The 60948-nt window shown below is 44.3% G+C and overlaps 1 long non-coding RNA gene and 1 pseudogene across 2 annotated transcripts; both read left to right on the top strand.

The window, feature by feature from the left end:
- Positions 1–6827: 6827 nt before the first annotated feature.
- LOC136500116 (F-box/LRR-repeat protein At3g26922-like) lies at positions 6828–34305 on the top strand (annotated as a pseudogene).
- An 841-nt stretch (positions 34306–35146) lies between these two features.
- LOC136501123 (uncharacterized) lies at positions 35147–37836 on the top strand. 2 transcript variants are annotated; one of them, XR_010770170.1, is made up of 4 exons: positions 35147–36364; positions 36463–36587; positions 37055–37257; positions 37379–37836. It is a non-coding gene; the product is annotated as an uncharacterized lncRNA (long non-coding RNA). The 2 variants fall into 2 exon arrangements; XR_010770171.1 differs by having other exon boundaries at positions 37368–37836.
- The last annotated feature ends 23112 nt before the right edge of the window (positions 37837–60948 follow it).

Genomic DNA, 60948 nt, shown 5'->3' with positions numbered 1-60948 from the left:
TGCTACGGGAAAAGAGGGACACCGCGCCCGTCCACATGTCAAAGTCATGTCGGTCAGTCACTCGGCACAAACACCCTATTCGGCTCTTCACCATCATGCCCGTGCGTAGCCCGCTGACCACCACCAGCTGCAGGATCTTGCTGCACACGCACCTACAGGTTCGCGCCCTTCATATGCTGCCGCTGCCCCATGGATTCCAGCAGCGGCCGCAGCTTCTCCTTGAGCTTGAGGCTCATGACGAGCGCCTTGTGCAGTTGGTGCGTCTCGTTGAAGGTGATCGAGCGCCCCTTCCATAGCTCCTGGCTTAGCTCAGAGACGAGGAGCCCTAGTGTGATGGCTGCCGAGGCCGCTGTGTGTGTGTCCATAGCGTGCAGTCGAGGTGGCGCCAGAGAGCCCTCACACAGCGGTTGAGGCCGCCCTCAACGGCCAGCGCCATGCCACAGCAGGAGCTCGGCCGACTCGTCGTGCTCCCCCTTGAGCTAGCGCTGCGGCGATCAACTCGTGGGGCCGCAGCCGTAGCACCTCGTCGTCCGGCCGCGGGCATCCTGGCACGGCCGGTGCGCACACCTCGACCTCGTCGAAGAAGTCGGCCACGTGGTGCTTTGCCGTGCTTCTGGAACACCTCCCACTCCTTGTACTTGTTCATCGCCATGGAAGCCACGCGCGCGTACGGCAGCGGCCCTTCAAATAAACTTTAAACTTGCACGCGCACATGTACACGCCTGGCCGAGAGCCCGATCTCAGCACATGGTGTCGCCCACGCGCAGGTGTTCGACGTCGGACCTAGGCATCTCGGCGAACATCTCAGCAACATGATCCTAGAGGGAGCGGAAGGCCTCATAGCGCGAGCTTGGCAGCCTCGAACTCACGTTCGCTGTGGGCCACGGTGGCGCTTCATGCCGTGGCAGTGTACCGTGTACGTTCTGCACTTCTGCTGCTTGCGACGGTCGCTGTCTTCGGCCTCGCAAATGACGTGATAGAGGATCTTGGGAGGTCCTTGAGGCAGCCAAACCTGCTGGCGAAGGTGGTGAAGTTTCTGGCGAGCATCTTCGGGTGGCGCGCGCGCATCCAGAGCGTGTCAGCAACTCGGCGTAGAAGCTTTCCATGTCGATGCACAGGCCACGCGCACATGCCATGGAGGTGGTAGACGAGCCAGGGTGGTGCGCACGTCATAGGACCACACAATTATTGGGGTTTAGTCCCACATCATGTAGTGATGGTGGGGAGCACAACATATAAGGCGGAAGAAGCCCCCACCTATCAGGCTAGTCTTTTAGGTTGAGTAAGGCCCAAGGGCCTTATATGTTGTAGCTCCGGTGGACCTAGGACCTGTGAGAGCGCAGACTCATGATAACGAGCCGGGCCAGCTATAAGCCAGCTCCAAGATCATGAATCCGGTGGTCACCACTAGTTCCAACAATTGGTATCATGAGCCCATGGTCAGAAAAGCTAAACCCAATAAAAAAATCTCGAGCATCACATATGGGGGGCACCCCGATGTGTGACTAAGGGGGAGACTATTGGGGTTTAGTCCCACATCGTGTAGCGATGGTGGTGTAGCGATGGTGGGGGAACACAACATATAAGACGAAAGAAGCCCCCACCTCTTAGGCTAGAGCGCTGGTGGGGGAGCACAACATATAAGGCGAAAGAAGCCCCCACCTCTTAGGCTAGTCTTTTGGGTTGAGTAAGGCCAAAAGACCTTATATGTTGTAGCTCTGGTGGATCTGGGACCTGTGGGAGCATAGGCTCATGGTAACGAGTCGGGCCAGCTGTAAGCTAGCTCCAAGATCGTAAACTCGGTGGTCACCACCGGTTCCAACAATAAGTATCATGAGCCCATGGTAAAAAAAAGCTAAACTCGATAAAAATCTCGAGCATCACAGCATGGCAGGGGCACTCTGATGTGTGACTAAGGGGAAGATTATTGGGGTTTAGTCCCACATCGTATAGCGATGGTGGAGGAGCACAATATATAAGGCGAAAGAAGCCCCACCTATCAGGCTAGTCTTTTGGGTTGGGAAGGCCTAAGGCCTTATATGTTTTAGCTCCGGTGAATCTAAGACCTGTGGGAGCGTAGGCTCATGGTAACGAGCCGGGCCGGCTATAAGCTAGCTCCAAGATCGTGAACTCGGTGGTCACCACCGGTTCCAACAACAATGTCGAGGTGTAGGCTAGCGCCCAACCTGACACATGGCGCCTCATTGGTCACGCACTCATGCCTCCATACGCCATGTGTGAGATCGACGTCCTCGTCGGAGGATGACGACGCCTCACGGATGTTGGTGTGGAGGGTGGCCATGGCCATGGAGGGTCCATGACTAAGGGGGACGACAGTGGAGGGGATTGCCGGATTGGGTTCATGAAAGGGGGAGATGAGATGAGATGAGATCGGTAAGTGCTTGCTTTGGCCATCTGGTTACGTAAGCATAGCAGTAAGTTTTGGTCGTTGGACGGTTGGAGGGTGCAGCGAGCAAGCCCGTGGAAGCCGCTCGCACGGTAGCCTCAGGGACATGGAGGCCCTGCTCGGAGCAAGCATGCGAACTGACCTCCATGGCGACGCTGTGGCTGGCCTCAATGATAGCATTGGTGTCGACCACGTGCGCCACGGACACAAGGAGGCGGTAGCCGCTCCTAACAAAGCCCTGGCGCGCGCTAACGGCTGCCAACTCACCATTTCGCGTCAACCACCGAACGCACCGTCGGCGACAACGCCTCCATCCAAGTCCGTGCCCTTGATGCCTTTGTCCAACCATTCTCGATCCAGGCGCCGCCACTGCAGCCGGATAACCTCGTGCTGCCGTCTTCGGAGCTCGTCCGCATCCGTGACAGGGTGGCTCGACTGCATGGTGTTAGGATTTATAGGGGCGTAGATCAATGGATAAAACTTGACTTAGACAATACCTTCTCGATGTACCTCATCAAGTGCAGTCATGATCGTGGCGCCTCCAACAAGGTGTCCGTGACGTGTTGGTGTAGGGGAAGCCATGCAGGCACCTACTAGGTCGTCGACGGTAGCAGCATCATAGGCGTGGACCAGTGGCGACGGTGAAGGTGGTGTGGACTTCCCGTCGCTTACAGCGCACCCTTCTAGATCGGACTAGGGCTAAGAACCTCGGTGGGGGCGCTGGCGGCTACGGTGAACTTTGTCCCCTTGCGCTCTAGCCCCCACCTTCCTCTTTATAGCGCTGTACGATGGGGGGCCATAAACCAGAAGAACGGCTGGGCGCCCCCGATCAGGACGCGAATCAAGGTCCCACAATTGGTGGAGATCACTTTAACACATGGCAGCCGTGGCAGTGAGGCACAGCGGCATGGGTAGGCTCGTCGGCGCATGCGGGCAGCAATGTGGGCCATGGCGGCAAGGTGAACACAGGGGCGGGCACAACGGCGGCAACGACTGTGGACGGGCATGGTGGTGCGCATGAGATGCGGGGAAGGCGCGTGCAGGCAGCTACAGTACACATCCGTGGCGAGGTGGGCGGCATCGACTGTGAGGATGGACATGGATTCAACGACGTTCTTGGATAGATGGCGGGACGACGTCGCGGGCGTGTGCGATGCCACTGTCCTCGATATGGGCGGCCATTTAAAACAGATTCTTAACTAGGCCCTTAGTATCCAGAAATCATAGGTTTTCCCATAAACCTATGTCGACTATGTGTTCTCTGAACGCACTGGGTGCTTAGCCTTTGGTAAGCGGATCCGCAAGTACTTGTTTGGTACTTATATTCTTAATGCTTTCAAAATGATTCTGGATTTTCTCCTTTACAACATATAACTTAATGTCAATGTGTTTGACATCACACTTGACCTGTTGTCTTAGGAGTTAACTACTTTAAATGGTTATTGCTGTTGACTACCATTGTTAAATCCGGGTACATATTTTCTTAACCACTTTTGTCTGTTCCTGAGGCCTCATGACAAGCTATACTATGGTATGTATAATTGATGACACCATAACTATTTCATTGGAGCTTTTCCACAATAATACTCCAACTACGAGTGTTAGCAACTACTGTGAATTTCACTACACATCTCGCCAAAACTTAAATTTGTACCCATAACTATTTGAGAGTACTTGTTCTTTCTTACTCAGCATGAGGCCTATGATACTTTGCAAAAATTACAAGACATTCTTAACTCTATTCCAGTGATCTATATCTGGACTGGACTTCTACCAAAATATCCCGGATACGTAAGCTACGTCAGGGTAAGTTCTTACTGTTACATTCATTGAGTTTCCAATAGCTGAAGCATATGGAATCATGTTCATTTGATCGATCTCATATTGGTTCCTGTAACACTGAAAGTTCCCAAATCTATTACCCTTGACTATAGGAACAGGCGTAGGTTTACTCGCATGCATACTTTATATCTTTAGAATCTTTTCTAAGTATGCCTTTACGATAGTCCTAATACCCATTTTCATCTATCTCGATGAATTTCAATTCCTAGAACCAATGAGGCTTCACCAAGATCATTCACATTAAAACTTGAGGACAAAGACTTCTTCTCTAATGGCAGATTAACATTACTACTAGTGAGTAGGATGTCATCTATACACAGGATGTGGAAAAAGAATTTTCCATTCTAGAACTTCGCATAAACGCTATTGTCCTTCTCATTTTCTTTAAACCTAAATTTTCTTATCATTTCATCAACTTCAAATACTACTGTCTAGAGACTTGTTTTAACCTATAAATGGATTTCTACAGGTGGCATCTTATACGTTCTTTTTCTTCCACGACAAAACCTTTGGGTTGTGCTATGTAAATGTTTTCATATAAATCCCTATTGAGGAATGCCGTCTTTACATCCATCTGATGTAACTCTAAATCGTAATGTGCCAATAACACCATTATGATTTAAAAGAATTCTTGCATGAGACTAGAGAGAAAACTCTCATCGTAATCTATTCATTCTCTTTGCGTAAAGCCTTTTGCTACAAGTCATGCTTTATATCTTTTCATATTTTCTTTGGAGTCATATTTTATCTTGTAGACCCTTTTCACAACCTACTGTTTTGGCCCTATTAGGAATTTCTTCTAAGTCCCAAACATCGTTGGTATTCATCGAATTTATTTCAACTTCCATAGCTTCTTGCCATTCAAACGAGTAAACGCTTCTCATGGCTTCTTCAAATGAGGTGGGATCACCCTCTATTTGAATTTCTTCACTAACATAGACTTCATAGTCATCAGAAAACTAGTTTACTAATTATTTGAGACCTTCTGGGGCCTCAGCTACTGGCACTTTCATGTGGGGCTGTTGTTGCTCTTCATTGCTAAGAGGCAATTGATTCTACAGGCTCTTGTATCACAAGATTCTTGTTTATATTATTCATCTTCTTCGAAGAGCCAACAACAGGTGTTGTATAAAGTCACACAACATCAACAGTATCGAGAAATTTGTTGTTTTGAATCACTGAAGTGGGCACGCAGTCCTGCTTCTCTTCAAGTCATAGGTCTCTATATACCGTGCTCCCCCAGATCGTCCCATCTTTTATAAAGATAGCGTATCTTCCAATTTCTTATTTGGGTTCAATCTGTTAAAACCTTATATGGCGCTTTAAGCACTGCTTTAATATCTTTGATGGTGACTACACTATCTTCCCCTTGGAACTTTAAAAATCTAGGAATTTAGCTGTTTCTCTGCTTAGAGGTATCATTGTTATGACCGACGGTCAACTACAGTGGCGTGGGCGGGCTCAACGACGCATACGTCAGCGGCTCCTCAAAATTGCACGCGCACATGGACACACCTCCGCCAGGAGCTTGAGAGCCTTCAGGCCTTGCCGCAGCGGCACCAGCACCTCGCGGCCGAGTCGGTTGGCCGGCCCTAGCTTCTTCCCTTCCAATAAACATAACTAGTGGGTGGGTGCAACCATTTGAACATGAATATTCTTAGTCTTATGATTCTTAAGATATATATTGTAGCAACCTTGATGTCATATATCAGTTCTGTAGCATTGTAGCAGTGCATTCTGACATCTCCTCTTTTGTTGTTTTGTGCTTCAGTCCTCTACGCATTTTTTGCTCTACGTATACGGCTCCTGTACATTGCTTGGAGGTCAGATTCCAAGGCATCACAGAAGAAGGAAATAGAAGAAGTATGTGTATCCGGTGTTTTTTTATCCCAAATTTTTTTGGTCATCCAATGAATACCAATGGAAAACTGCAGAAGAAAGAATCAGTACGTGAGAAACAATCAACCTATTCGCTTGATCGTTTGTGTGGCTTATAAGCCGGCTGTGAGAGAAAAACACTGTATCATGGCTGATACGATCAAGCGAACAAGCTGAATAAAGTTAAATGTTTATTGTATTTATAGTTGAATTCTCATGCATTGCAAGACTATTAAAGAGGGTCAACGAAATTAAGTGCCTGACCCAATTATGCTGCTGGATCTATATTTTGAGTCATGGGTCTAATATTAAATTTAGGTGTAGGGAGTGCTGCAGTCAGCAATGTAGACATCCGGTCCTTGAGGCAATGGATTGAATTAAAATGAGAAGTAAATTGAAACATCCTCAATCTAATTTAAATAGATTGTATACATTAAACTGTATGACAATGCTATTCAAATAGATTTTTCTGAATAATATGACCCCTCAGTTATGCTTAAGTTATTTATTCAGAAACATTCTCTCTCCCGCGCTCTCATCCGGTCGCGCAAGTGCAAGATCTCCAGGCTTCCGCCACCCAATTTGTGATCGAACCTCCTTTTCTTTTGTTGGTCAACTGTTAGCTTGATTCTGGGCTCTGGCCAAGACTCGCCAGTCACCTCGGTCGGACGGTGCGTCCTGGTCGTTGGATCGGCATCGCATGGCCCAGGTGCGCGCTTGACCGGAGTCTACCTGGCCTTAACCATGGACATTGTGGTGAACTGCGGCCATTTGCAGTTCACGCGCGCAGCTCACCTGTGTATTGCAGCTTTTGCTCGCAAACCTTTGTAGCTTCAACGAGTGGCTGAGTCTCTAATTTGTATAAAAGATCCATAATTTATGTTTCTTCTCAGTTATTATGCCTCCTGCTGCCATGTTGAGGTGATGATTGGTATACTGTTTTATTGTTCTTTGTAAAATCTAAACATTTTCCATGTGCAAAATATATATACAAGGGACGATTGCATAGAAAGATGCATCTGTCCCGTTTGATATTATTCATTTTTTTTCTGTCCATCCACATGTTGTTAATTTTGATACTATATATCATATATAGCATATATAGGCTTATCATTTTTCGAATCAACAACACATTCTTGGAAGAAGGATGAACAATCTAATGTGACAAAAAAAACAAGAACATGCGATGATGCTCGTGGTGAAGATGCAATCCATGAGTTTGGAGTGCCAAGAGTTCGGTTTGAAGACCTTCCGATGGTATGTCCAACTTCATCCTTTCTTCTTTTCTCTTCGATCGGGGGCTTTGTTCTAGGTGTATATACATATAGATGATACTTCTAAACTTCAGGCTATATGTCATTGCTGTAGGATGTCGTGTACAGAATTATGTCCAAACTCCCCCAAAAGAATTCGCAAGGGCTAATGTTTTGTCAAGTAAGTTGAGATGCACGTGGTCTGTGTGCCCCAGGTTGACTTTTGATGGTTGTCATTATTTGCGCGAGCACACCGGAAGATTCATCCACGAGGTCAATGCTGTTCTACAGAAACACCATGGAAAGGTGGTTGCCACTACGTCACACAGGGTTTGTAGAAGCGACTCAAGACCATTTATAGGGGTGGTTCCCAGACCGCCTCTACAAATCGATTTGTAGGGACGGCTGTAGTACCAGCCGTCCCTATAATACCTGTTTGTATGGGCGGTTCAGTCATAAACCGCCCCTACAGTACATTTTTTCGTTTAAAAAAATTCAAATTTACAGAACATATATATATATATACATATGCATATATAATTCGAGATAGGCTAATCAATCAATCTATCACGCGCGCGGGCATCTCCTTCGCCCCCCCCCCCCCCCCCCCCCCCCCCCCCACGCCGCCGATTGAGACCACGCACGACGCCTACGACATGAGAGGAAAGGAAAGTGCAAGCAAAAGACAGGGAAGGGCACGGAAGGGAGCACAGCTAGCCGACACGTACCTTGCTCCAAAGTATAAGTCCAATTCACAAGAATATATACAAGACCAATATAAACTACAATTATAAGACCAATGTCAAATTTCATACGCATTGTTATCAACGGCCTAGAGCTAGCCTTTCAGTCTCACGAAGGTGTTGGTACTTAGGATTTCTACCTAAGTCAGAATCTCGGTCATGGTAGGTGCCTTTGACATGTACAATCTGGTCCAATATAGGGGCCTCAGAAACATGTCAATCATCATCTGATCTTGAACTTGGAACATCAAGGCATCATAACAGAAAAAAGAGGAGAAGGTAATGTAGGGGCGGCTGCTAATGATGTCAAGTTCCTCATAAGTTCATGATCATCAGCTCATATTTCATATAATGTATGGACTTGGACAATTTCATCATCGAAAAACAAAGGAGAGGAGAGAAGAGGGGAGATTTGGCAAAAAAACCGACAGCTGCTTAGCAAACATAGAGCAGCAGCTGATGGCAAAAGACGTGACAACAAGTCCTGAGCGAGTCCTGGGAGATTTGACAAAAAAACAACATCTGTTTAGCAAACATAGAGCAAGTTAATACATAGGGATGCATAGTAATGTATAGTACCAGGGATTTAACACATAGGAAAAACAAAAAACCAGTAGTACTAGTAGTAGGACAGCAATAGTATTAATAGTAGGACAACAATAGTAAATAAAATAACTCAAACAGAAATGAACATATTTCTACTCTAATGCAATATATTTAAAGAAGAAAGTTCATCAACAACACTGGTTAATGTTTTATGCTGACATAGGTTTATAGTCATTTAATCTATAAAGCAATTACAAAACAACCTAATCTAGGAGGGCAGTTAAGTACAGAGAAAGGGATGTCTTATGACACCACAACCAGACTTGAATAGTTCACAATCCATTTTCTTCAAACAAGTCAAGATTAAATATGAAATTTTGTGGATTCTTTCCAAAAGAAAAAGGAATTCACATGAGAACTTTTCCCATATATCCACACTTCACTAGTTCATATGAAATTTGAGTTCGCACGTTACATTTTGACTGTTAAAAAATATTTTTAGCAGTGGTCCATTTAACTGTTTTTTACAGTTCACACTAACAATTCAACTGTTCAAAAAAGTATTAAGTTTAGCATGCTGCTAACAAGGCCCGACAAATCAAACAGAATGTTCAAACTGACTACTGACTGGACCCTAATAGTGAACTTGACATATATGCAGATGAACTTGAATTGACCGTAACTGTGAGCTTCGTTTAAGCCTCCTAAAAGGAAATGAAAGGCCTTAGCCCTCAACAGGTACCCTGGGACTCTCAGCAAAACACACACATAAATAGTAGTTGGGTGCTGCCAAATGGTTGCAGGTTTTTGTCGATTTTTCTTCATTATATAGACAGCCAAGAGCTACAAATAAAGGATGAGAATTACCTCCTATTTAATGCACAAATTAACTACTATATTCTGCCTACTAATCCCATTACTCTACAACAACAACAACAACAAAGCCTTTAAGTCCCAAACGGTATAAGAGCAAGGCAAAAAAAAACATGCCCCACACACCCAGTTAACTACAAAACACATGCCAACAACTATAGGAAGCACGACCAAGGGGGTCAACCAGACTGCCATCCAGAAACTAAAGGTTCTATGGCAATCAACCTTAAGAGCATGTCTTGGAGGTTAGAAGCAATGGTGAAATGTGCTTTTCACAGCTACTAACATGGAACAGTGAAAACTTCCTAATAATAACATTGTAGGAATCACTTGACAGATGAAGCCAGCTACATGATGTTCTGCGGAAATGACAAAGTTGGTGTACAACTTTTAAAGTGCTCAAACCCTAGGGCTATCAAACAAACATCCATTGTTCTTCATTTCATTTTATCTAAGAACTACAAAGCCATTGGTTGTTACCTTCTATCATCATAGGATAGAGGTATTGCCAGCAAAAGTATGTAAAACAAGGTGGTCAACTTTAGTCATGATATTAAGGTCAACTGCAAGGTTATCGAGCAAGCTAGAAAACGGTCACTAAAATAAGCATACTCTAATTATTTATATTATATGAAAACAAATCGTTATAACATAAAAAGAACCACAGATCCTTTAACTACAAGCAACCTTTCATACTGTACCGTCCAAACTATCAAATTTGGGGCCTATTGTAATAACTCAAAAGTAGGTTATATAAAATATGGCTTGCATCACATTTCTGGGGTTAGCATCAAGCATAGTTCTATTCATACGAACAAAACTAGCTTATGGTGTTGTTGCTAGCTGGTAAAGTTGTAAGCACATTCACCAAGTTTCCAGTTAACAGAGAAACTCCTTTATCAGTTCCTTACTAATTTGAAACCACAGTTAGCTTGTACAAAAGAATTGACTTAGTTCTAGGTGAAATGGGCTAGATACAATACACGAAATGAATACCATGACAGCTGAAATATATATGTATATTAAATAATCTACTAAACAATGGTATACTGCCAAGTATAGAAATAATATGGGTAACCAAAGTTATGTGAATATATGCCATGTATACTGCCAAGTATAGAAAAATATCATGTATACTGCCAAGTATAAAAAAATAGACACATGAAGCTACTACTTACTAAACTAAAGAATCACTCATATACCAAGAAACTGTAGCCCGGGGTTGCTTTAGAGCAAATGACGTCTCACAAAGATCATCAAAGTTAAAATTTAACACTACTAGTACTCATGTTCAGAAGCCGCAGAAGCTAGCTACTATGGATTGTAGTGTGTATGAATGAAGTAGGCAGCAGCCATGGCCCATGATATATATGTGGAAGGAATAATATGATGGATAGGTGTACCAGCAGCAAAAGAGCTAGTTAGCAGGGAATGAAGAGCATATATGAACATGATGATGCAGAGCAGTAGCATCCATCTCATATGATTGTAAACATGAGCAGTGGTAGTTCATGATGAAGGAAGGAACCAGTGCTAGATGGATGGATCAAAGATAGATAGATAGATGCAGATCGATGAAAGCAAGTATAAGATGTTGATAAGATGAGGGTTAGTTCAATCAATTTGCCTCAGATTTAATTGCCTTTTCATTTGACCTTGAACTTGGAGCTTAAGAAACATAGACAGCAACAAACCTCAAACAGATAGTAGAAAACCAAGATCATGATAGGCATGAAACCATGAGAGACATCCAGCCCAGCCATCAGATTATCATAACCGCCCAGCTGTTGCTTGGGCATGGATGTCTCATGGTTTGATGACAGCTATGAGAAGCATAAGCAGAAGATAGAAGAAACAATGCTCCAATACCTCACAAGTCCAAGGTCATCAATGTGCATAATCCATTACTCAACTGGCATTGTTATCTTCATAGGCACGAAAAGGATCTCACAATTGTATCAGCCTCAGTAAAAAAAATGGTCGACATCATAGACACAAAAAATACAGGCCTCAGCTAACTGCAAACTAACTGCAATCATCCCAGGTGGCAAATAAGAACACAAATTGCTGAGGCAAGTTCATGGCTCCCATGGAAGCATGGAACATGTCCATCCCAGCCATCAGGTAGGCATGCCTACAACAATTGCTTTGGAATGGACGTATCCCACGGTTTGATGACAAACATGAGAAAACACAAGAAGACAAAAAAACACCAACAGGAAGAATACCCACAACCACCTCAGATTGCTATAGTTTGCATCATTGGCCAAATGATGCGAGTAGGGCAACCAAACACAGGCGAATGCACCAAAGCATGCGGGATGGGCCATATGACGGTCTGGTTCGGGCAACCAATCATGCCCTACATCCACAAGATATGATGTATGGCTGTCCATTATTATTGTTACAAAGTTTCAACATCTCCTAGCACACGGTGTTTTTTAAAAAAATTGTGAAAGAAGCTAGACCACAGTTCTAAAATACAACACACACACTTCATCCCCATATATATAACAAAACTTGAAAACCACACAACTGACAACAATGCCTTTTAAGTAAGTCTTTGAAAGTTTAGTCCAGAAAGCATAATAGATTAATTAGATCACCATGGAAAAGTTTTAACTTGTTTGAACTTTCAAGCTACAAGATAAAACAATCCTAAGCAAACTAGTTAAAACACATTTGGCTTGGCAACACTTATCAACTAAATGTTTTGTCATTTCATCTAAACTACAGGTGTTGGTAATCAGAAATAGAAGCACACATCAACCAAATAGCACATTATAAGACACTTAAGAAGCATGTTTCATCTGCACATAATCTAACCTCGGCTCACATAAAGACCTACCTAACCAAACATGACATAAAACCATGGTGAAGAAATCATCAAGCTGCACATATATGTGCCACATGAGCTAACTTATGTGAAGCATGGCCTGTGTCTAGGCATCCTAGTTCCAATTTCAACAATCGAACCCGGGGGCAGATCAATGCATTACAGAATACATACAGACACCAAGTCACAAATATTTTGCTACCAATTCGACACCCTACTCATCATTATCATCCTCAATGAAACCAGCAAATGCATGAACCAAAATCAGAGGACTCATACCACCATCGCATCTATGGAAACAAAAAATCTAACACAAGAGCAATCAACCAAACCCTAGGGCAGGATCAATAGGACATTAGCCGCAACAGCAAGGGAAGAGAAGGGGCGCACATACCTTGTGGGTGCTCGTCGCCGGTGAAGGACACGATGAGGAACTAGGCACCTGGCATAGGGGGAGGGCGGGGACGTGGGGGCCCTTGCCTTGTCTCCATGGGTGCTGACGACGACGAAGGGGGAGAGGATGCCAGGGACCACACCTCGTTTCTTCGGTGCTGACATCGATGGCGAGATAGGGGACACGACGAATGGCGTCACCCATGGCTAGGGTTCCGCGGAGGAACGGTGTCGCCCACGACTAGGGTTCCGCAGGGGCTCCCAACGGCGAACAAAGCGGAGGTGAGAGGAAGCGCGTAGCCGGGTGCACGTGGGTCGGTGGAGGTGAGACGAAGCACGCACGGGCACGGTGGCGGTAGCCGGGCGCGCAAGGGCACGGTGGCGGCGGCGGCGAGTTCGGCAAGCCAAACGACGTCTGAAAGGAAGAATCGCACTCTGACTTAGAATATTTTCGGGGCTCTGTCTTATATACTGGAGGGCATTTGTAGGGGGGCTCTTGAGTTAGACGCCCCTACAAATCAATTTTTAGGGGCGGTTCCTGAGTTAGCCGCCCCGACAAATATTTTTTAATTTATTTTAATCACTAATTCTGTAATTCATTCATATATAAAGAACATGTAAATTTATATATTAGTTTGTTTATTATTCTATATATATATATATGTATATATAAACAATTTTATTATATATATAAATATAATTTTATATTTTCTTCTTTACAAAAAAAAATATTTTAAAATTTGAATTTCAATAATACTAATAGAATTTTAGGACACTAAATGACATCAAATAAAAATTTTGTAAACATCAAAGTTGTAGAACTCATCAAGATGTACAACTTATATTTTGGCCATCTTTTCATTTTACCAAATCTGAATAGTTCAAATTTTGAATTTCAATAAATGTCAAATTCAAATAAGATTTTAAAACCTTAATTGATTTCAAATAAGAAAGTCATGAACATAGAAGTTGTTGAACACATCACTATCTACAAATTTTATTTTGGTTATCTTTTTATTTGACCAAATTTGAATAGTTGAAATTTTAAATTTTAATAAATGGCAACTTTAAATAAGATTTTGAAACCTTAAATGATTTCAACTATAAAAGTTGTGAACACAAAAGTTGTTGAACTCATCACTATCTACAACTTTTACTTTGGTCACTTCTTCATGTGACAAAGTATTAGTAAATATTGTTTATAAATTCAGATATGACTCATAGTTTCTTAGAACTATACGAGAGACATGTTGATTTATGAACAATATTTACTATCACTTTGATAGATGAAGAAATGATCAAAATAAAAGTTGTAGCTTTTGATGAGTTATACAACTTTGATATTCATTATTTTTTCAAATAAAATCATTTAATGGTTGAAATCTCGTTAGAACTTACTCCCTCCGTTCCTTAATATAAGCCATATAGTTTTTAGCACCAATATTAACGCACGGCTTGGGGAAGGATGTGAGACCGAGGAAAAAAGAAAAATCATGCCATCTTCTCTCTCCCAATCAGATTGCTTCCTAAATCTAAAGGTTAGGTTAGTGCATGTGCTATGTATGGTGGGAAGGTTTCTAAACTAATCGGCGTGGGAGCTGATACGTACCTATATTTTGAAATTTTCTTTAGAAATCTATATGGCTTATATTAAGGAACGGAGGGAGTATCATTTTTAAAAATTTGAATTGCTCAAACTTTGTCAAATGAAAAGAATGACCAAATAAACATAGTAACTTGATAGGGAATGATTTTAGAAAACTTTAGGAAAAAATAATCACATTTGGAGTCAGTATGAGGGAGAAAGACTATTTACAAATTTTACCCAGAGCTTAAAAAGAAAAATCACAACTGTTCATGATGATCAATGATGAATAAGTGTGATTTCTCTTTTCAATACGTGGCTGAAACTTGTAACTAGTTTTTCTCTCTCATACTAACTCTAAATGTGATGGGTTTTTTCCCTAAATTTTTCTAAAATCATGCTCTATCATTTTAGTCTGGTCATCTATCTTTGTCACTAATTTTGGACAATTCAAATTTTTAATTTCAAAAAATGATAACTTCAAACCTGATTTTCAACCATTAAGTGATTTTAGCTATAAAGGTGATGAATACCAAAGTTGTAGAACTCGTCAAGATCTCCAACTTATATTTTGGTCATCTTTTTATTTTACTAAATTTAAACAGTTTAAATTTTGAATTTGAATAAATATCAACTTCAAATAAGATTTTGAAACCTTAATTGGTTTCAAATAAGAAAGTCATGAACATAGAAATTGTTGAACACATAACTATCTACAACTTTTATTTTGGTTATCTTTTTATTTGATCAAATTTGAATAGTTGAAATTTTGAATTTCAATAAATAGCAACTTCAAACAAGATTTTAAAACTTTAAATGATTTCAAGTATAAAAGTCGTGAACATAAAAGTTGTTGAACTCATCACTATCTATAACTTTTATTTTGGTCACTTCTTCATGTGATAAAGTACTAGTAAACATTATTCACAAATTCACATATTACTCATAGTTTTATGAACTATACGAGAGACATGTTGATTTGTGAACAAAATTTACTATCACTTTGTCAGATGAAGAAATAACCAAAATAAAAGTTATAAATCTTGATGAGTTATAAACTTTGGTATTCATCACTTTTTAGCTGAAATCATTTAATGGTTGAAAATCTCGTTAGAACTTATCATTTTTTAAAATTTGAAAATTTGAATTGCTCAAACTTTGTCAAATAAAAAAATGACCAAATCAACATAGTAACTTGATAGAGAATGATTTTAGAAAAATTTAGGAAAAAAAATCATCACATTTGGAGTTAGTATGAGGGAGAAAGACTAGTTACAAATTTTACCTAGAGATTAAAAAGAAAAATCATAACTGTTCATGATGATCAATGATGAACAAGTGTGATTTTCTCTTTTTAATCTGTGGCTCAAACTTGTAACTAGTTTTTCTCCCTCATACTAACTCCAAATATGATGGTTTTTTTTCCTAAAATTTTCTAAAATTATGCAAAGGGTAGTCTCGCACACATGCATAAATGTAGTCTCACACACATACATAAATCTATAGTCTCACACACATACATAAATATATAGTCTCACACACATGCATAAATAAAGTCTTACAAACATACACACTTACACAAACAGTCCACGTTCAACAATTAGCTAGCCCGCTGTAACGACTTTTCCCTTGACACCTTTTTGTTTCCATGGCAATATGCTTTTGGGTAGGTTCTTTTCCACAATACTAATCTTCTTAGGAAAGTCTGTGAATAGTGGCATCTCATCGTAGTTATTGTAAGCTTCAACATCGTCCACGACATCAACTTTGATAATATACTGCTTCCCAGAGGCAACCACGTGCTTTGTCTTCTTCGGGGGGAGGTTACTTTGTGGGTCAGGCATATAGAAAACTTGTGCGACACGTGAAGCGAGCACCCAAGGGTCATCTTGGTAGCCTAGATTCTCGAGGTCTAGGACTCTCAATCCAATCTTATTCAGTTGGTGTTGTTTGATCCAGCGGCATCGAAAGAGGTCCACCGTTATATCCCTTCCATAGTCAAGTTCCCATATCTCTTCAATGATGCCAAAGTATTGGATCTTTCGCCCCACTCCATCGAGAGCTTCTATTTGAACGCCGTTGTTTTGGTTCACATATTTACTATCCTTTGCGTGGGTATAGTACGTATACCCATTGATGTCATAAGCATTCTAAGATGTCACTTGTCTCGATGGCCCCTTCGCCAACCTACTGATGGTAATAGAGTCTATGGTTTCTCTAGGCGGTATGTTTTGGTCCTTCAACCATATAGTTAGTCATTGCTTATGTTGTTTCATGATCCAATCATCTGAACGACCATTTCTCTCCACCATAATAATAGCCAAGTGTTCATCAATGTACGGTTGCATCAGTTGTGTACTCTGTAAGACACTGTAATGCGCCTGACTCACCTCTTTGTAATCATGGGCAATGAACACTTTTCTACCACTGGTGCCCTTCCCAGCCATCCTACCATTGTGACGAGAATTAGGTTTACCAATCCCTTTCTATACTTTTAGGTACTCTTGACAGCACTCAATGACTTCTTTAGTACTGTAACCCTCTATCATGGAGCCCTCTAGGTATGCTCAATTATGCACGTATCGGCTTAGAATCGACATGAACCGCTCGTAAGGCCACATTTCATGCAAGTAGCAAGGGCCCTGCGCCTGTATCTAATGAACCCTATGAATCATGAGATGTGGCATTATATAAAAAAACAAGAGGTAAACACATCTCTAGTTGGTTTTGTATCTCCACCACAAATTTATGTAGGTCACTCAGCTCTTGCTTGCCAATCGTCTTCTGTAAGATCTTCGAAAAGAAGTAGCACATGTGGGTGATGGCCATTTTCAAGAACTCTGGCTTTATAGCCTTGATTGCAATAGGTAGAAACACTATCAGCATCATATGACAATCATGAGCCTTGTAGTGTGTTATTGACAAGTTCTTCATCGACACTAGCTTCTTCACATTCGCTAAAAACCCAATCAGGACTTTGACCCCCCTTAGGAAAGTGCATATAGCTCTCTTCTCTTCTGGTGTTAGGTTGAAGCATGCCACAGGCAGAGTGTATTTTCCATTAGCCTTAGGTACCGGGTGAAGCTATGGCATCACGTTTAGCTGAACCATGTCTTTCTGTGATTTCAGACCATCTTTTGACTTGCCTATGTCCATCAAGGTAGCAATGAGACTCTCAAAGACATTCTTCTATACATACATAGCATCAATGGGATGGGGGACCTCCAAGTCTAGCCAATAAGGCAGATACTAAAAGAAGATCGATTGTTTCTTGAAAGGTACGCCTTCGACAGGAGGTGTGCTTCTATCTCTGTTCATCCCATCTGGATTCTTCTTTCCATAGATGACGCGTATATTTTTCATCATTCTATACACATGTTCTCCGTTATGACGTCTCTCCGGAGGGGGTTCAATCTCTAGGGTGTTGTCATAAAATCTAAAGAATAATTTGTTGTGGTACTTGTGACTTATCTTTAAGAAGTGCTAGTTCCTTAGGTAAACTATCTTCTTGGATGTATCTAGGAACACCCATGTAGTACCATCCAAGCAAACCAAGCATCCCATCTTACCTTTGATCTGTCTAGACAAAGCAAACATCATAGGGTAATCATTGGTAGTAACAAATATTATTACTCTACATATGAAGTCCTCCTTTTGAAACACATCGTACATTGGCTCCCCATGCCTCCATAGCCTCTCCATTTCTTACATCAAAGGCTCAAGGAACACGTCTATATCAATGCCTGGTTGTTTAGGGCCAGAAATAAGAATAGTGAGGAGAAGGTACTTTCTCTTCTGACACAACCACGTTGGGATGTTGTACATGGTCAAGATCACTGGCCAAGTGATGTGGTCGCTCATCCTCTCATTGACGGGATTCATTCCATCGGTGCTCAAGCCAAACCATACATTCCTTGGGTCATCACTGAATTCTTTATGCTTCTCATCAATCCTTTGCCACTGACTATAATCAGCCGGGTGTGCAATCTTATCATCATCCACCTTGCGCTCATTATCCCACCATGTCATGAGTGCAGCTTCTTTAGGGTTTAGGAAGATACATCTCAAGCGGTCAGTCACTGGTAGGTACCACATTACCAAGGTAGGAATTCTTCTCTGCTTTGCATCGTTGCCCAATAGAGTGTCCTCTGGGGGCTAAGATTCTTGTACCACCTTTTTTGTCTCCTTCTTATTCCTCTTTTTCCCCGTGGAGGCTTCGTCCCCACTGTAAAGGTCATTGTTCTTGTACCGGCTGGCCCCATACCGGGGACATTTATCCAGTGACTTGAATGTTTCACCATGAAAAAGTATACAGTGGTTGGGCATGCATGGATTTTTTTCAACCCCCATTGTCAATGGACTTATGACCTTCTTCGCTTGGTATGTGTTGGCAGGAACTGAGTTTAGTTGTGGCAGCACCCATGACAGGAGACACAATAGATCATTGAAACTATAGTCTGACCATCCGTACTTAGTCTTCAGGATGAGTAGCTCAAGCATAAAACGTAGCAATGTCCAATGTGACGGACAACCCTTTTCAACACCATACATAGTCTCCTTCGATGCTTTTGTCACCCTTTCCAAAATTTTTAGACCTTTCGGGCTCTTTAGTAAAATCTCTGGTCTAAGGGCTCGAATCATGTCCTCCAAATCATCTTCATCCCCGACATGTGCTCCACCATCATTATTGGCACCACCTTCGTCGTTACCATCCCAACCACCAGCATCACCACCTTGTTCATTGCCAAACTCAGGATCTATTTGTGCATCAAGCTATAACACCTCTGGTGTTACGAGCCCGTTTAGCATCGTGATTTGGGCCTAAGTAAAAATTTCCTAAACGAGTTTCTTGAGTTTTTAATTTAAAACGTACTTGAGGCGATAAGCGAATCCTGTGTGACTTAGTTTCTTGGACTCAAATAAATGCTCAAGTTAAATTACACCGTGCATAGAAATATTTAGGAATGTCCGATAACGATTCTAGTGAATGGTTTGTTCTGTTGGATTAAGCATGAAAATCAACTTTTATAAATAAAATAAAATCCATTAATAAATAGAACGATTTATATATATATATATACACTCATGGGTTTAGTTTGTTAAGCACGAACTAACAAGAAAGAGAGCACAACAGCTTCGTTTATTTCTCTGGTGTACAACGTACTCGCCTGGCATTGCTATTGATCACTGTCTCGTTCCCATCATGGCCCCAGTCGTAGTGATGATGGGATGCATCGCTGCCTGGCCTGACCCTACCGGCCATGTTGGGCCAGGATGTCCTGCCACGCCGTGTCTATGAAGTAAGTGATAGAGCCGCTGTTGTCTCCTTCCCACTGTTCCTCCCCATCTCTGGCTTGATGTCTTTCTATCAATCATGTCGGTGCTCTGGCATGTGTACGACATGTACCCCCTCGTGCTGCTTCCTGCTCCTTCCTTTTCTATCACCGTGGAGGAGATGCTCCAGCTCCGGTCTGCCTTCATTGTATGCCTTCGCGTCCGGCCAGGTTGAGTCGTCTCGTCACGGTACTTCACGTCATGTATTCTTATAAGCCGTATCGCGCGAATGTCATGCCACCAGCCATGGCCTTGGCCTTGTCCTTCCTTATCTCCGTCCATTCTCTACCGTGTGTAGGATGTTTCCTCCTCCCTTTTTCTTTTCTGCTGCCAAAGGGAGGTGACCCATCTCCTGCTCGCTTGCTCTCTCGCTCGATTTTCTTCCTCTGCTTGTCCGCGTCGCCGTTACCTGGCCCAGACACCGAGCCCCACACCCTTAGCCCTGATGCGTTTCAACACCGTTCTAGTTCCGCGCGCCCGAGCCGCCGTGGTCGCATTTTCGTCATTGCCCATCGCACGCGAAGGCACGCCTGAGTCCCACTGCATCGTCCTTCTGAGCGTCTTCCCCGCAACCTTGGTTGAGCAGAGCACCCGCCACTATAGCCGCCATGCTGCGTGTGGCCGTCGTGGCCACACCACCACCCCAGGGTCCGCGCCGCGTCTCCGCGTGCCGCACCACCGCAGTGCCCCATCGCCATGGCTGCTCCCGTCCGCCATGGTCACGAGCCTCGAGTGCGAGCACCCCGGTCGTCCATGTCTACAGCGTCGAGCTCCACGCTACGCCCCTCTTCGACGTGCCGTCGATTATGCTGCAGCCTCACTGTCGATTGTCGCCGGTGAGTGCAACCACGACGCCTTCCCCATGCGCTGGCACCCCCTTTGCCGCTAAGGCTCACCGCAGGCGCACGCTGTGCATCCGAGCCGGACGCCTACACTCGGTGCTGCCCTGTCGATGCCGTAGCGCCACCGCCTCACCTCTGTGCTGCTCCCCAAAGTGCTCTCACCGCTGAGCATTCGCATCTGCGCTGTCGTCGTGGCCTGTTGCCGCCGTTGCGGTCAACCGGTCGGCGGTGCTCGTGGCTAGACTGCCTCGATCCGTGCCACGGTCAGGCCTGGGTCCAGCCATGGTTCACGCACCTCCCGCGCCACCCCGTGACTGCATCGCCACCGGTGAGCCATCCATCGACCGACGGAGTGTTTCCTCTGCTCTGCGTGCTCAGTTTCAAGGTAGCGGGTGTACCCAATCACTAATAGGAGTCTTTACTGGGTTTATTTCACAAAAGTTCTAGACTCATGGGCTTACAAATAAAGGCTTAGCTAATTTCATGTAAGCTCAGGGTTCTTTTTGCGTATTTGCGCGCCCTCTGTGGGCAGGCCACGTGTGGACTGGCCTGCTAGGCCACCACCACGCCGCGTTGGGCTGTGTTCGCCTACCTGGGCTGGCCTTGTGCCACCTAGCTAGGCCGCTGCTGGCGCCTGGTTGCCGACGCGCTCGGCCTAATGCGACCGTGAAGCGTTTTCCTTTTTCTGCTAGATTTATTATTTGTTTGAAATGGCTGAAGTTTGTAAATCCGTAATAAATCAAATAAAAATCATAAAATGGTGAAACTAGTTTTGATTGTCTCCAAAAATCATGAGCTACCTGTTAGTAGATTTTGTTCACATAGTTTGATAATATTTTTGGGAGCTATATAATTAATTTAAGATACTTAACATTATAAAAATATAAACTTATAGGAATTGTTGTGATCAATTGATAATATTGTTGGATCTGATATTTGTACAGTAGGCTCCTAGCAATATTAGGTACTCACTGTAATTTTTGTAGCCTTAGAATAATTAGTTTGCTAAATAGATAATGATGTCCTATTTTGAATAATGATTAAATTGATATAATGGAATGAAGCTACAACTTGGGTTTATGTAACTAAAATAATTATTGGGAAATGATGCTTTTCTTGACGATGTTGATACGTAGATTAGTACGTTCGTCGTTAGAACTAGCTCATTAACTTGAGAGACGTAAATCGTATTGTACGAATCACGGTTGCGGTTGATTAATTACTTCTTGCATTGCATCGCATTGCATATCATATAGGTACGATAATGGATCAATGGATCAATTGAAGGATGATTGGGAATCCAAAGATGGTGTAATGGTATTCTCTCCAGGAGATGATGCAATGGGTTTTCTATTTAGTTGATGGTGGATGATCTGAGGATGCGGATACTAACTTTTTAATATATATCTTACCCAGACAAGCCCTGGTGTATAACCCCTACTTTTCTACAGTTTAAATTATATTTGTGCATTAAGTTTTAAGGAGTTGAATGAAAGCCACTTGCATATATATATATATATATATATATATATATATATATATATATATATATATATATATATAGAACTACTATCCTATAGCTGGCTGCAGAATAACTTATTCTGTAGCCACTTTGAGTTACGATAATTACTATGTTAATTTACGAGATTTACAGTAACTCCTTACTAAGTGGTTTACTATAACGTTATGGTAAATATTCCCATGTGTTATAGTAACCCAACTATCGTAAATATGTATTGACATTATGGTAAATTAGTATATAAAATTATGGTAAATAGAGGTGGCTACAGAATAACTTATTTTGTAGCCGGCTACTGAATAGCCTCTCCCTATATATATATATATATATATATATATATATATATATATATATATATATATATATATATATATATATATATCCTATGAGTCTTACTAGTATGACAGGATCATGTAGAATGCTATGCTACAGGACTCCGGTAGAAGTCGAGTGATGGCTGTCACTTGCGAGATATAGGGAAATATATTTTATCACTTGGAATATATAAATGGTGAAAAGGAAAAATAGTGACCGGGCAGGGATATGGTTTGGGTATTGGTGGGTGTAAGAGGTTGTGTCACCATGGACGCGGGGCATAGCTTGGTTACACTGCTTTCCTTGTCTATGTCGATTAAGGACCGATCGTTGCATAAGCCATCGAGGTAAGTCATAGATTTATTATCCCGAGCACATACTAGTGTATGGGCACTTGGAAGGCTTGTTGCTCTCTTGTCATGGGTTCCGGCTCTTTCTAGACCAACTATCAGAGTTTTGTTTTTGGTGGAGGAGGTCCTTGCACCGCACTGAGTCTAGGACTCAGGGGCGAGGGCTTGGAGTCGCAGTTTGGATGGGGACCTAGGACCCTAGGACAGGAGAGTGATGGGTTGGTCCTACTTGTGCCTTGGGTACAAGCGGGGCGTGTGTTTTTGGAGTACCCAGCTGGGGACATTGGTTCGTGAATCGCTGCTGAGTCGGTATGGCTTGTCTTATGCCTAGCACTGTAGTAAGAACTAAAAGATGAAAGATGGAATGGAAAAAGAAAATTTGATTGCTTACCACCTGCTTGAAAGTAGCACAGGTGCTTACATAGAATGGTTAGTTCATGAACCAATGCGACTATTAATAAAAATTGAATATAAGGACGCACGCTTAGTAATGCTTCCTACAAATGCAATAAACCCACAAGCCAGATAGCCTTGCATATCCTTGGAGTCTTTTCTTTCCTCTTGTCAGGTAAGTCTTCCTGAGTACAATTGGGTACTCAGGGTTTTATTCCCCCTATTGCAGGTGACAGGTGGATGCTAAAGCTGACTCTTGTGTGTGGATTTCTCCTGGTGGGCTCAGCGAGGATTCCTTTATGCTGCGATCGTAGTTGTTATTTATAACTCTCACCAAATGCTTTTATAAATGAAAGTTTTATAATCTATTGTCGTAGTTTATATATCAATACTTCATCATGTCATTAATAGATGTTTATTTCCGTTGTAACTCTGTTCACATGTTTATATTTCGCTGTTCAATTAAATTGTTCATAGCTTTGTTAAGATGTTCACATTCCGCTGTTAAAACAATAAATATTATACTCTGATGTTGTATTAAAAGTGATGTAAGAAATGATTAAGAACGAAGTAAGCTTTATTCTCTCATTTGTGATCCTGATGACAAAAATATGGATTTTTGGGTTCTCCCCTGGGGTGTGCCCGATGGAACCGAGTAATTTAGTGTTCTCCCCTGAGTGCTTAGTGTCTAATAGAAGACAAGCACTCCTGGGAGGCATTAGATTAGGTGGTTCTACCACAGGTGGTATCAGAGCATAAATGAGGAAATAAGGCTTCGAAAACCTTTTCTAAACTAAAATTTGACAATAAATTCTTTTCAAAAAGTTAGGACATTTGTATGCGAAGTTATATAAGTAGCCCTATTACCATGGTTGTGTATCAGGATAGATGCCACTCTGCTGACTTAGGTAGGCTTAATCAATTTTTTTCTGCAGGTACACTGACTCGAGCATAGTCTGATAGTATCGACTAGCTATAGGGAGAGAACGATGTGCCAAAAATTTGAGAATGGTTGCCCTATATGTTGGCAATAGTGAAAGGATGTATAGGACGTGCTTTCATGCATATCATGTTTATGCATTGTAGTGGCCATATTATTTGTAGATACGCCATTCATAGGTGTCACACGTGTCGTATTGTGCACTACTGACTTGTTCCTATTCCAGAGTTAGGTCTGCACTGTGGCTTTATGCTCTGCGTTTGCCCGTGGTTCACGCATGTCATGACCCATGTCTCCCCGTACCCCTTTTCTACGCTCTTGTCGGACCCGTGCCCTGCAGTCGTACAAGTCAGTAATGGCATCACACATCGCTCGCCTCGAACGCGTGGAATTTGGTCGATTCATCATAGTGATCCCATGTGGGAACCCTGGTGGACCGCGCTAAGACCACAGAACGCTCCGCCCTTATAAGAAGTGCCTAACTTAGCCATTGGTACCACCACTAGGCGCACTTTAGTTCACTTAGCTTTTCTTTTGAACCAACCTTTCGCTCAGCCTTCCTCACAACCACCGCCAGAAATGGTAGGAGTCTGGGTTAGTAGTTACTGCCTGAACGTTGAGGATTTTCCTAGAATCCTACATGCCACCCTGCAAAAGCTCGAAGTCAAGGATCGTCCTGAGTATGAGGGCCGTGAGTACAAGGAGCATGGCACCCAGCGGTGTGAGATTACCGTCTACATCAGGAAGAGTGAGGAGTTCCCCGACCTCACTCAAGCCTGGAGTGTGACCGCAACTGGGTTTCACTTTATCGACACCTACCAGGTTGTGGCTCGCAAAGCCTTATGGTACCTATGCCAGATCTATGAGGAGTCCATTACCTGCACCCCCATGAGGTTCTTTCCACCTTTTTGACAAGAATCGGTGGGTGTGAAGGGCTCGCATGGAGGCTTTGCAAGGGCGGGATGCGCAAGAGGACAGTCCCACTGTGGTGCACTTGACCATGTACCTGCTTGCTCTAGATGAGCAGTACGACCGATAAGCCTTAGAACTGAGGATCTACCTCCGATGAGTCGAGGAAGCCGAGATCTTCACCTGGATGCTCGAGGTGCAACTCGCTGAAGCGCATGCCAGTACCATAACTGCTGAGAGACAGGAGACTGCCATGTTGGAAGCTGTAAAGGAGGCTGAAGACCGGCATGTTCATCAGCTACGTGCGGCCTATCTTATCACTAGGGCCAAGCGGAGGACGCTGGCTACTGAAAGGTAGGATGCCCCGATCTTGGAAGGGATCCCTATCCACCTGCCAGAAAGAAGAAGAACTAGTGTTGTAGCACCGCCAGCACCTCCACCCTCGGAAGTGTCAGAAGTCAAGCCCTTGATTCCTTTTACTTAGCCATTGCCACGAGAAGATGTAGATTAGTTGCCTTGGGATGCTATACCCATAGTAGTAGTGTTTTTCGTTGTTGTCCTCCAGTATTGTAATCTTGCCGTTGATTTCATCCATAGTTGTTGAGATCGTCCGACCGTAGGTGAATGTTGTGTCATGAATGGGAGCCTGAATGCTTGTATGTTCTACCCATATAAGACCGTTGGAATGTGCATTTTGTTTATTTCATTGTGTTTATTGTGTTCATCTACCTTAAGTTTCGTTAGATGTGCTTAAAGTTTTCAAGGGCGATGTTAGGTGGATTACAAGAGAAGTTGCCATTTAGATGCTAGCAGATCAGCCATGATTGGAGAACATATGACACTATATCGACAAATTATGGATGTCCCAGCAGAACACTTGAATATCTTTACAACAAATCTATCGTTGGATTTGAATTCCTTGTCCTTTGTTGTGAAGAGAACCTTTGCTGTTGAATTTTCCCTTGCAATACTCCTCTTATTCTGTGGTCCATGACCCCACTACCTTTAGGGCATGTAAGTTGGTAACAGTTGTCTGGTTAATAGCTTATGGTGCCACGATGAAACCGAGGGCTCTCTATGGAACAGCTACCACATGTGATGTTGCTCGGCACGCACTTGTATCGAGGTTGTTAACCAAGTACCTTTACCAAGTTATACCGCCATTCCACTTTTGCTACAAATAATTTCCTTGAAAATGTTTAGGTGTTCAAACAAGAAATCCACAACAGGTTGATGACATAGTGTTCTCTCAAGGTAAGCAAGAGGAGGTGGTTTTGGAGGAAGAGCGTATGACATGGTCTTAGTCTATAGGAAAGACGGATATGGATAAGGAAAGGAAAGAAGAGTAGTAAGAAAAGTTAGTCGTGGATAGTCGGGAGTGATTGTAAAAGCCTAAGTGGATGTCATGTCCCAAGCCCTGTGTTTAGTTGAGAGCACTACGCATGCTGGGTTATACGCTGCGTGCTCTATGGACGCTATCTGTATCGGGCCCTTAGCTCCTAGTTCTCGCATGGCCACAGACTCATGCCGCAGTCGCCGTCTTTGTGCACTGTGCATTTCTTCTTTTCTCAGCATCCGATCGGCTCTTGACTCTCACGCCTTGTCCCCGTACTGGACCCCCTTCCCCTTTCTCTTTTCTCTTGGAAACATGGTCGCCAGCATGCCTGCCTCGTCGAGCGGACCCCCTCTCCTCTCCTCTCCCTTATCTTATGCCCGCTTGCGCAGGAAGCGCACCATGGCTATGCTTATCCCCACAACATGAACCATTTGTGTATCTCCTCCATGCCCTCTCCACTTCATGTGTGTTGTGCCCCACCTCTGTTTGCCTCTATAAGATACCCTTGGTCCTCGCTCTTCTTCTTCATCTCATTCCCTCGCATTCGGAGTAGAGCTACGAGATCCAGTCGACCCTTGTGGAATTAGGTTCGTCAGTCAGAGGTGATGGTGTAATCTAAGGAGAAGAAAGGATCTGGTTTGTCGAAGAAGTTTAAGTTCCCTTGGGGTAGTCAACCTTAGGGTTCATGATGTTTTACTTCTTCGTTGACTATTTCTGGATCTGTTGGTGCTATGCCATGTTTTGGATAATCATTATCTTGTTGTTTCTGCATTGCCCTCATCTATCTCGACTTCTAGATTAAGTCTCGGTTGTACCAGGTTGCTCTTAACCATGTATCCCTAGATCCCCGTGTGGTTTAGTATTTGAAGTCATGTAATTTTTCGTGTAATCCCTGATCTATGAAATGTAATCGCGTTCCCCTCTTCTGATTCTTGCTTCGAATCTCAGGATGAGATTCTTTTTAAGGAGGGTTGGTTGTAACACCTCTGGTGTTATGAGCCCATTTTAGCACCGTGATTTGGGCCTAAGTAAAAATTTCCTAAACGAGTTTCTCGGGTTTTTAATTTAAAACGTACTTGAGGCGATAAGCGAATCCTGTGTGACTTAGTTTCTTAGACTCAAATAAACGCTTAAGTTAAATTACACCGTGCATAGAAATACTTAGGAATGTCCAATAACGATTCTAGTGAACGGTTCGTTCTGTTGGATTAAGCATGAAAATCAACTTTTATAAATAAAATAAAATCCATTAATAAATAGAACAATATATATATAAATAAATATATATATATAAATACACTCATGGGTTTAGTTTGTTAAGCACGAACTGACGAGAAAGAGAGCGCAACAACTTCGTTTATTTCTCCGGCGTACAACATACTCACCTGGCATTGCTATTGATCACTGTCTCGTTCCCATCGTGGCCCTGGTCATAGTGATGATGGGATGCATCTCTGCCTAGCCTGACCCTGCTGGCCATGTTGGGCCAGGACGTCCTTTCATGCCATGTCTATGAAGTAAGTGATAGAACCGCTGCTGTCTCCTTCCCACTGTTCCTCACCATCTCTGGCTTGTTGTCTTTCTATCAATCATGTTGGTGCTCTGGTGTGTGTACGACATGTACCCCCACGTGCTGTTTCCCGCTCCTTCCTTTTCTACTGCTGTGGAGGAGACGCTCTAGCTCCGGTCTGCCTTCGCGTCTGGCCAGGTTGAGTCATCTCGTCATGGTACTTCACGGCATGTATTCTTTTAAGACGCATCATGCGAACATCATGCCACCAGCTACGGCCTTGGCCTTGGCCTTGTCCTTCCTTATCTTCGTCCGTCGTCGGCGTGTGTAGGACGTTTCCTCCTCCCTTTTTCTTTTCTGCTACCGAAGGGAGGTGACCCAACTCCTGCTCGCTTGCTCTCTCGCTTGGTTTTCTTCCTCTGCTTGTCCATGTCGCCGTTGCCTAGCCCGAACGCCGAGCCCACACCCTCAGCCCCATTGCGCTGCCCTGCCGTTCTAGTTCCGCGCGCCCAAGCCGCCGTGGCCGTGTTTTCGTCATCACCCATCGCACGTGAAGGCATGCCCGAGTCCCGCTGCATCGTCCTTCCGAGAGCCTTCCCCGCAACCTCGATTGAACAGAGCACACGCCACTACAGCCGCCATGCCATGCATGGCCATCATGGCCGCGCCACCACCCCAGGGTCCACGTCGCATCTTCGCGTGCCGCACCACCGCAGCGCCCCATCGCCATGTCCACTCCCGTCCGCCATGGTCGTGAGCCTTGGGTGTGAGCACCCCGATCGTCCATGTCTGCAGCGTTGAGCTCTGCGCTGCACCCCTCTTCGATGCGCCGTCGACTACGCTGCAGCCTCACCATCGGTTGTCACCGGTGAGCGCAACCACGACGCCTTCCCCGCGCGTCGGCGCCACCTCTACCACCAAGGCTCACCGTGGGCACACGCTGCGCATCCGAGCCGGTCGCTTGCCGCTCAGAGCCACCCTGTAGACGCCACAGCGCCACCGCCTCACCTATGTGCCACTCCCTGAAGTGCTCTCGCCGCTGAGCATTTGCATCTGCACCATCACTGTGCCCCACTACCGCCATTGTGGTCAGTCGGTCGTCGGCGCTCATGGCTGGACTACCTCGGTCTGTGCCGCGGCTAGGCCCGGGTCCGACCATGGTTCGCGCACCTCCCCACACCGCCCCGTGACCGTACTGCCACCGGCGAGCTGTCCATCAACCGGTGGAGTGCTTCCTCTGCTCTGTGTGCTCTGTTTCAAGGTAGCAGGTGTACTCAATCACTAATAGGAGTCTTTACCAAGTTTATTTCGCAAAAGCGCTAGACTCATAGGCTTACAAATAAAGGCTTAGCTAATTTTAGGTAAGCTCAGGGTTCTTTTTGCGTATTTGTGTGCCCTCTATGGGCAGGCCGTGAGTGGACTGGCCTGCTGAGCCACCACCGTGCCACGTTGGGCCGTGTTTGCCCACCTGGGCTGGCCTCGTGCCACCTAGCTGGGCCGCTACTGGCGCCTAGTTACCGACACTGGGGCACCCGTGCTGTGGCGCGCCTGTTGGGCTACTAGCCTCCACTAGGCCTAATGCGTCCATAAAGCATTTTCCTTTTTCTGCTAGATTTATTATTTGTTTGAAATGGCTGAAGTTTGTAAATCCGTAATAAATCAAATAAAAATCATAAAATGGTGAAACCAGTTTTGTTAGTCTCCAAAAATCATGAGCTACCTGTTAGTAGATTTTGTTCATATAGTTTGATACTCCCTCCGTTCCTTAATATAAGCCATATAGTTTTTAGCACCAATATTAACGCACGGCTTGGGGAAGGATGTGAGACCGAGGAAAAAAAGGAAAATCAGACCATCTTCTCTCTCTCAATCAGATTGCTTCCTAAATCTAAAGGATTGGTTGGGGCATGTGCTATGTACGGTGGAAAGGTTTCCAAACTAATCGACGTGGGAGCTGATATGTACCTATATTTTGGAATTTTCTTTAAAAATCTATATGGCTTATATTAAGGAACAGAGGGAGTAATATTTTTGGGAGCTATATAATTAATTTAAGATACTTAACATTATAAAAATATAAACTTGTAGGAATTGTTGTGATCAATTGATAATATTGTTGGATCTGAAATTTTTACAGTAGGCTCCTAGCAATACTAGGTACTCGCTGTAATTTTTGTAGCCTCAAAATAATTAGTTTGCTAAATAGATAATGATGTCCTATTTTGAATAATGATTAAATTGATATAATGGAATAAAGCTACAACTTGAGTTTATGTAACTAAAATAATTGTTGGGAAATGACGCTTTTCTTGACGATGTTGATACATAGATTAGTATGTTCATCGTTAGAACTAGCTCGTTAACTTGAGAGGCATAAATCGTATTGTACGAATCTTGGTTGCAGTTGATTAATTACTGCTTGCATTGCATCATATTGCATATCATATAGGTACGATGATGGATCAACGGATCAATTGAAGCATGATTCGGAATCCGAAGATGATGTAATGGTATTCTCTCTAGGAGATGATGCAATGGGTTTTCTATTTAGTTGATGGTGGATGATCTAAGGATGCAGATACTAACTTTTTAATATATATCTTATCCACACAAGCCCTGGTGCATAACCCCTACTTTTCTGCAGTTTAAATTATATTTGTGCATTAAGTTTTAAGAAGTTGAATGAAACCCACTTGCATATATATATCTTTATCCTATGAGTCTTACTAGTATGACAGGATCGTGTAGAATACTATGCTACAGGACTCCGGTAGAAGTTGAGTGATGGCTGTCACTCGCGAGATATAGGGAAATATATTACTGTATTATTATCACTTGGAATATATAAATGGTGGAAAGGAAAAATGGTGACCGGGCAGGGATATGGTTTGGGTATTGGTGGGTGTAAGAGGTTGTGTCGCCGTGGACGCAGGGCATAGCTTGGTTACACTGCTTTCCCTGTCTGTGTCGATTAAGGATCGATCGTTGCATAAGCCATCGAGGTAAGTCACATATTTATTATTCCGAGCACATATTGGTATATGGGCGCTTGGAAGGCTTGTTGCTCTCTTGTCGTGGGTTCTGGCTCTTTCCGGACCGACTATCAGGGTTTTGTTTTTGGTGGAGAAGGTTCTTGCACCGCACTGAGTCTGGGACTCAGGGGCGGGGGCTTGGAGTCCCAGTTTGGACGGGGACCTAGGACCCTAGGACAGGAGAGTGATGGGTTGGTTCTGCTTGTGCCTTGGGTACAAGCGGGGTATGTGTTTTCAGGGTACCCAGCTGGGGACATTGGTTCGTGAATCGCCACCAAGTCGGTACGGCTTGTCTTATGCCTAGCACCGTAGTAAGAACTAAAAGATGAAAGATGAAATAGAAAAAGAAAATTTGATTGCTTACCACTTGCTTGAAAGTAGCATAGGTGCTTACATAGAATGGTTAGTTAATGAACTAATGCGGCTATTAATAAAAATCGAATATAAGGACGCACGCTTAGTAATGCTTCCTGCAAATACAATAAACCCGCAAGCCAGATAGCCTTGCATATCCTTAGAGTCTTTTTTTCCTCCTGTCGGGTAAGTCTTGCTGAGTACAATTGGGTACTTAGGGTTTTATTCTCCCTGTTGCAGGTGAAGGTGGATGCTAAAGCTGACTCTTGTGTGTGGATTCCTCCTGGTGGGCTCAGCGAGGATTCCTTTACGCTGCGATCGTAGTTGTTATTTATAACTCTCACCAAATGCTTTTATAAATGAAAGTTTCATAATCTGTTGTCATAGTTTGTATGTCAATACTTCATCATGTCATTAATAGATGTTTATTTTCGTTGTAACTCTGTTCACATGTTTATATTCCGTTATTCAATTAAATTGTTCATAGCTTTGTTAAGATGATTACATTCCGCTGTTATAACAATACATATTATACTCTGATGTTGTATTAAAGGTGATGTAAGAAATGGTTAAGAATGATGTAAGCTTTATTCTCTCATTTGTGATCCTGATGGCAAAAATGTGGATTTTCGGGTTCTCCCCTAGGGTGTGCCCGACGGAACCGAGTAATTTAGTGTTCTCCCCTGAGTACTTAGTGTCACACAAGCACTCCTGGGAGGCATTAGATTAGGCAGTTCTGCCACACAAGCTCTGCTGAATATTGGAATAGGGATTCTAGGGTTTTGTCGTCGTATTTCTCCTCATCCTCGTCGTTAACAATAACCGTTTCACTATGATGAATTCATACTGTGTAGTCCTTAACAAATCCTCGCATAATCAAATGTAATATGATGATAGTCACATATATCCATGCCATACGGTTCTTGCAATCTTTATAGGAATAAATAATTATATCCTTATTCTCTGTCAACGTCATTGCATGCTTCTTTGCGGCTTCAATAAATTTATCCACCTCTTCACGGAAACCTGCCTTGAACTTTAACGAACCATACATCCAAGAGTTCTTGTACTCCATCTTTTACAACAACAACAAAACAAACATTAAAGGACTACTTATTCATATATATAAAAATAAATCAAATTAATAATTACTTGAGAATAATTGTATATACTTCAGATATATATATGAATATAAATCAAATATAATTACATGAAGCATACAAACACACCATGGTAGAGGAAAATTAATTAATGGCACATTTATCCATAAATAATTAAAATACATTTGTTGATTATAATAAATAATTTCAAAGACAACAATTAGCAACAATTATATTTTACCCAATATCTTTCATGCAAACCCTAGTCCAATTTCATCAAACATAAATTTACAAAAATAAAATTAATAAAAAAATCAAACCCTAGATCTAGATCTATATGCACATGAAACATCCATAAAACTAACTAATTGTTCACTAAAATCAAGAAACATGGACCAAATAAGGGTATGATCTTGTTTCTCTACCTAATTTACCCAAGTACATTCAAAACTTGGGTCTAATTTGCTTCATAAGTAGTTCAAGCACTACAGAAGAGAGAGAGAAACAAAACTCTAATTACTCATTAATCAACCATTAAAACTTCAAAAAAAGTGTGGAATAGCATTTTCTTACCTTCTACAACCTCTCCACCAAAGGATTTGAGACCAAAACCTCCCCCCTTAGTAGATCATTTTTTAGGAGGTGCCAAGGTCTCCCCACCATTCTTTCACGGGTTGGAGTGAGTGACCCGAGGAGAAAGAATGTGCTGTAGTTTTTTTATATGTGGGTCATTTGTAGGGGCGGCTGGTGATTGAGCCGCCCCTACAAATTGTAGGTATTTATACGTGGGGCATTTGTAGGGGCAGCTCAATCACCAGCCGCCCCTACAAATAGCAACACCGAGGGCGGCTGGTGAGTGAGCCGCCCCTACAAATCCGACCTATTTGTAGGGGCGGCTCGTATCACTAGTCGCCCCTACTGTTCTATTTGTATGGGCGGCTGGTCTCGTGGTTTCCGAGCACACCATTGTAGAGGCGGCTCTATCACCGGCTGCCCCTATAAAAAAATTGTCCCATTGCTAAAACCGTTTTTCACATAGTGTGAAACACTTGAAGTCAGGTTGCATCTTGTTGATAGCCTACTAGTTCACCATCTCAATAATTGGGTTAATTTTGCTGCCTCGTCAGGGAGAAAGAACCTCACTTTGGATCTAAAGCCCATACATTTTTGCTTCGAATCTCAGCTGGGTCGATATGTGTTTCCTTTCCAACGTCTAGACAGTGGAAGTATATCTCGCCTACAACATATGCAGCTTAGCTTTGTATCTTTGAAACCACCTTCACACCATAGAGGTTTCCCAAATCTAAAAAACTTCGTCTACAGTTAGTGCATGCCTCCAAAAAGGACCTTGGACATGTGCTGTCCCATTGTTGTAATCTTGAGTGGCTATGCATAGACAGATGTAACCTCAATGATGAACTGGTGGTGAATGGTCCGCTATCCCATCTACTGGTACTTGCACATTGACTGTTGCGAACTTACCAAGGTAGAATTCCATGCTAGGAATCTTACTACCTTTGAATACTATGGACGGTTTATCTTTATACCAATTAGACTCAGCCACTCATCGAAGATACAAAATGCAAATATTATGTTCTACAAGGCAGATTTTCAGGATGCCCTCATATCACTTCTCAACGGTCTTCCAAACGTGGAAAATCTAACTTTACGTTGGCTAGAGATAATAAAGGTAAACCCCCCTTATATGACTCTTGAGGTTTTATGTTTTAAACTATCTGAAAATTTCAGTTCAATGACATTTTAAGTTTTATATTTCAGAAGCAATGGTTGTGGGACAACCCATTGAAGTTTTCCCGTCTTAAGCATTTGCAGTTGTTCCTGTCTATATTTAAAAGAAATGTTGATAGCATTCTTTATTCAGTATCGTTTCTTTATTGAAGACTTGGAGGTTCATGTAAGTGAGAATTGTATTTTTAAGTTTTTTTATTCTCATCCTATTTCATTTATGTTTATTCCTCTAGGAGTTATCAGTTATGCATTCTCCTCTTCTTTAAGTTCCGTGGTGATGTGCCTAAAAAGTTATGCATAATTATTTTTCAATTGTGATGCAAATGTTTATTAGCATGCTAACTCATTCGTTTGCTGTATTTCGGTAGCACTTATATATATATATATATGAAACAATTATCCAGACACTATTCGCTAAACGATTTAGCACTCCTGTTTATCCAACTGGACCCCTGCAGCAGATTTTTTTTTTTCATTTTAGTTGTGTAAAACTATGAGTTGGATTTGATCGATTGCATTGCTTGGTGTCATGCTATTTACAGTTAGCTAAATTTGATTTCTTAGTACACAGATTCGTTTCTACTTGATTCATTTGATAATAAGGTCATGCAGAAGCAACTAGCAAAGCCCTACTAGCCTACTAACACTTAGTATACACAGATAGTAATAATTTATTGTTCGTTTTAAACTAAGTTTGCCAACACCTAATTTCTTAGCTGCATGTGCATTGGCCTGGTAAAAGGCCAAAAGTTCGGCCTACAAATCATTATTAGGACTGGGCCAGAAAATCTCTACCCTGTTCGCGTGTCCTTAAACTTGGTTTAATTTGTTTTTTTTTATCCGGAACAGTATTTTTTTCTCACAAATTCCTATACATTTATCCAGATTCCTGCAGATTGTTCCAGAATTCCTCAAAGCGAACCAGGCCTACATATCGAATCCTGAGCCAAGGTTCGGGCGGTGGATATGGCCACGTCACCCTCTAACCCATACACTGTTGGATCAAGCGACGAAGCGATGTGGTTCGTCCGATTACGGGTCGAATCGGTCTCCGCCCAATTTCAGTTGCGAACCCGAAATCCCAGAACCTACTCGAGCGTCGACCCCGTCCTCCCCCCGTGCTCCCTCGCAGTCCCGAATCCCGACGCTCCTCCTCCCGCAGCCCCGCGCCGCCGCCGCTCCCGTCCCCACCGAGCGCCATCCCCGTCCTAGCCCCCTCCCAGGCCGAGCTGCCGAACGCCGCCTCGGCGGGAGGTTTCGACGCTACTCTTCCCACAGGCTCGCGCCGCGCCTCCGCCGCGGCCACCACTCCCGCCCTCGCCCCCGTCCCAGCCCCCGCCCAAGCCGCGCTGCCGAGCGCCCCCGCCGAAGCGTGCTCTCCACCACCAACACCATGCCGTGGCGCTTGGCCACCTCGCATGTCGGCCGATGCCCTCCACGTGCTCCGCCACTCGCTCCACCTCACGCCTTCCGCTGTTCTGCACCGCCGCGGCCGCAAGGACACAGCCTGTGTTTGCCCCCAGCAGGCCAGCTCCTTTTACCTAGCTGCGGCCCAAGAAGAGGCTCAAAGCTGCGGTGCGGCGTGACAATGAAGACGGGGGATAACAGCCACGCGAGGGACACCGGCATGGTGTTCGATGAAATGGTTCTCCGGAACACCGTGGCCTGCGGCCTACCTGCCGCTTCGCCATCCGTTGGGATTCTCTGTGCGCGGTGGCATCGTAGCTTGACATGACGTGCAGACAGTTCAAGCTTGCCGGCTCAGCGTGCATAGCTGCCTGCTGGGAATCACTTCGACCGCGCAGAGGATCTGGTGCCGTTTGGCCATCCCTGATCGTCCACCACGCTGGAGCAGGGGTGCTAAAAACCTGTGTGCTTGCCGTGCTGGTGCGTGGTTTGTCGGAGTGCCCGAGTTCGAGTGGGCGGCAGTGGCAAGCGTTTCGCATCTGCGTTCCTCGGCAGTGAAAACCTGCAGGCTGCTGCCCAGTAGCAGAGGTACGGCTATCCCATCTGTCCCCTGGCTGGTGAGCCCGGCTGGGCCGGCCGCCGCAAGTGGGCGCAGCGCCCTTTGTCCGACGTCCGTGCGCCTGCTCCCGTCCCACAAAACACAGAGGGTGCCGGCGTGCCGCCATGCTCACGCCTCACGGCATCAGCAGCGTGGTTGTATGCTGTGGCTGTGGTAGCAGAGGACACCGCGCCGATCTTCTTGGTTTGTGAGTTCAAGAGATTGTGGTGTCGGTGTTCGTTTGTTCGTGGAGTTTCTTACTCGAGTCCTCCTAATCTACAGGTCCATGACATGATGTGAGCCAACGAGCAGCGAGCGAGGTGAAACGAGTTTCAGTTATCCTACTGTTTTTTGCATGAACATTATCCTACAGTTTTGCTAAATTGATATACGTTATTGTTGTGTTATACTATTTTAGGTGTTCCATGCGTGGGAGTCAAAAGCTTATGAGTCATTTGCTATCTACGAGTGGCTCTGGAACTGAAATGAGATTACAATCTGCGAGATGAGGCCAAGTAGTACTTGTAAGAGGATAAGCTAAAGGTATCACCATATTCATGTGTCTTTTATTTGTGTTAATTGACTTCTGCTGCAAATATACAATGGGTACCAAGATTGTTGTAGCAGCTATCTGTTCTTCACCATGAAGTCCAACCATGTTATCTGAAATTAGTATCTTTTTTTAGACTTGGACTTGTCACCAACAATGCTAACATGGAAATTGTAATAAGATCTTTTCAGAATCCATGTGGTCATTTGTTTCGTTTTTACAGAAATGGCAGATTGCTTAGCAACTGTCCCTAGCAATACTATTCTATTTTCACTGTGTATTCGTTAATCATGGGATAATTTTCGTGTTATTGTGTGAGAGCAAGTGAAACATGTACTTGTTTTTCCTGTCCACTACTTGGGCTGGACACATTATATTGAAACACATCTATGTAGAAATATATCTGTTATTTTGTGCATCTCTTGTTACAAGTGTTTAATTTGAATTCTCTTTTATGCAGGAATTGGTGAATAAGTACTCTGAAATCATCAACTTCGATATTTACAAGGAGGAAGAGACAAAAGAAGGTGAAGAGAAAGAGAAAAAGCCCAAGACAAAGACATCAAAGGAGACTGTTTCTGAATAATGTGAAGGTTGTATGGCTTTGCAGCCCAAAGGAGGCTACTGATGAAGAATGCTTAGTTTTACCACTCACTAGCTAAGGTAAAATACTCTAGCAATGAATTAGTAGGTTCAAACCGTTTCCCCCCCTAAAGAAACCTTTGTGTACGCTCCTTATTGAATAAACATATGTATAACTTAACAATCAATAGTTCTTTTGCAGGACTTCAGTGATGACAAACCTATGAGTTAGAGCCATTTCACGAATCAGGGAGATGCTGAGTTCAATGCTTTGCTCTTTATTTCCCTGAAGGCTCCACATGATCTCTATGAGAGTTACTACAACAATAATGTGCCAAGCCTTTCTAGGATATTGTTGATCCAGACACACTTCCCCTGAATGCATCACGAGAAATGAAGCTGATCCACAAAGCTCTTGACATGATTAGGAAACTTGCTAAAGAAGATCCTGATGAGTACAACAAAGATAAGACTGGTAATGGGCTGTGCTGGTGGGCAACAAAAAAGTTAGCAGTTGGGTCTGAATCCAAGTCCGCACTAAAGTGTCTTTTGAGTGCTCTAATGGAAGTTAAAAAGGAGTCAGATTGTATTCCTTTGCTTGAAACAATAGAAATCAAGATCAATGGCATGGAGATCTCAATGGACAAGACTATTCTTAGATCCACAACTCCAAACTTAACTAATAGAAATCCGCAGAGCTTCACTTGTTCAGGTTAACAAACAGTGACATTCAAGAGTTTCCCATCTTAGAACAAGACCTGACGTTTCAGATTGCTACATCTTGACCTGTTTATTTTAAGAAAATTTAAAATAAAACATTATCGTACTTAAAGTCTTAAACCTGTTAGAAATTGCCAAAACTTCAGAATTAATTATAGTACTTCAATGCAACATGTACTTTTTGTCTAATTTATTTTATAGATAAATTAGTTTTGATGTACCCTTCTAGCTTGACAGATACTATAATGCTACTAAGAAATATGAAGGTTCTTACAGGAGTGAAATAGCCTTGGTAATGGCAACTTCATAAGACAAAATTATCTTCTTCTGTTGCCTACATTTTCTGACGAACAGTGTTATTATAGATAATTGAAAATCCTTAGGCAGTTCAAAATTGAGAGCATAGATGATCTTGATTTCAGTGTTACATGTACTTTCTTTACTACTGCCTTCTTAATATGAAAGTACATGTAAACTCCGGCACTCCGCTAATTGCATATCAAGTATACCAAAGCTATTTATTTGATTCCATTCCATCTCCCCATAGTTACAGTACGAATTCGAGGTTTGACATTGAGATGTGAGAAGGTTGCAGTGGCACTGTGGCAGGGTAGCAGCTCCATAACGCCCACCAGTTAATTGATCAAATGAAAAAAAAAAACACTAGGCTGGCGAACTCAAAGAGGGCGCGGCAAAGCCGCGTCGAGTTTTCTAGTGGCAGACTGAATTTTGTTTGGGTGAGTTGGATTCCGAAATAGCCCAATACGGGCCATCCCATTGCCCACCCTCTGCGCTCCAGTTTCACGGTTCACCATATGGTCTAGCTAGGAAACCCAAATGCATACACATATTATAAATAAATAAAATAATTGAACCATGGATAACACAAAGCTTCGAAGCCAACCCCTGATACCGAGAGCCCGGTCCAGGCATGCCCACCGTGGACCTACCGCCACATCAACCACACGGTCCAGGTCCAGGCACAAGCGGGTGCAGGCCCGTCTGTCGCTGCGTGCTTGTCAGCCCAGGCCGGAAACAGAGCGCAAGCCCGCATGCACAGAGACGGTCGTGAGGTGCGCACGCAATCGTCCGTGGGAGCTCGCTTGTGTGGGAGAGAAAATTTCGTGACTATCCTTTATATTTTACAGAAGCAGTTAAAAACGAAAACATAACAGTTGAAAATAAAAGTACCAAAAAAAACGCAGGAACAACCAGCGAAAAGGAACGTCAGGGGCAAAATAGTCTTTCATCTGAGACTTGACATCGTTATAGCTTCAAAGTAACGGAAGTGTCAAATAGAAAAGAAAAAAAAAATGAAAGGATCGACAAATATGAAAGATTTTTAGTTTATGTGTCAAATATGAAAGAAAAAAAAATCCAGTGTTAAATAGGAAATTTCTTCTCCGGAATCCTCCTATGCCCAACTGCCATTATCTACTTCTCCGGTCGAGCCCTTCTGCGGCAAACTTTCTCGTGCACTGCACAGAACCGAATACGTCTTGAAATAGAACTGTGTATTATTGCTATACGCGAGTTCCTCTTCGTATAATCATACGTCATGAATCGGGGGTCATATACGAGACATACGGTCTCACGGATGGTGTGAGGGGAGTTTAAGAAATAAAAACAACGGGATGAAAGAAACACTTGACTCTTATACGCCCGTGCAATTACATCAGAGCCAAGAATTTTTGCCCACGCTTATAGCGACGGATTCAATCATTACTTAGGAAATAATAAAATTTAGTAAACAAATTTGTATCGAGAACTCTGAACTATTTTTGAATTTATTTATGTCTTCTCTATTTTTCGTTTTTAGTTATTTACCAACTGGAATCTTCAGTTTTTCAATGTTCTATTTGAGCCATCCAATTTTGCCCGACTATATTTTAGGTGATCGAAGGTCAAAAGAATGATATGTATTATGAGTAAATTATTTCATTACTCATAAATTTTAGAAACAACAATGTATTCTAGCGGATTTTTTTTGAAATAATATTATTTTAAAATAATATTATTTTAATAAACAATTGCAGATCTAGATGTTGTTTTTAAAAAAATGCAAAGCTAGTATTCTATCGGCCCTCCAGAGAACGATATGATACGTATCGGCATGTGGATGACCGATGGATTTCAATCGGCAACTCAACTCCCGACAAGTGGTGCCATCTGTCCCATGTCCTGTCCACATGGACGTTAGGCCAGTCAATTGCCGATAGGCTGATGGGCATGCTTGTTTATTTTTTCACTGAAACCAGCTCCTGCTGGATTGGACATGTCCTTTTTCCTTTTGTTTTTTATATATTTCGCATGGCTACCATGGTCCTGATCTTAGCACCGAGGTTGAGGGCATAGGCGATTCAGGTTGAGGCACCGAGGTTGCCTACAGAGAACAGACATACAACTTGTTTACATTCCGTATTGTTCATATCTACTCCCTCCTTCCACCAAAAAAGAAAATACAATTGCGCCTTTTGAAAAATCAAACAATTTGAAGCTTGACTAAAATTATATAAAAATATACTAACAATGAGGAGACAAAATAAGTATCATTAAATTGCACGTAATTTATAGTTGCATTTTTTACGGAGAGTTTCAGGTAACACGGGAATAAATCCAGCGCTACAACTGAAAGCGCAACGACCCATGCACGCAAACGCTACCTCCTATGAGCACCGCCGTCAAATCCTAGAATAAATCTAGCGTGTACCACTAAAATCACAATGCCGTTAAATCCTAAAATAAATATAAGAAAATAAGAGAATCTGTGCCAAGTCTAAGACTTAATCCGGATGGACAGGTTCAACCATAATGAACCTAACCAACTGAGCTGGTTCAGTTCGCAGTCAAATACTACTTCTCATTTTATTAGTGGTGTGAAAAATGCAGTGTTCATGTTTGCATGTGACCTTATCGTAGCAATAGAACATGGCCTACATTGAAATTAAATATTCATAAAAGCGGGTGTGCATATAATTGAACATGTGCTTTATTAAGAAACTTTGGATTTTACCTGAACATATATATATATATATATATATATATATATATATATATATATATATATATAGAACTAATATCCTGTAGCTGGCTACAGAATAACTTATTCTGTAGCCACTTTGAGTTATGATAATTACTATGTTAATTTACGAGATTATAGTAACTCCTTACTAAGTGGTTTAATATAACGTTATGGTAAATATCCTTATGTGTTATAGTAACCCAACTATCGTAAATATGTATTGACATTATGGTAAATTAGTATATAAAATTATAGTAAATGGAGGTGGCTACAGAATAACTTATTTTGTAGCCGGCTACTGAATAGCCTCTCCCTATATATATATATATATATATATATATATATATATATATATATATATATATATATATATATATATATATATATATATATATATATATATATATATATATATATATGACAAAGTACAACTCTCTGAACCACTAATTTAGAGGGGTTTTTTGAATTTGTGGAGACCATTTCAAGCCTATATACAACTTCTGCAAAAACTCAAATATATCATTACAGAAAGAATTTTAATTTGAAAACTATAAAAGCAATGATGTTAGATCCAAGCAAAATTGGTTGTGTTTGATTCTTAGTATCTACATAAAAAATATAATATTTCTTAAGGTCTTTAGGTATTTTATTTGAGATCATAAAACATAAAACATAAAAATAAATGGTGCATTTGGAAACGTTCTAGCTAGTAGTCCAATCGGCCACTCTGACCGAATTAGGCCTATCTGCACTGGGTGGGCCGACTGCACTTTTTCGGCTGCTGAATTGCCGACTAGTCTTCAGTTGGCTTACTGATCGCCGACTAGACCATACTTCAATTTTTTTGCTTGCCTCGTAGGATGTCGGCTTCTCACTAGCCGATAGGATACTAGTTTTACAATTATATAAAAAGCAACATTGTAAGATCGCTGGTTAGCCTAGAGGGGTGGTGAATAGGCCTGTCAAAACAAAACTTAAAACTGCTGTCAAATTCTACGCGGCACTGTCGCTCGATACAGCGGCACTACCGCTCGCACAGACACACGAGTTCACAATTCAAAATCTGTCAAAGGAAAAATAGATCAGGTAAATGTAACAACCCGGGTTATCGAGCATCCAAAAATGCGAGCTTTTTAAAAAAAATTCTGCAGTTGTGTGAAGCATGTAGTTTCTAGGACAAACCCGAGTCTAACCCACTAACAAATCGTTGCCTCCATTTAGATTTGTTTGTAGAAGTGTGTCGGTGCTCTCGGGTTTGTTTTGTGTTTGAGTCTTATTAGAGTTTGAAGTGCACAAATCCGTAGCAAGAATCCCTTCTCAAATTCCCCTTTGAGTTCTCAAATCTCCTTTGAATTCCCCTTTCAAATTTCTTTGACTCAATCTCAAATTCCATAAATCGCAAATATGAAAACTCTTTTCTTTTCTGTTGGGCCAAAACTCCTCCCTTCCTATCTTCTTGTGCAAGCCGAGCAGGCCCCCAGCCCAAACCACCGCTAGGCCTCGACCTCCCTTCAGCTCAGCAGCACCCCCGCCAGGCCTGCCTCGCGCTTGCTCCTACGACAGCCCACGCGTGCGCAGCCCGCGGCCCAACTCCGCACCACGGCCCCTGTAGGCCTGCCAGCGCAGCGTTGGCCCCCGCAGGCCCGTCCACGACGCAAGCCCGCCAGCCCAGTCACAGCCCCCGTAGGCCCAAAACGGCGGCGCCACTGACCTAAACCCTAACGCGCCCTGCTCCTAAGCCACCGCCGCTACGCGCGTACTGTGGTAGAACCGCCTAATCTAATGCCTCACATGAGTGCTTGTCTTCCCTTAGACACTAAGCACTCGAGGGAGAACACTAAATTACTCGGTTCCGTCAGGCACACCCCAAGGGAGAACCCAAAAATCCACATTTTTGCCATCAGGATCACAAATGAGAGAATAAAGCTTACATCATTCTTAACCATTTCTTACATCGCTTTACATGTACATCAGAATATAACATTTATTGTTATGACAGTGGAATGAAATCAAATTATCAGAGTATGAATAATTTAATTGAACAGTGGAACATAAACATGTGATCAGAGTTACAGTGAAAAAATAATTAGTTATTCATGGCATGACGAAGCATTGATAAATAAACTATGACAATAGATTATCAACTTCCATTTATAAAAACATTTTGTGAGAGTTGTAAGTAAAAACTACAATCACAGCGTAAAGGAATCCTCGCTGAGCCCATCAGGAGGAATCCACACGCAAGAGTCAGCTTTGGCATCCATCTGTCACCTACAATAGGGGGAAATAAAACACTGAGTACTTAATTGTACTCAGCAAGACTTACCCAATAGGAGGAAAGAAAAGACTCCAAGGATATGCAAGGCTATCTGGCTTGTGGGTTTATTGCAATTGCAGGAAGCATTACTAGGCGTGCGTCCTTATATTTGATTTTTATTAATAGCCGCATTGGTTCATTAACTAACCATTCTATGTAAGCACCTGTACTACTTTCAAGCAGGTGGTAAGCAATCAGATTTCCTTTTTCATCTTTCATCTTTCATCTTTCAGTTCTTACTACGGTGATAGACCGTAGACAAGCTATATCAGATTTCCCAGCGATTCACGAATCAATGCCCCTAGCTGGGTACCCCGAAAACACATGCCCCGCTTATACCCCAGGCATAAGGCTGGATAACGAGCCAGCTCGGCTCGTTTGGGCTCGGCTCGTTCTGGCTCGTTAAGATAACGAGCTAGCTCGGCTCGGCTCGTTATCCTAACGAGCCAGAAAGCCAACTCGGCTCGGCTCGTTAAAAGCTCGAGTTGGCTCGTTAAGCTCGTGAGCCAGGTATAAAAATACACAAAATATAATATTTGCATTTATTTAAAGTTTGAGAATAATAATAATACAAAAGAAATGAATCTAACAACCTTAAATCAAATAAAAAAATTAATATGCGCTAATATATATACAAGTATAATAAAATACTATAGTATTCATGCATCTAACTACCTTAAATGATACTTTTTTTCCTGGAAGCTTGGCTCGTTTAGCTCGTGAGCGGCTCGCGAGCTGGCTCGAGTTGGCTCGTTATAGCTAACAAGCTAAAATCTTGGCTCGGCTCGGCTCGTTATCTTAACGAGCTGAGCCGAGCCGAGTCGAGCTAGCCACGAGCCGAGCGAGCTAACGAGCTTCGAGTTTTTCATCCAGCCTTACCCAGGCATAAGCAGGACCAACCTATCACTCTCCTGTCCCGGGTGTCTAGGTCCCCATCCAAACTGGGACTCCAAGCCTCCGCTCCTGAGTCCCGGACTCAGTGCGGTGCAAGGACGTCCTCCACCAAAATAAAACCCAAATAGTCGGTCTGGAAAGAGCCGGATCCACGACAAGAGAGCAACAAGTCTTCCAAGCGCCCATACACAAGTATGTGCTCGGGATAATAAGTCTGTGACCTGCCTAGAGTCTTATACAACGAACGGTCCTTAACCAACCAGACAGGGAAAAACAGTGTAACCAAGCCATGCCCCGCATCCACGGCGACACAACCTCTTACACCCACCAATACCCAAACCATACCCCTGCCCGGTCACCATTTTCCTTTCCACCATTTATGTTTTCCAAGTGATAATAGTCAAATAATATATTTCCTATCTCTCGCGAGTGATAGGCAATCACTCGACTTCTACCAGAGTCCTGTAGCATAGCATTCTACATGATCCTATCATACTAGTAAGACTCATAGGATAAAGATCTATATGTAATTGGGTTTCATTCAACTCCTTAAAACTTTATGCACAAATATAATTTAAACTATAGAAAAGTAAGGGTTATGCACCGGGGCTTGCCTAGGTAAGATTTAACCAAAGTTAGCATTCCATCACGGCAACACAATCAACAAGACACCATCTTTTCCACTACTTCGGTCGACTCCATGATCCATCGTTGTTCCTATTATGATTTATGCGGATGCAACGCAGAGGCATAAATAAACAACGATTATTACATCTAGGAGAACACGATACGCTCCTCAAGCTAACGAGCTAGCTCTAACATACTCGGCTACGTACCCATGTTGTCGAATAAGACATTATTTTCCCAACAAGTATTTTAGTTATATGAACCCCAAAGTGTTGCTCTATTCATTTTATTGCTTTAATAGATATTTAAACTAGGGCTCATTAACTTTCTTATCAAACTAATTATTTTGGAGCTACAAAACTTATAGTGGGCATATAATAATACTAAGAGTCTACTGTAAAATTTCTAGAATCAACACTATCACGGAGTAATCATAAAAATTCCTATAATTTCATGTTTAATAATATTAAGCGTCTCAAAATAATTAGAGCAAGCCTAAAAATATTACAAAACTATGTGAACCCATTACACCTTTAGATAGATCATGATTTTAGGAACCTAACAAAATTGGTTTCATAATTTTTGGACATCTACACAAATTTATATTAATTTTACAAGTTTGTTGCAGGAATTAAATTCAAAAATGCATTTAAAAAAATGAAAAGGGCCGGCGACCACTTATTCGGCCCAGCGGCCCGCAGGAGGCCATGCGGGAGCGCAATTGCACTCGGCCTAGATAGCCTAGCAACAGCCCAGGGTGGGGAGCCACGCGTCCGCGCGTGATTTTGCAAAAGAGACCATGCTCTTCCATGCAATAGCAAAACCACCTTACCAACTATTCCTATAGTGGAGCGCTTTGCGAATAGACCCCCGAACTATCCCATCTTCACAACTGAGCGGTCCTTGCTGCCACTACGCTTGCCGGCGCGGCCATGGCCGGCACCGAGCGGTAAAACTGGCCAACTAAAGGCCTAAGCGGCCCATATAATGAGCCGATCGGGACCTACGAGCCAGCGCGGGGTGACACGGAGCGGAAGGGATCGCCACGATGCACTATCGAGGCCTACCTCCGACGCCGGGCCGAATCGTGCGGCGGTGCGACTATTTCGGCGAACCTACACGCTAATGGAGGCATAGCGGTGGCGGGGAAGCATACGTCACGTACCGCGGTTCATGCTATGGTGGAGGTTGAGGTAGAGGAGGGCCAAGATGACCCAGCCATGTGTGCGTGGGCATGGTGGCAGCGCTTTGGGGCAGACACGGCCCGTCACCATGCCGTCGATGAGCGCCCTGGCCAAAGGAAAGCGAGCACCACGTAGAGAGGATCAAGGCGAGCCCAAAGGAGCCACTAATCAAAAAGCTACCACGGGACAACGGCTTACCCCCAAAACGTGCTCTGTTATGGCGGTGAGGTGACCGACGGCCGTGGAAATCAAAATTGGCCAGCGACAGTGGACACATGAGGCGCGATGTGGATTGTCTGGCAAGCTAGATTCCAAGACAGACTGCGTGCGCGAAGAATAGGATGAAGGTGCACAGGTTGGGGCAATTTTTGAAAGGGCGTCGAAGGCGGACGCACGGACGGTTCTTGGTTTTGATAGCCGAGCATGGTCACGCGGGTCAGGGCTTGGTGAGGTGGGTGGCTGGCTTTCAAGGCATGGTGATGGCGTCCACCTGCGCATGCTTTAAGGCAGACGACCTCTAGACGAAGCGAGGCAGGGCCACAGGAGGGACAGCAGGCGACCAGACAGGCAGCAAACACCACACTCTTGTCCAAGGATGCCCGTGATGGCACATGCAGCAGCAGACAGCGACAAGGGCAGCAGCGCGAGTCGAACACGGCAACGTGCGCTATAGCGGCAACGATACACGCGTAGCGGCAACATTGATAGCAGCACGACGCGCAGCGGCAGAGCGAGGACAATGTGGCAGCATCTGCTAGCGAGGGCACGGTGTCAGTGGCGCATGTGGCTTGGTACGGCCGCGTGCGTGCTTAGCAACGCGACGTGGCATGGCATGCCAACAGCGCGGACACAGCGATAGCGGCGCCAGTAGAGCGATGGGACGGGCGTGCGCGCGAGTTGCAAAGCGGCAAGCAGCGGAGCAGGCACGCTAGGCTTAGCATGGTGCAGCAGCGGCACCCGGCAGTCGTGGCGGCCAGCTAGGCTATAGCCAGGTCGGGGCCGTCCGACGCTGACAGGTGGGCGGCCTCAGCCAGCCAGCGCACGGCATCGCTACCAAGGCATGGTGATCGCGGCTAGAAGGGCCCGACGGCCAGGACTATGGTATTCTAGGTGCTAAACGCAGTTAATTAATAGCTAAAACAAGCTCTAACTCTACTAACCAACACATCGTCACAACGTACTCAGTTTGATGCAACCCACTAAATAAAAATATAGCACTAGTGTTTAACTAGATGTTCTAGAATTAATTTGCCAAAATGGCATTGTCATTAGGTTTTTAGACTTAAGTCATTTTAGTTCTAGAAGTGGAAATTGAATCCCAAATTCAATTTTTGGATGATTCAAGATACTATTGAACAACATTTATTCACCAAAATGAAAGTTGCGTTTTCATCTACTAAACTTGTACTCCAACTTTATTCAAGTACTAAATACAAACTATATTTCATTTTGTTTACAAAACTGTTTTTCGTGTTTAATCAATTAAACACGCCGTTCGCTATTTATTTGCTAGAATCGTTATCGGACATTGCTAAATATTTCTATGCAATGCGTAATTTATCTTGAGTGTTTATTGGAGTCCATGAAACTAAATCACATAGGATTCACTTATCACAGCAAGTACGTTTTAAATTAAAAATTCCAAGAAACTCGTTATGAAAATTTTACTTAGGCCTAAATCGTGGTGCTAAACAAGCTCGTAACACTAGAGGAGTTACAACCAACCCCCCTTAAAAAGAATCTCGTCCCGAGATTCGAAGCAAGAAATAGAAGAGGGGAAACATGATTACATTCCGTAGATCAGGGATTACATGAAAGATTACACAACTTCGAATACTAAACCACCTAGGGATCTAGGGATACATGGTTATGAGCCACCTGGTACAACCAAGACCTACTCCAGAAGTTGAGATAGATGAGGACAATGGAGAAACAACAAGAAGATGATTATCCAAAACATGGCGTAGCACCAACAGATCCAGAAACAGTCGACTGAGAAGTAAAACATCATGAACCCTAAGACCAAACTAACCAAGATAACTTGAACTTCTTCAACGAACTAGATCCTTTCTCCTTCTCAGATTACACCATCACCTCAGACTGACAAACCTAGCTTCACAATGGCGACAGGATCTCATAGCTATGCTCCGAATGCGAGAGGAATGGGGATGAAGAAGAAGAGCAAGGACCAAGGGGATTTTATAGAGGCGAACGGAGGTGGGGCACAACACACCGAAAGTGGAGGCGGAGTGGATGGGTTACACAGACGCTTCATGCCATGGAGATAAGGTCGGACATGGTGCGCTTCCTGTGTGAGCGGCGGAGGGAAAATAAAGGAAAGGAGAGGGGGTCCGCTTGACGAGGCAGGCGTGCGGGCGGTCGTGTCCACAAAAAGAAGGAAATGGGGGGTCGGTACGGGGACAAGGCGTGAGAGTCGAGAGCCAACCGGATGTTGGGAAAAAGGAGAAATGCACAGTGCACAAAGACGGCGAGCACTGCACGATGCCGCGGCCACGCGAAAATAGGGTACTACGGATCCTGACACAGGCGGCGTTTGCAGGGCGCGTAGCGAAATGACCCAGCATGCATAGCGTAGTCAACTAAGCATAGGGCTTGGGACAAGATGTCCACTCAGACTTTTTTATTACTCCCGACTACCCGAGGCTAACTTTCCTTACTACTCTTCTTTTGCTTTCCTTCCTTGACCACATCTGTCTTTTCTGTAACCCAAATCATGTCATACTTCCTTCCTCCAAAACTATCTCTTGTTTACCTTGAGAGAACACTAGGTCATCAACCTATCGTGGATTTCCCGTTTGAACACCTGAACACTTCCATGGAGATTATTTGTAGCAAAAGTGGTATGGCGGTGGAACTTGGTAAAGGTACTTGGTCAACAACCTCGATACCAGCGTGTGCCGAGCAGCGTCACATGTGGCAGCTGTTCCACAGAGAGCCCTCGGTTTCATCATGGCACCATAAGCTATTAACCAGGCAACTATTACCAATTTACACGCCATGAAGGTGGTGGGGTCATAGACCACAGAATAAGGGAAGTATTGCAAGGAAAAATTCAAACAACAAGGGTTCCCTTCACAACAAGGGACAAGGAATTCAAATCCAATGGCGGATTTGTTTTAAAATGATTCAAACGTTCTGCTGGGACATCCACAATTAGTCGATACAGTGTCCAATATTCTCCAATCATGGTTGGTTTGCTGATATCTGAATGGCAACTTCTCTTGTAATCCACCTAACATCGCCCTTGAAACTTTATTCACGTCTAAAGAAACTTAAGGTAGATGAATGCAATAAACACAATGAAATAAACCAAATGAATATTCCAATGGTCTTATACGGGTACAACATATAGGCATTCCGTCTCCCCTTCATGGTACATCATTCACCTACGGTCGGACGATCTCAATAACTATGGACCCACAACACAGCAAGAATACAATATCGGAGGACAACGACGAACAACACTACTACTATGGGTACAACATCCCAAGGCAACTAGTCTACATCTTCTCATAGCAATGGCTGAGTGAGAGGAATCAAGGGCTCGACTTCTAACACTTCTGAGGGTGGAGGTGCTGGCGGTGCCGCAACACCAGTTCTTCTCGCTGGCTGGTGGATAGGGATCCCTTCCAAGATCGGGGCTTCCTGCCTTTCAGCAGCCAACGTCCTTCGCTCGGACCTGGTGATAAGATAGGCCACCCATAGCTGATAGACATGCCAATCTTCAGCCTCCTTCAGGGCTTCCGACATGGCAGTCTCCTGGCTCTTAGCCGCTGCAGCACTGGCATGCATTTCGGTGAGCTACACCTGGAGCTTCCGGTTGAAGATCTCGGGTTCCTCGACGCGATGGAGGCAGCTCCTCAGTTCCAAGGCTTGCCGGTCATACTGCTCATCTAGAGCGAGCAGGTACGTGGTCAAGTGCACCATGGTAGGACTATCCTCTAGCACATCCCGCCCTTGCAGAGCCTCCATGCGGGCCTTCTATGCCCGCCGATTCTTGTCCAAAGGAGGAAAGAACCGCATTGGAGTGCGGGCAATGAGCTCCTCATAGATCTGGCAGAGGTACCACAAGGCTTTGCGGGCCACAACCTAGTAGGTGTCGATGAAGCGAAACCCGGTTGCGGTCATACTCTAGGCTTCAGTGAGGTTGGGGAACTCTTCACTCTTCCTGATGTAGATGGTAACCTCACACCGCTCGGTGCCATGTTCCTCATACTCATGGCCCTCATACTCAGGATGATCTTTGACTCCGAGCTTTTGCATGGTGGCATGTAGGATTCTAGGAAAACCCTCAATGTTCAGGCAGTAGGTACTAACCCAGGCTCCTGCCATTTCTAGCGATGGTGGTTGCAAGGAAGGCTGAGCGAAAAGAAAGGCAGACTCAAAGGAAAAGCTAGGCGAGCTAAAGTGCGCCGAGTGGTGGTACCAATGGCTAAGCCAGGCTTTACTTATAAAGGTGGAGTGTTCAGTGGTCCTGGTGTGGTCCACCAGGGTTCCCGCGTGAGATCACTACGATGAATCGACCAAATTACGCACGTTCAAGGTGAGCGACATCTGAGGTCATTACTAACTAGTACGACTATAGGGCAAGGGTCCGACAAGAGCATAGAAAAGGGGTACAGGAAGATGTGGGTCACGACCGACATGAACCACGGGTGAACGCGGAGCACGAAGCCACAGTGCAGACCTAACTCTAGGACAGAAATGAGCCAGTCATGCGCAATACAACACGCGTGACACCTATGGGTAGCGTATCAGTAAGTAATACGAGCACTACAATGCACAAATGAGATGTGCATGAATGCATGCCCTATATGTCCTTTCACTGTTGCCAACATATAGGGCAACCGTTCTCAAAGTTTTTGGCACATCATTCTCTCCCTGTAGCTAGTCGATACTATCGGACTATGCTCGAGTCAGCGTACCTACAGAAACTTGATTAAGGGTGTGTTTGGTTGAGTTGTGGCTATGGGAAAAAGCTGCTATGGACTGTGAGCTATGGGAAAGCTGTTGTGGGCTGTGAGCTGTAGAAAAGCTAAAAGTTGTTTGGTTAAACAAGTATAAAATATACCTTCTATTTTTATCTCTCTTGAAACAACTATGGAAGAGCTTTTTATTCCACCAATTTCAAAAAGCAGAAAGCCAAAAGCCAAAAGTAGGGTCAAACCAGCTTTCAAAAATGTACTACGAAAAAACAGCTGCTTCTAAAAAAGCACCCTCCAAAAGCAGCCCCTTTGGTTGGGCTTTTGGCTTTTGAGGCCAAAAGCCAAAGCCAAAAGCCCAACCAAACGCACCCTAATCCTATCTAAGTCAGCAAAGTGCCATCTATCCTAGATACATAACCATAGTAATAGGGCTACTTATATACTTCGCATAAAGACGCCCTAACTTTTTGAAAGCATTTGTTGTCAAATTTTAGTTTATAAAAGGTTTTCGAAGCCTTATTTCCTCATTTGCACTCTGATACCACCTGTGGCAGAACCGCCTAATCTAATGCCTCATAGGAGTGCTTGTCTTCCCTTAGACACTAAGCACTCAAGGGAGAACACTAAATTACCCAGTTTCGTCGGGCACACCCCAAGGGAGAACCCAAAAATCCACATTTTTGCCATCAGGATCACAAATGAGAGAATAAAGCTTACGTCATTCTTAACCATTTCTTACATCGCTTTACATGTACATCAGCGTATAACATTTATTGTTATGACAGCGGAATGAAATCATATTATCAGAGTATGAATAATTTAATTGAACAGCGGAACATAAATATGTGATCAGAGTTACAACGGAAAAATAATTAGCTATTCATGGCATGACGAAGCATTGATAAATAAACTATGACAATAGATTATCAACTTCCATTTATAAAAACATTTTGTGGGAGTTGTAAGTAAAAACTACAATCGCAGCGTAAAGGAATCCTCACGGAGCCCACCAGGAGGAATCCACACACAAGAGTCAGCTTTGTCATCCATCTGTCACCTACAACAGGGGGAAATAAAACCCTGAGTACTCAATTGTACTCAACAAGACTTACCCGACAGGAGGAAAGAAAAGACTCTAAGGATATGCAAGGCTATCTGGCTTGTGGGTTTATTGTATTTGCAGGAAGCATTACTAAGCGTGCGTCCTTATATTCGATTTTTATTAATAGCCACATTGGTTCATTAACTAACCATTCTATGTAAGCACCTGTACTACTTTCAAGCAGGTGGTAAGCAATCAGATTTCATTTTCCATCTTTCATCTTTCATCTTTTAGTTCTTACTACGGTGCTAGACCATAGACAAGCCGTACTGGATTTCCTGGTGATTCACGAATCAATGCCCCTAGCTAGGTACCCTAAAACACACGCCCCGCTTGTACCCTAGGCACAAGCAGGACCAACCCATCACTCTCCTGTCCTAGGTGTCCAGGTCCCCATTCAAACTGGGACTCCAAGCCCCCACCCTTGAGTCCCGGACTCAGTGCGGTGCAAGGACCTCCTCCACCAAAATAAAACCCTAACAATCGGTCCGGATAGAGCCGGATCCGCGACAAGAGAGCAACAAGTCTTCCAAGCGCCCATACACAAGTATGTGCTTGGGATAATAAGTCTGTGACCTGCCTAGAGTCTTATGCAACGATCGGTCATTAACCGACCAGACAGGGAAAAACAGTGTAACCAAGCCATGCCCCGCATCCACGGCGACACAACCTCTTACACCCACCAATACCCAAACCATACCCCTACCCGGTCACCATTTTCCTTTCCACCATTTATGTTTTCCAAGTGATAATAGTCAAATAATATATTTCCTATCTCTCGCGAGTGACAGGCAATCACTCGACTTCTACCGGAGTCCTGTAGCATAGCATTCTACATGATCCTGTTATACTAGTAAGACTCATAGGATAAAGATTTATATGCAAGTGGGTTTCATTCAACTCCTTAAAACTTTATGCACAAATATAATTTAAACTGCAGAAAAGTAGGGGTTATGCACCGGGGCTTGCCTAGGTAAGATTTGACCAAAGTTAGCATTCCATCATGGCAACACGATCAACAAGACACCATCTTTTCCACTACTTCGGTCGACTCCATGATCCATCGTTGTTCCTATTATGATTTATGCGGATGCAACGCAGAGGCATAAATAAACAACGATTATTACATCTAGGAGAACACGATACGCTCCTCAAGCTAACGAGCTAGCTCTAACATACTCGGCTATGTACCCATGTTGTCAAATAAGACATTATTTTCCCAACAAGTATTTTAGTTATATGAACCCCAAAGTGTTGCTTTATTCATTTTATCGCTTTAATAGATATTTAAACTAGGGCTCATTAACTTTCTTATCGAACTAATTATTTTGGAGCTGCAAAACTTACAGTGGGCATATAATAATACTAAGAGTCTACTATAAAATTTCTAGATTCAACACTATCACGGAGTAATCATAAAAATTCCTATAATTTCATGTTTAATAATATTAAGCGTCTCAAAATAATTAGAGCAAGCCTAAAAATATTACAAAACTATGTGAACCCATACACCTTTAGATAGATCATGATTTTAGGAACCTAACAAAATTGGTTTCATAATTTTTGGACATCTACACAAATTTATATTAATTTTACAAGTTTGCTGTAGGAATTAAATTCGAAAATGCATTTAAAAATGAAAAGGGTCGGCGACCACTTATTCGGCCCAGCGGCCCGCAGGAGGCCACGCGGGAGCGCAATTGCGCTTGGCCTTGACAGCCCAGCAACAGCCCAGGGTGGGGAGCCACGCGCCCACGCGTGATTTTACAAAAGAGACCCTGCTCTTCCACGAAATAGCAAAACCACCTTACCCACTATTCCTATAGTGGAGCGCTTTGCGAACAGACCCCCAGACTATCCCATCTTCACAACTGAGCGGTCCTTGGTGCCACTGCGCTCGCTGGCGCGGCCATGGCCGACACCGAGTGGTAAAACCGGCCAACTAAAGGCCTAAGCGGGCCGTATAATGAGCCGATGGGGACCTACGAGCCAGCGCAGGGTGACGCGGAGCAGAAGGGAGCGCCACGATGCACTACCGAGACCTACCTCCGATGTCGAGCCGAATCGCGCGGTGACGCGACTGTTCTGGCGAACCTACGCGCTAACGAAGGCATAGCAGTGGCGGGGAAGCATACGTCACTTACCGCGGTTCGTGCTGTGGTGGCGGTTGAGGCAGAGGAGGGTCGAGATGACCCGGCCACGTGTGTGCGGGCATGGTGGCGGCGCTTTGGGGGCAGACACGGCCCGTCACCATGCCGTCGATGAGCGCCCTGGCCAAAGGAAAGCGAGCACCATAGAGAGGATCAAGGCAAGCCCAAAGGAGCCACTAATCAAAAAGTTGCCACGGACAATGGCTTACCCCCAAAACATGCTCTGTTATGGCGGCGAGGTGACCGGCGGTTGTGGAAATCAAAATTGGCCAACGATAGTGAACACATGAGGCGCGATGTGGATTGCCTGGCTAGCTAGATTCCAAGACAGACTGCGTGCGCGAAGAATAGGATGAAGGTGCACGGGTTGGGGCAATTTTTGAAAGGGCATCGAAGGCGGACGCACGGACGGTTCTTGGTTTTGATAGTCGAGCATGGCCACGCGGGTCAGGGCTTGGTGAGGTGGGTGGCTGGCTTTCAAGGCATGGTGATGGCATCCACCTGCGCATGCTTTAAGGCAGACGACCTCTGGACGAAGCGAGGTAGGGCCACGGGAGGGACAGCAGGCGACCAGACAGGCAGCAAACACCACACTCTTGTCCAACGATGCCCGCGATGGCATATGCAGCAGCAGACAGCGACAAGGGCAGCAGCGCGAGCCGAACATGGCAACGTGCACTATAGAGGCAATGATACACGTGTAGCGGTAGCATTGATAGCGGCACGATGCGCAGCGGCAGAGCGAGGACAATGTGGCAGAATCAGCTAGCGAGAGCATGGTGTCAGCGACGCATGTGGTGTGGTATGGCTGCGTGCGTGCTTAGCAACGCGGCGTGGCACGACATGCCAACAGCACGGACACAGCGATAGCGGCGCCAGCAGAGCGATGGGACGGGCATGCGCGCGAGCTGTAGAGCAGCAAGCAGCGGAGCAGGCACGCAGGGCTTAGCATGGTGCGACAGCGGCACCCGGTAGCCGTGGCGGCCAGCCAGGCCGCAGCCAGGTCGGGGCCGTCCGACGTTGACAGGTGGGTGGCCTCAGCCAGCCAGCGCACGGCATCGCTGCCAAGGCATGGTGACCGTGGCCAGAAGGGCCCGATGGCCAGGACTATGGTATTCTAGGTGCTAAACGCATTTAATTAATAGCTAAAACAAGCTCTAACTCTACTAACCAACACATCGTCACAACATACTCAGTTTGATGCAACCCACTAAATAAAAATATAGCACTAGTGTTTAACTAGATGTTCTAGAATTAATTTGTCAAAATGGCATTGTCATTAGGTTTTTAGACTTAAGTCATTTTAGTTCTAGAAGTGGAAATTGAATCCCAAATTCAATTTTTGGATGATTCAAGATACTATTGAACAACATTTATTCACCAAAACGAAAGTTGCGTTTTCATCTACTAAACTTGTACTCTAACTTTATTCAAGTACTAAATACAAACTATATTTCATTTTGTTTACAAAACTGTTTTTCATGTTTAATCAATTAAACACGCCATTCGCTATTTATTTGCTAGAATCGTTATCGGACATTGCTAAATATTTCTACGCAATGCGTAATTTATCTTGAGTGTTTATTGGAGTCCACGAAACTAAATCACATAGGATTCGCTTATCATAGCAAGTACATTTTAAATTAAAAATTCTGAGAAACTTGTTACGAAAATTTTACTTAGGCCTAAATCATGGTGCTAAACAAGCTCGTAACACCAGGGGTGCTACAACCAACCCCCTTAAAAAGAATCTCATCCCGAGATTTGAAGCAAGAAATAGAAGAGGGGAAACACGATTACATTCCGTAGATCAGGGATTACACGAAAGATTACACAACTTCGAATACTAAACCACCTAGGGATCTAGGGATACATGGTTATGAGCCACCTGGTACAACCAAGACCTACTCCAGAAGTTGAGATAGACGAGGACAATGGAGAAACAACAAGAAGATGATTATCCAAAACATGGCGTAGCACCAACAGATCCAGAAATAGTCGACTGAGAAGTAAAACATCGTGAACCCTAAGACCAAACTAACCAAGATAACTTGAACTTCTTCGATGAACCAGATCCTTTCTCCTTCTCAGATTACACCATCACCTCAGACTGACAAACCTAGCTTCACAATGGTGATAGGATCTCGTAGCTATGCTCCAAATGCGAGGGGAATGGGGATGAAGAAGAAGAGCAAGGACCAAGGGGATTTTATAGAGGGGAACAGAGGTGGGGCACAACACACCGGAAGTGGAGGCGGAGTGGATGGGGTACATAGACGCTTCATGCCGTGGAGATAAGGTCGGACATGGTGCGCTTCCTGCGTGAGCGGCGGAGGGAAAATAAAGGAAAGGAGAGGGGGTCCGCTCGACGAGGCAGGAGTGCGGGCGGTCGTGTCCACAAAAAGAAGGAAATGGGGGCGGGGGGTTCGGTACGGGGACAAGGCGCGAGAGTCGAGAGCCAACCGGATGCTGGGAAAAAGGAGAAACGCACAGTGCACAAAGACGGCGAGCACTGCACGATGCCGTGGCCATGCGAAAATAGGGTACTATGGATCCCAACACAGGCGGCGTTTGCAGGGCACGCAGCGAAATGACCCAGCATGCATAGCGCGGCCAACTAAGCACAGGGCTTGGGACAAGACGTCCACTCAGACTTTTTTATTACTCCCGACTACCCGAGGCTAACTTTCCTTACTACTCTTCTTTTGCTTTCCTTCCTTGACCACATCCGTCTTTTCTATAACCCAAATCATGTCATACTTTCTTCCTCCAAAACTATCTCTTGTTTACCTTGAGAGAACACTAGGTCATCAACCTATCATGGATTTCCCGTTTGAACACCTGAACACTTCCAAGGAGATTATTTGTAGCAAAAGTGGTATGGCGGTGTAACTTGGTAAAGGTACTTGGTCAACAACCTCGATACCAGCGCGTGCCGAGGAGCGTCACATGTGGCAGCTGTTCCACATAGAGCCCTCGGTTTCATCACGACACCATAAGCTATTAACCAGGCAACTATTACCAATTTACACGCCATGAAGGTGGTGGGGTCATAGACCACAGAATAAAAGAAGTATTGCAAGGAAAAATTCAAACAACAAGGGTTCCCTTCACAACAAGGGACAAGGAATTCAAATCCAATGGTGGATTTGTTTTAAAACGATTCAAGCGTTCTGCTGGGACATCCACAATTAGTCGATACAGTGTCCAATATTCTCCAATCATGGCTGGTTTGCTGATATCTGAATGGCAACTTCTCTTGTAATCCACCTAACATCGCCCTTGAAACTTTATTCACGTCTAAAGAAACTTATGGTAGATGAACGCAATAAACACAACGAAATAAACCAAATGAATATTCAAGGCTTGGTGAGGTGGGTGGCTGGCTTTCAAGGCATGGTGATGGCGTCCACCTACGCAAGCTTTAAGGCAGACGACCTCTAGACGAAGCGAGGCTGGGCCATAGGAGGGACAGCAGGCGACCAGACAGGCAGCAAACACCACACTCTTGTCCAACGATGCCCGCGACAGCACATGCAGCAGCAGACAGCGACAAGGGCAGCAGCGCGAGCCAAACACGGCAACGTGCGCTATAGCGGCAATGATACACGTGTAGCGGTAGCATTGATAGCGGCACGACGCGCAGCGGCAGAGCGAGGACAATGTGGCGGCATCGGCTAGCGAGAGCATGGTGTCAGCGACGCATGTGGCTTGGTACGGCCGCGTGCGTGCTTAGCAATGCGGCGTGGCACGGCATGCCAACAGCACGGACACAGCGACAGCGGCGCCAGTAGAGCGATGGGACGGGCGTGTGCGCGAGCTGCTGAGCGGTAAGCAGCAGAGCAGGCGCGTGGGGCTTAGCATGGTGCGATAGCGGCACCTGGCAACCACGGCGGCCAGCCAGGCCGCAGCCAGGTCGGGGCCGTCCGACGCTGATAGGTGGGTGGCCTCAGCCAGCCAGCGTGCGGCATCGCTGCCAAGGCATGGTGACCGCCGCCAGAAGGGCTCGACGGCCAGGACTATGGTATTCTAGGTGCTAAACGCATTTAATTAATAGCTAAAACAAGCTCTAACTCTACTAATCAACACATCGTCACAACGTACTCAGTTTGATGCAACCCACTAAATAAAAATATAGCACTAGTGTTTAACTAGATGTTCTAGAATTAATTTGCCAAAATGGCATTGTCATTAGTTTTTTAGACTTAAGTCATTTTAGTTCTAGAAGTGGAAATTGAATCCCAAATTCAATTTTTGGATGATTCAAGATACTATTGAACAACATTTATTCACCAAAACGAAAGTTGCGTTTTCATCTACTAAACTTGTACTCCAACTTTATTCAAGTACTAAATACAAACTATATTTCATTTTGTTTACAAAACTATTTTTCGTGTTTAATCAATTAAACACGTCGTTCGCTATTTATTTGCTAGAATCGTTATCGGACATTGCTAAATATTTCTACGCAATGCGTAATTTATCTTGAGCGTTTATTGGAGTCCACGAAACTAAATCACACATGATTCGCTCATCACGGCAAAAACGTTTTAAATTAAAAATTCCGAGAAACTCGTTATGAAAATTTTACTTAGGCCTAAATCACGGTGCAAAACAAGCTCATAACACCAGGGGTGTTACACATACCCATGTCGTGCCCTGCCTCAGCGTCCGTACCACGCGCCGAGGGATGCGTGCCACGTGTCCCGTCCGTGGCATAGACGACGGTGATCACCGGAGTGCCTTCAACCCTAGCCACCGCTCGCTATAAGAACAGCAGCCACCGCCGCTCTTTCTGCTACTCCTAATCCACCACCACAGTCTCTCTTCCTCCTCTCCTCGCTCTCTGTTGCTAATGGTACCAGCCACACCGACCGTGCGGATAACACAGCCAGCCACGCCGGGACTAGCCGCCCTCAGCCGCGCCACCACCACCAACCGCGTCGCGCTCTGCTTCACCCCTGGCCTCTGCCTTAACCATCCACTTGACCACCTCGCTGGCTTCCCCTCCTCACCAAGCCGTCCTTGCTGCTGGCACCCTACTGAGCCGCGCTACCTCCTTCGCATTGCGTCCACAACCTGGCCACGCCGCACCGCTGAGCCATCATGGCGTCGTCGTCTTCTCCATGGACCATAACACCATCAGCGCCTTTTCCTCGCCACCGAGCTGCACCATGACCTAGAGCTGCAAACTTCACCGTGCTCCTCCTCATCATGCCAGCGTTGAGCCCATCCTCCACCACGACCACGGTCACAACACCATTATCTCCCTTCTCTAGACCATGACATCACCGATGCCTCTTCCTCACTGAGCAGCAGAGCACCAAGCTCGGCCACCCTAATGTCATGCCTTGCCTAGCATGTCCTCAGTGCCACCTCACCATGTGAATGCACCAGGGAGCCGAGCACCGACGCCTAGGAGCCCTTCTACCTCCACACCAACCTCCTACTACTCGATGCGGCCTCCAACCATCGCGGTCAACACCACCTCACCCTCCTCCACTCTATCCGTTGCCAGCACCACTACCTCGTCGATGACCCACCAGGAAGCCACTCCTGCTCGCCACCACCAAGAGCTAGGAAACAAAGCTGCTAACCGCAGCGCCGACCACCTCACCGGAGAATAGCAGTGCCACCTCACTGGAACACCATCTCCTCTGCCACCGATAAGCTCCCAAGGGCCAAGCTCATGTCCTTTTCTCTTTCCATCGCTGTCATGCTGAGACCGGCCTTCGTGCCGCTGTCTTTCTCCTTCCTCGGCTTGGCTACCCTGTTCGACGATGATGGAGCTCCGTCACCTCCTGGCCGCCTACTACCCCTTTTTGGGCGATAGCAGCCAACATCGACCACCTGTAGCAAGCCATGGCCAAGTCATGGCAAGCCACAGTCGGCCAACAGCAAGTAGTAGCCCACCGAGTGCGGCAGTAGCGGGCCATAGCCTGCTAGAGCGCGCCACGGTAGCCCTTCACCCACAAAACCTCCTTTTTATCATCATTCGTACTTACTCATACATCTATATATCATCATTCATACTTGATACATGATCATCTACATGATATCTATATCTATGCCTATGTCGTGCCTTCACCGCTGATCTAATCTCTTATTGCTATGGATAAGTGCTACTCCATCACTTGTTTGTGTTGTTGGTTCTTCGTGTGTCTATGTTGTAGCCTATGTCGTGCCTTCGAGCCAGTTGAGAGAGCGATACGCTTGAATGTTACGATCATGAGTTCGTCTCACCATGACCGCAACACTGAGCATATCCCCTCTCTCGTGTTTTTCATGTCTCCATCGAACTACGATAGTTAGCAACCCTATTCAGCACTTGGATGAGGCCACCATGGATTCAACGTTGGTGCGCTTCCACATGCACTTGGCAAACCATTCATGACCTAGCCTAGTGGGAGAACTAGTGGATGACCATCGTGGGACTTATGAAAGCCAACTCATTTAGGTGAAGCTCATGGCCATGAGTTGCCTCGCCATGACCATCGGGCTTTACCTCTTTTGCTCGCATGTTTATCCTAACCACCTTGTATGCTTGTACCACATTAACCATAGTGTTCCTTTGGATCTAGCGGTGACAACAACATCGCTACGGACCTTAGGGATAGCCTTATGCTGATTTAGTTGCACGGTCGTGGTACCCTACGAGTGGGTTTGGATCATGGGATCATGTCCCCTTTCTTCCAACCTTCGTCCATTCCATGATGAGTTGGTTGAAAGAGTGCGGATTCCATTCTTCTCTCCTCTCTTGTTCTCAATCCTCGTCGATCCAGTAAGATGTGGATTGAGCCCTTCATTGTT

The sequence above is a fragment of the Miscanthus floridulus genome, chromosome 13 (assembly GCF_019320115.1).
Source record: "Miscanthus floridulus cultivar M001 chromosome 13, ASM1932011v1, whole genome shotgun sequence".
Lineage (NCBI taxonomy): Eukaryota > Viridiplantae > Streptophyta > Magnoliopsida > Poales > Poaceae > Miscanthus > Miscanthus floridulus.
This window is presented reverse-complemented; position numbering and strand designations above follow the sequence as displayed.